Source organism: Selaginella moellendorffii, unplaced genomic scaffold, assembly GCF_000143415.4.
Source record: "Selaginella moellendorffii unplaced genomic scaffold, v1.0 SELMOscaffold_13, whole genome shotgun sequence".
NCBI lineage: Eukaryota > Viridiplantae > Streptophyta > Lycopodiopsida > Selaginellales > Selaginellaceae > Selaginella > Selaginella moellendorffii.
In genome coordinates this window covers 447,427-512,752 of record NW_003314274.1, presented here as the reverse complement: position 1 = coordinate 512,752, position 65,326 = coordinate 447,427, and the positions used below count along the sequence as shown (strand labels likewise).

Genomic DNA, 65,326 nt, shown 5'->3' with positions numbered 1-65,326 from the left:
GGTGTCGATGCTCACCCTCTCCATGGCCACTTGCTCGAAGATCCAATCCTTTAATAGCGCACGAGCTCTCAGAGTCGTGCACAAGTCCTCGTATGTCACAATATGGCCGGGAGTCATTTTGGTCTTGTTGAAGACTACCTCACCACGTAGAAGAGCATTAGCCACTGTCAGAAGGTCGTCGTCGTCTAGAGACCGCGAGAAATGCAAGGCGTTGAGCTTCAAATCATTGGGCTTCCGGCCGTCCTCCACACCCATTGAGTTTAGCAACTCCCCGTCATGGTATCTCCTCAACACATCTACCCATTTGTTAAAAACAACTTTTGTCGCGAGTAGAATGTTATGGATGCTGAGTGTGTCATTGACCCTTAGTGTTTTCGAGAGAAGACTCGAGAATTCCTGCAATAAAAATGGCATGAGGCCACATGCTATGCCACATGCAACGAGGCTTACCTGCCAGGCACTAGTTGCTAATGCACGTCCTTGTCCTGGTTTTTGTGGCTTCTTTAGTTGAACCTAGAGCTTCCGTGTTCGTGCCAATGTCTCATGCAGACCCGATTTGTAGCACATTTCTTGCTTGACATTCTGCGCGTGGGAGATGTATATGATAGATCGGAGGGGCGAGTTGCCTTTTATCAGGCGGACAACTCTTGTCTTGAAGACTTTCTTCACCTCCTCGCCCACCATAATATCCACAACTATCTCTTGCATCGCCAAGCTAGAATGCTGCCCAGAGACGGCATAGAACTGGATGTTCTGATCGTCCAACACCTTCCTATTGATCAAGTCTGGAAACCTCGTCTCGCCCTTCAATGTTCGGTAGTAGGGGATCACGTCTGCGATGTCGGGTGTTATTGGACTTGCCAGCATCTTCTGCTTCAGTTTCTCCACCCACTCATCAGATACTAGCCTGTGGTTGTATTTGCTTTGGATGTCGATACGGCTCACGTCGATTGTATATACTTTGTTGGAATAGTAACAAGTACTATTATCTGCGATGATTTTTGCTGCCTCTTCTTGCTCTTTCTGCTCTTTGCGGCTCTTCTTTTTGGTGGGTGTAGTGTTCGAACCCGAGGCAATGGCATCACCTAGTAGCTTCTTTTTTGGAGCAGGAGAGTTGGACGTCGGCTTGAGCTTGACCACCCTTTTCTGCTTCGGGGTAGTTTCAAGATCGACCCCCTTCCCCTTCGCTTCGCGAACTAGAGTCACTCTCAACGGCTCAATGTTGGAATATAGTTTTTGAACATCGCCGTAGGTGAGGTCCGTGGATTCCATGTGATCTTTATAGACCTGCAACGTCTTTGAAATTGTGGGCCTCCTGGACAACCTCTCCCTAGCTCCCTCTAGGAATTCCTCATAGCCGCTGCCCCTCTCCGGGAAGCCGCTAGGATGTGCAAGGTGGATCTTGAAGGCAGACGCTGTCTCTACCACAAGTGCCAGTCCATATTCTTGCATGGAACTGCATGGAGTGTCTGTCACTTGGATGAGGATCCCCATGCATTCTTTTCTCCCACCATCTATGTTGTACAGCCTCAGATCCTCGCCTTCCATCCTGAAAGTCCAACTGGTGAGCTCCTCCCCCTTCTCTGCATCCACATTGACAGTGGCTGGAAGAAGAACGTAATTCCTCACCTGTTCAGAAATGCACTACAATTAGAGCTAACAGATGAAAAGCTAGCAGCTGGAAATAACGTGAGGCCACATGCCATTCACCACTGCATCAGATGTCTTGAGGCTGCATCCTAAGATGGCGTGAGGCTACACGCCATCTGTAACCGGACTACACTCAAGAGCCCAATTGGTGCATGCCAATGTTGCTACTGAATGGCATGTGGCCTCATGCCATTTTCTACTTGGCCTAAAAAACTTACCATTCGAAGCCGAATGGAGGCGTGACAATCGAGGCCGGACTCGCTGGCGAATGTGCACTGTGTGTGCAGCAGATCGTAGCAGCAAGGCTACTCTGCCACTTACAGTTGGAGAGTGGCGCTGAAATCTCCCGGGACGCCAAGTGGGCTGCGTGTGGGCAGTGGAGTTGGCGGCGAAGTTATAAACTGGGTGTGTCTCGAAGTGGACGCCGATGCACACAAGCGCGATGCGAGCGCGAGTGGACGCCGATGCACACGAGAAACCTGTAGAGAAGGTAGATGAGTGCGAATGTGAGCGTGATCGCGAGTGGGAGCGCGATGCGAGCGCAAGTGTGCGAGCGCGAGTACGAAGCAAAATGCAAAACCTAACCTCACACGCGCGAAATGTCACGACAGTTGGTAATCCCGCAACGTCATCATTCCTCGGACTTGGGCGCCACCATTAATTTCTGGATTGCCGCGCGCATGCAAGCACGCAAAATCCAAAAGAAATCCACAACGTCATCATTCCTTGGACTGCATGCACGCGAAATCCAAAAGAAAGATCATGATTGGCATATCATTTAATACCCTCGCTATATTTATACCATGCATGATTGGATATTCCAAAGCATCTTGTATTTCCAAAAATGGCAGATGTTCAGCTAAATAAAGAAATTCTATCTGTTTCTATTTATCTCTCAAATCAATATTATAGCGTGTGGGCTCATGCAATTTTGAACCAAAGAAACCCAAAAAATGTTGGACCCGAAATATTTTGAAAAAACCCAAAAAACCCTAAACATTTTAAACCCAAAAGTCTAGGTGTCCTGTGGCGTTATTCCTTGAATGGCGTGTGGGTGCATGCCATTTTCAGAGCCAAATGCTGAATGGAGAAAAATTCCCTTTCAGTGCAAATGCTGCAAGAGGTAGATGCCGAGCACAAAGGACTGTAACTACCTCACATGACACAGATAAACTTTTCTCTATTTGGCAAAGATAAACTTTATAGCGTGTGGGCTCATGCAATTTTGAACCCAAAAAATGTACCAAAAAATTCTTGGCGTCATCTGGCGTTATCTCTTGAATGGCGTGGGGCCGCATGCCATTTTCAGGGGCACATAGAAGTATATTCCTAGGATATTCTGACACGCGCGAGATTTTTTTGAGTTTTCTGGAAATCCAACCGTTAGATCGCAACTAGATTTTACAGAATGGTATACAATGCCCTTCTTGATGACCCTGCAGAGAAGCATCTCGATCGGACACTACATGAGACCACACGAGCCTTACAATGTTTCAGGGGCATTTGCCATAGATCCAACCGTTATTTTGCTCCAAGATTCTACAGTTTGGTGTGCATTGACCTTTCCATTGACACTGCAAAGGGACATCACAATCAGATGCGGGATCACAAGAAACCAACTTCACTAACTCTAGTTTCACCAAGATCTACGTAAGGAGTTATGAAATGAAAGGACCCTTTCTATTGAAATGTGTTTATGGTCCTAGGGGCATTGTGACATATCAAAGGATTTTGCATCAAGTTCTGTATTTGCATGTTTATCAAGCTACTGAATTGCTAAACCCTAAACCCTAAACATGTGGCAAATGCTGTGTGAAGAAAGATGCCCTTTCTGGGCAAATGCTGTAAGAGGCAGATGCCGAGCAGATGTATCTCAGGCTAGCGAAGGGGACAAACGAAAGCTAGCTATAAACATGACGGGATGTAAATAGATTACTAGGCTGGTCTTGCAAAAATCAAAAACCATAATTGAAAACATTGAAAATGCAAAAAGAAAAGTTTATAATATTTTTGAATTTTAAGTAACCAAAGGAATGTAAGTAGGGCATGTGTTTGTAAGTTTAAAAATGCCTCAACCACTTAAATTCCCAAGTAAATAAAGCTGTTTCTCTATTTGGCAAAGATAAACTTTATAATGTGTGGGCTCATACAATTTTGAACCCAAAAATGCACCAAAAAATGCTCGACTAGCATTATTCTTTGAATGGCGTGTGGCCTTATATTGCCATAAATGGACGTACACACACAGCATAATTATTCCTTTACACGGCGAATAATCTTGGCGCGGATCGCTGACATGGCATGGCAAAGTTCGAATCACTGACATGGCACAGCTGGATCAAGGCAAGGACATGATGTGACAAAGTTCAACGTCCGACAACAAAGTCTAGAAGCTACTCAGTTTGAAATTTGTCAGAGGAATCATAAAATCTGGTTTGTCAGAGGATTTGATGTGACGTTCAAGCGTGTGTTATTTTTGAATTCTCAAACTCATTCCTAGATCTATCAGTTTTGTGCGCCGTGTTCTTGGTTTTGCTGAGCGCAATGAGCGCTACTTGTGTAAGCGGCGTTGTGAGCTGTGGTTTATGCGTCTACGAGCGGTTGCGGCATTGCGAGCGCCATTGCGAGCGGCAGTTTATGCGAGTGGCAGTTTGTGCAAGCAGCGCTACGAGCAGTTGCGGTGTTGCGAGCTGTGCTACGAATAGTTGCGGTGTTGCGAGCGGCACTGTCTTTGGTGTGGCTACCGCTTCCTCTTGATATTCGGCACTTGTGCTTCCTGGTATGTTCACCATGGAATGGCTTAGGACCACATTTAGAAATGGCATGAGGCCACATGCCATCTTGGGCCCTTGCAATTTCATGGCTAGCGTATTGTCATGTATGTTTTTATTTGCCTGCAGCTATGTGTATATCAAGATGGCATGAGGCCTCATGCCATCTTGGGGCCTTGCAAGTTCATCACTAGCATATTGCCATAGTTTCTTTACCTGCCTGCAGCTGTGTGTTTATCAAGATGGCATGAGACTCATTTCACACCATCTTTGGGATATAAGGCTGTTAATTCATCAAACATGTTCTTCTATTCAACATGCAGCAACAAAAATTAGCAAAACCATATGAGCTAATTACAAATTATCTTTGCAACCACAATGCACTATTAATTTTGGAGTGTCTCTCTTCTTTGGACCTAGTTACAAACACTAAACCACATTCTCGATAGGATTTGATTAATTGCACTCCCAGGGTCTTCTTGCAAAGAAGAATTTAACAAGCTTAAGAGTCCACAATCTGGTTGCTGTCATGTCCATTGTGTAGGCTTCATTGTTGAGGTCTGGAACAACCTTTGGAAAATCGTTATAGAAACAATCCTGAATTTCTTTCAGTGCCTCAGAAGCAAGCTCAATTGCATGGATTCCCTGCGACACATTGCCAAGAGCTTTAGATACGGTGAGCATTACTTTCCTGTACTGTACAATGTACCTGCTTTGGTAGACCACTGTGGGAAAGTTTTCCATGAGCTGTGAGATGCCAAGCAAGCATTCCACCGGTTCCAATGCAAGGCTGTTTGTCGGAGGAATCCATTCAATATCTGCAGAAACAAAACGAAAATACCATGTATGCAAGCTCAATCAATTGGCTAGAGCCTCGAACTTACAAAGGACCATTTTTGAGGAAATCGAGTTCATGTGCATCCATTAGTGCATCAGTCCCAATGCCCAGGACTGTGGCATTCTCTTCGTTTGCAATGAACACAGCTGCCACAGTTGTTTTGAGCCTCAACTTTGCTTCTGCCATCTGCTTCAACAGCTGCGTCACTAATGCAACATGTCCGAGGCAATCTGTAGTGCCTCGTCCATAGCCATCTTCAAGCTGGGTTAACTTAAACGGCGAATGTTCCTGAAGAAAACCAAACAACTATCAGCTAGTAATCAGCTCAATTTGCAAGAGGCAAGAGCAGTAGTTGCCCATTTGGTCGGATCAGCCACTACCACGTCCATATGACAGCCAACAATGGAGACTATTCTATCTTGCTCTTCACCAGGATATGAGGTTCTTCCTTTTTTCAAGGCCTTGAAAATAGATTGGTTTGAGGAGCAAAGGTCCACCGTTGTCGATGCTCGGCACTTCAAGCACCTTAGTCACAACAAGCGATTCCTGTGGTATCAGATTTGGAGGATTGTTTTGAAGCTTCTCCGTCTTGCCGATGATGTCTGTCAGCAGCGAAAGGAAGCTAGCCTCGCCCATTGTCATCTGTCGAAGAACAGAAGCCATAGCTACTACAGCAAATACACAGATTCTAGACACTTTTGCATGCAATAGCTGTAACTACTCGTTACCCTGCCTATAGGAGCAAACAAAGGCGACCTTATAAGCATACATGCTGATTATGATCATCGATAATGCCAAAAACATTTTAATATCTGAGCAAAAATATGACAGCTCATCTATAACTCCAATTTCCTGGACATATCATTCAGGTACTTCTGAGCGAATAATGGACTTGATCTTGGGTATGCTCACAAAGCCAGCTGGTTTGAGCACGTACGCATTTTCAGCAAGAGCCTTTCGTACCACTGGTTGTGATTTTCACAGCCTTGTCTCCAAGTTTACGCGGTGGTCCAGAAGGTCTTTTTAAATATTTTTAGCAAGAGAGTTTACATAGAAATTAATTCGAGTTCGCTTGATTAGCCGATTGTACTGACATTCCTTTTACTGTTTATGCACCAACAAGCTCACAACAAAACAAAATTTGGAAAACCTGTAACCCTTCCCTTGAGTACTTATTTGTTTTGTGCAGGCAGAGTACGAACGAGCTCGTGTCCACAAGAGTGACATGGAAAGGTCGAAAGAAATGGATGTTTAGGTGACTATGCTTGATGGTGCAATCTCAGCGTAGAAATTGACAAAGAAAATGATCATATGAAACATGTGAATGCCACCCTCCTTCGAAGTGGCTGACTCTTATCACCTATAGATTCCACCATCTCTTTGCCTCACCTTAATGTTGCACAAATCGGTTAAAGCATCACTATTGGAGGATCAAAGTGCTTTTTGCTCATGAATGTGGTGGAAGGATGATGAAGAGGGATAGCCTGGAAGTCACTGTGTCAAAGTGAACTTTGCAGACAGCGAAAATTTGTCAAAAAAATGCTCTCAATTCAGTCCATTTCATTCATTCCATTTACCTTGAAACTTGGAATGCAAGGTACTTTTGGGATATGTGGGAGCATTTGAGTTGGAGAACCAAGTTTGTGTTCTCTCCTCCTAGCCTACATTTCCTCTTTTTTCAGTTCTTTCTTCTTTTTATTAGATTCTTTATTTTCTTTGTCACTTTATGTGAGTTTCTATATTTCAATTTGGCTTTATATTTTTTCCCATGTGGTTTTCTTTTGTGACTCCAAACTTTACACCTCCCTTTTCACTTCTTAGTCTATCTTTTACTCTTTCTTTGTATTTTATAGTTTCTTTCTTTCAATTTTTTCTTGCTCCAATAGTTACTCTTGGGCATTTGTTTTGATTGCATTATCAATGGCCATTGGTTCTTTTCATGCCAAAGGCACTTGATCTTCTAGTTATTTCCTATTAAGAGCTTTACCACAGTGAGAGTGTTTAGCACACATGAGAGTGAGAATAGAATATCCGTCACATATCTTAAAGTCCTATAAAAATGAGATACAAGGCAAATGGGGTAATCAAGCATGTAGCTTGTTCGCAATGTTGAGGGAGCCTTAGCCTTAACAAGAGAAGGCTTAAATTCACACTCCACAACATGTGGTGGCTTGTGATTTTCCCATCAATTTTGCCACTACTTTGCAACTTGGCCCTCTTTCTTCTTTCAAGCATTTTAAAGCTTGAGTTTTTATATATATTTTTATATTGCCTTGGTTTTCTGGCACCTTCCCCCTCCCATTATCACAAATTATTTGTCATAGTACAATTCAAAGACATTCTTGCAAATGAATAATATATTTTAACATATAACTTCTATAATTTCCATGATATAATCTCTTTTGAACTCCTAGATTGGGGATGAAACCTGTTAAAAAAGAGTGAGACTAGATCCAATAAAAGACTACCTGCTTTATGTGAGGTTTGTTCTTCCTTTAGGATCATAGCTGCTTGCATGGCTCTTCAAAACTGGTCCATGCTCAAATAGGTGCTACAATGACCATAAAAACATATATCTATCTATCTATCTTCACTTTGAAAAGGGACATTGCTAGTAAGAGGGTGGTATGACTCCTTCAATGTCATTCTGTGCTTCCAAGATGAGGTCTGAGTTAACAATGGAATTGGTTACATTGATCTTTGAACACTTGAATGGCCATGGATTATGCTTTAAACCCCACATTACCACCACTTAACCACTTAGCAAAGAGGTAGCAATTCTAGCTTTCAAAACTAGAACAACAACTAGAGGCCACCAGATAAAGACCTTCAAGGGCCAGAGGGATGTTTATCCTTCATGCTCAAGATCACTAGAAGGGTCAAAAGTTGGCGAAATGCATCATAGTGGGACCTGCCTTACAAAATTTGCATTCGATTGCATATAAATTTATATGTCACACTCACATCTCTCTTGCTAGTGTAAACATTTTAACCACCTGATAAATTTAAATAGACCACAGTCACTTTTACTTTACACATCAACTTTGATCTTTGATCAACTTTGATGCATCTTATTTGCAATAACCCAATCACTGCTCACAATGTCCATATTCTTTCATATTCTTTCTTCTAGTCGAACATTGCCTGTTCTACCTGATGATGATGAATGCCTAGTGAATCCCAACATGGCACACAAAGTCCAAAAAAAACATAACAAATTAAAAGTTTGATTCATCACAAATACTGACATATAAGAGGATCTTGCCACAAAAGGCATATTATTATTTTGGCATTTAGATATTCCAGGGAGTCTCTATAGTTTCCTTTTGGACCAGTCGTTCAAGTTTGTATAGGCCAAGAAGAAGAGCCAGTTTGCGCTGCCCAGAGCGGCAAGCAACCAAAAGAAGTAATCCAAATGCCCATCATTGAGGTTCCGCGGGATCCACCCTCGCTCGCCAGTGATTCTCGACGTGATGCTCACGAGAAATCCCGAGAGAAAACACCCCACTGACGATGCGAAGAACACCATGCCCACGCCCAGGGTTCTCAGATTCTCGGGAGCTCGCTCATAGATAAACTCCACCAATCCCACGTAGTAGAACACCTTGGAGCCGCCGATGAGCACAAACTGGGGGATTTGCCACAAAACGATGGTCCCTCGCTGGCGATGGAAATTCGCGAGACGCTCTGTTTCCAGCACAGCCGCGCACGCCATGGCCGCGGTCATCGCCACAAGCCCAGCTCCCATCCTCTGGAAGAACGTGAAACCCCGCGAATTCCCAGTCGCTCGACGCATCACTGGGACCAAGACTCGATCATAGACAAGCGTCCACACCAGGAAGCTGATTGGATCAAACGAGTTGAGCGAAGCTGGCGGGATACGAAAGCCGCCAACTTTGGTGTCCATGAGCGCGGCCTGCTCGACGAAGAGCGAGAACGTTTGAGCTTTCATGGTCTCGTACACCACCGATCCCAGCCACACCCAGAGAATTCCCGCCAAGCTGGATCTGGAGTCCTTGTGCAAGAGCTTGGCAAAGGGGTTTCCGGTCAAGATGCAATCGTATCTATAGAGCTTGGCAGCTCCGCAAAAGACCGCAATCCCGAGGAGGATGGCACCCCCGCAAACGAAGAGAGCGGTGCTAAATCCCATCCGATCTTCGATATACACCACCCCCAGCACCGCCAGGAGAAGACCCATGGAGGAGCAAAAGTAGTACCAGCTGAAGTAGGAGCTCTTGGACGCGGCCTCGACCGGATCCTCCTCATCGAATTGCCCGGCTCCAAATGCCAGCAGCGACGCTACGAATCCCTTGGACAGAGCAACCACGTAGAGCGCCACGAAGAAGAGCCAAGTTACGGCGAGACTTGGCGAGTCCTGGTGCTCGAGGAACAGGACCGCGAGTGAGAGCAGAGCTAGTCCGCCAAAGAAAACGAAAGAACCGGCCAGAGTTGTCACGAATGTCCCCAGGTAGGAATCGGAGATGTACGCGACGAGCAGCGGGGAGAAATCATGAACGCCCGTCCAGATGCTAACTTGGCTCGACGCGGCCGCGTTGGAAAGGCCGAGCTTGGAGACCATGAACAGGACCAAGTTGTAAGAGACGCCATAGAGCGAGAGAACCGCGAGGCAATTGAAAAGAAGCACTGGGAAAGTGGAGCGAGCACCCCCTGTTCGCAAAGGCAGCGCGCGATTTCCATAGAAATCTAGGCTTACTTGTTTCCCATGCTGCAAAAGGGGCACTGTAGAGTGCTCCTCGTTGTAGTGATTGGTCATATCCCCAAACTTTCTTCTGAAGAGTGGGTACGAGTACGCTGGAAAATCATGTCAGAGTAGTCGATTTCCGACGCATGCAAGGTTTCGAATACGCGACCTCGTCCTTGCCAGCCTTATGCTCTAACCATCTAAGCCGACACGTCTTAGTTCTTAACGTCTCCTATAAACTCCTTTCGTTTAGCGTTAACCATTTTAAACACTCGAAGCCCCAGATTAGGGTTCTTCCAAGCAGGTATGCCGGGGATTGGCGAAGTGCTCGCCCTTCCGGCGCCCAAGCCCGGCGACATCGATGGCCCCCTCCCGCCCGCGCAGCTCGTCAAGGCGGAGGACACGGAGATGGAGGATGCGGCGGCGGCGGCGGATGTTATCACCGGCGCCAAGCCCGCCACAGTGGCCTCGCAGACCCGCAACATAGGTATGATCCATCCCCCCCCGGACATCAGGAGCATCATCGACAAGACCGCCCACTTCGTCGCCAAGAATGGCCTGGATTTCGAGCGCAAGATCATGACCAACGAGCAGAAGAACGTCAAGTTCAACTTCCTCAACTCCTCCGACCCATACCACGCCTACTACCAGCACCGGATCTCGGAGGAGAAGAGCGGCAACGGCCCCCCTCCGCCGCCGCCGCCCTCTTCCGCCACCGATCCATCCAAGCCACCGCTCTCCGCCACTGCCACCGCCGCCGCCACCGCCACCGCCACCGCCGCCGCTGCCGCGGCCCAGAAGTTCGATATCTCGCAGTTCATACAGCCGTCCAAGGTGGTGGAGCCGCCGGAGGCCGAGCAGTTCCTCCTCAAGCTCCCCGAGGGGCTGACGGGCCAGGACCTGGACATCATCAAACTCACGGCTCAGTTCGTGGCAAGGAATGGCAAGGCGTTTCTTACCGGGCTGACGAGCCGGGAGCACAACAGCGTCCAGTTCAGCTTCCTCAAGCCGCAGCACAGCCTCTTCACCACCTTCACGGGCCTCACGGACTCCTACTCCAAGGTGCTGCTGCCGCCCAAGGGCCTCCTGGACAAGCTCAAGCGCGACCTGTCGGACAAGATGTCCATCCTGGAGCGCTGCCTCCACCGGCTCGAGTGGGAGAGATCGCAGGAGAAGGCGCGGCAGAAGGCCGAGGACGAGGAGGAGCAGGAGCGGATGATGATGAGCAGCATCGACTGGCACGACTTCGTGGTGGTGGAGACGATCCACTTCGTGGAGGAGGAGGACGACGCGTTGCCGGCGCCGGTGACGCAGGAGGAGGTGATCCGCAGGAGCAAGGCGCTGACGGACGAGGAGGTGGCGGCGGAGACGGGGGCGGGGGCGGTCAAGGAGGTGGAGATGGAGATGGACGAGGAGGAGATGCACCTGGTGGAGGAAAGTCGCAAGGCCGCAGCCCGGCAGCAGGAGGCCGCCAACGCCAAGGAGGTTGTCCAGGTGATTGTCCCGGTGGACGAGGACGAGCCGCCGATGAGGATCGTGAGGAACTGGAAGAGGCCGGAGGAGAGGATGGCGACCGAGAAGGACCCCACCAGGATGGTCATCTCTCCCATAACTTCGGAGGTGATCCCCATCAGCGAGATGGCGGAACACATGCGGATCTCGCTCATCGACCCCAAGTTCAAGGAGCAGAAGGAGCGGATGATGGCCAAGCTGCGGGAGAGCACGCTCGCTACCGACGACGAGATCTCGCGGAACCTCATGGGGCTGGCTCGGCTGAGGCCCGACATCTTCGGCACCACCGAGGAGGAAGTCTCCAATGCCGTCAAGGCCGAGATCGAGAAGAAGAAGGAGGAGCCGAAGCAGGTGATCTGGGACGGCCACAGTGGGAGCATCAGCAGGACAGCCAACCAGGCGCTTGCTCAAAACGCTGAGGAGTGGGACGCAGCTACCGGAGCGGCCAAACCAACGCCACCTTTGAAGCCACTTCCACCACCTGCTGGACTTGCTGTTAACATCCCTCGGGTACAGGCGACTATCCAGGCTCCTCCTGTTCCTCCGAGGCAGCCTCTCTTTCCAACTCCCATGCCTGCGGTCCCTCAGCTTGGAAACAGACCCATGACGCTACCGACGATGGCAATGCCTCACTATCAGTTTGTTCCTGGGATGCCTCCACCACCACTTATGCAAATGCAGCCGCCTCCACCAGCTTATCAAGCGATGCCTCCGCTACCCGACGATGACATGTTGATGCCGCCACCTCCGGAGGAGCCCGAGCCCAAGAGACTGAGGCTGGAAGATTCGCTTCTCATCCCAGAGCACCAGTTTGCCTTCCAGTACCCGGTGCGTTTACTCTCTGCTTCTTCCTTCCTGTCTAACTCTTGTTTTCCTGCCAGGGACCAATTCCTGTCTCGGTGGCTGTACCTACAGTCGAAGGTGAAGGCAGTCTCAAGGGCCAGGTGCTGCAACTGACAATGCCGTCGGTGTCGGAGACGATTGCTAGCCTCAAGGAGAAGATTGCTGCAGAGATCGGTCTACCGGCCAACAAGCAGAAGCTGAGCGGACGCATTGGGTTCTTGCGAGATACGCAGTCTCTTGCCTTCTACAACATTGCACCTGGCGAGAGCCTTACCTTACTCCTCAGGGAACGAGGTGGCAAAAAGAAGAACTGAAAATGCTGCGTAAGTTTTCGTATTTACCTTTTCGATGGATCCGGAACTAACATGAGAAAATGACAGTGTGGCTTCCTACGAGTCAGAGATCGTTGCTAGGTACATCCAATGATCATTACCTACGGTAAGTTTTTTATTATCTGCATACAAGAAAAAGGATTGTTGTGCTCTTCAGATCAAATGGAACCGTCAATGAAATTTACCGCTTCCTGGAGAGATTCAGTATAGAGAGTATTTGATGCGTGTTCTGCATGACGAGTTTCCTAACTCTTACGTTCCAGGGACGAGCTGGATGAAACCTGCAGGCCGGCACTTCAAAACACAGGCATTTCCATTCGAAAACGGACCTTTCAAACCGGCACGATTGTGTCGTATGTGCTGCAGTGCTCGAGTCGCTTCATGACGTATTCGATGAACTCGCAGATGGGCCTGAAGGCTGACATCGTCGTCCGCTCGTGCACCGTTGTCCCAGCTGACAGTACGAAGCATCGATAGCTTTCGTTGGTGGATCGTTGCTGTTCCATGGGCGGCTGCGGTTTCATTGGGGGCAGCTCGTCAACTTCTTCGTCGTGGTCAGAAGAGGGAGATTCCACCATAATCGCTTTCCCATTCCTGGATCTGTCCTGTTCTTCCTTGTCAACGATGGCTTCGTTGTTCTTGGTAGTATTGTCGTGCCAGACCTCGAAGAGCTGTGTTTTGCCGCCACGACTCACTTCGACGATTTCACCTTCTCCCATAGCAGCAAACCAAGTAGGTGGTGCAGCTTCTTCCTCAGGTCCCGCTGCCGAGCTGCCTCCTCCCTTCTTCACCAAAAGACTCTGTGCGGCTTTTTCTGGTTTGAAGTGGGATATCGGAGGAAACGGACTTTCCAGAGGAGTGTTCAGGTTTTTCGAGCTTGTTGCCCAGTTGATGCACTTGTGTGTGAGGAAGTGCTGTGCGTGAACCGGGAGGCTCTGCGTGTACAAGCATTTTGGATCACAATCACATCCTGGATTAAGGAAATACGCACCTCGATGTGATCTGACGAATGAACGGAATCAGTAAACGCGACACATTGTAATCGCTGCAGCAGGCCTTGTCCTGTAAGATAGCAGCGAATAGATAGCAAATCTTTCTAATGAGCCAGCGGGCTACCTCCGTATTCCAAGAGAAGGCATGTCTGTACGCCACCGTAAGAGTGAGCAACCATGGCAATCTTCTGTATGTTTGACATTTTCGTGCGAATGAAGTCCCATGCATGCCTGACATGCGCATCCGGATGCGCCGGAACCTACGAAACAATCGACCTGGATGCAATACCAAGAGTTGCGAGAAATGTACCTTCCTCTTGCCCTTTGATTTGCGTTTGCTGCGCTCTACCTTCTGGCGATAGGTGTTTGGATTGAGAACGAGCACGGCCATGTTCTGAGTGTGTGCCCAATCTGCATATATATCAATGCTTAAGACCTCGAAACGAAGTTACACAGTTTACCGAGAAAAGGCAAGACGCTTCCAGAGCGAAAGGAATCCTGCAGAAGTAAATAGCATTAGCAGGCTCGACAAAAGTTCTAGGCTAGTTAGCAAGAGGAAAGTACGTTGATACAGAGTCTTCTTGACCATTGTCCCGCACTGTAGACGATTATTAACAGCTTTAGAAAGAGTGAATATAAGAGAATCACTTACGAGACACTTCCAGAGCCACACAGAAGGACGAGCAGCGTTGTAGCTTCATAGGCATTTGGTGACAGGTAAACGGGGGCTCGCACCTGAAAGTAAACATAGATAACATGGAAATCCAGGGATGGAAGCTGACCTCTTTCTTCAGGATCGATTGCGAAGGTAGATTCACCTTTTCCATGTGGTATGGAGCCTATAGAAGGAAAAACATGTTAGTGATAGCAATAAGCATTAGAGCAAACAAACCCCTTGCATCTTCTCGTGGATCACCTCCGCGACTGCGTCTGCGACCTCATCGTAACTTTCCTGAAAAAATAAAGATTCATCGACACTTCTCTCGAACCGGTGCGTTCACCTTCACAAAGCTGTAAGGTTCGCCTGCGTAAGAAGAAAACCGTCAAGAGAAGGCTTGAAATGCAGGCTCAAGACATCAGAAAATGCCCCGGCGCGCATGCAATGCAAGCTCGATGCAAGAAAGAAAGAAGATCCATGGCGGAAGAGTCGAGGTTATCAGTTGCGCACACAGATCACCAAGAAAGAACGATTGCCGGCACGAATCGAAATATCGATCGCGCTCTCAAATCCGGCACAGAAAGATCCACGGCGGAAGAGTCACTAGATTATCAATCGCGCACACAGATCATCAAGAAAGAACGATTGCCGGCACGAAATATCGATCGCGCTCGCAAGAAAGAGAAGCGATCCGAGAAAGCAAACACAATAACATCGATCGCGCGCAGGAATCTCACGGGATGGCAGCGAAGATCACCTGATCGAGCGTCTTCAAGCTTGAGATCCTTGTTGACAACGTAGCCGAGGGATTGGAGCTTCTCGGAGGCGCTCATTTCCTTCCTCGCCCACTTGGGACACCGCATTTCGAATAGCCTAAAATCCCCGCTCGCCACACTTTATACCCTTGTAACCGGGCTCGGGATCGAATCCTGTTGTCAAATAAAAAAGGCATATTCCTAGGTTCTATTTTATTAGCTTTGTTTAGAGTACCTAACTTTATCGTTTGCAAAGCTTACCTTTTTAGAAAGCGAAGGTGCACTGTTCCATTCCTAGGAGCACTCTTCTGCCCTAAAATGGCGATGGCGATGGCAGTATCGCTGCCCAGGTATTCTCCGCCGCTAGGAATCGCTAGGGACATCCAATCCACGCCCCTTAGTTCTAGCATTAGGCATAGCAGCAGCAGATCAGCAGTGCTATCATCCTTCTTGCCGGGAAGGATTTCTCTGCGGCCCGGGATTCCACACCCTAGATCCAGGAGGAGCTTGACAGTGGTGGAGGCGAGAGGCGGCGGCTCAGTGGACGCAGTGGACAGGCTCGTCGCCGCCGTGAGCTACTTGCTGCCGCTCTTCGATGGGATCCAATACGGGCGCTACCTCTTCATGCAATTCCCCGTGTTGGAGCAGGCATTGGAGCCTCTGTTTCCACTGCTGCGGGCTTACAAGAGCTTCCCCTACGCGAGCTTTGTGGCCTTCTTCGTGCTCTACCTGACAGTGGTGAGGAACCAGAGCTTCAGCCGCTACGTGAGATTCAACGCGATGCAAGCGGTGGTGCTGGACGTTCTCACGATTGTCCCGAATCTGGTGGAGCGGACATTTGGCCCCGCCAGAGGATTGGGCTACAGCCTCCTCGTCTCCTTCTACAACACCGTGTTCTTGTTCTTGGTCGCTTGCTTCGCGTATGGAGTGATTTCGTGCGTGTTGGGAAGAACTCCGAGGCTGCCATTCGTTGCCGATGCTGCGGACGCACAGATTTGAGAGCGTGGCTCTTTGTCTATAGAGCTTTGAGAAATTTCTGGTGAATGTACCACGCAATTACCCTCAAATATCCCTAATCTGCCTGCCTCTCCTTCCCAAACGCTGTAAGCCGCGATATTATAATTAAAAATAAATAAATAAATAAAGGATTATGTGCTCCGTCACTGCACCGGCTTGCGATTCCGGGATCTATTACCTGGAATCACTGCTTAATGGCGCGAAAACTACGTTTTAAAAACAAAGGGAAAGGGAAATTTTTAAAATGCCCTGTTGGCCCTTTAAATCTTTTCACTCTTATATAGGTTCTTCGCTGTCGATCGCTGTCCTTGAATTAAAATCCACATCACAGTCAGTGCTACAATATGCTATTGCTGGGATTTGAGAGAGATTATGGTGTTAGCGCTTAAGTGGCACCTCTCTGAAGTGACGTGGGATCATGTGTGCCACGTCACTTTAGCGCACTTCAGAGGGTTCTTGGACAACCGAAAAGATGATTCCCCCAGATTTGGGTGTTTGATCAGCTGGAAGAATCACTCCATGGGCTCTAGCTGCTAGGTAGTGGATCGTGCAGCCGCTCAGGATTTGGGATCACGGTTGCAAGTGCAAGTGGTTTGATATTGAGGCAGCAGACCTAATGGTGAGAAAGATCATGTGGCAGAGCGAGAAAGATCCTGTGGAGCAGCACGACCTGACAGAGCACAACTAGGAACACTCAGTTTAAATATATGATAAATCATAATTACAATATAATTGAATACCAAGCTTTTATTCTGAAATTAATTTATAAAACAAAGTATCATAAATTTAGAAGAGCGTTGCCTTAAACCATTAAAATACATCGATTTAGTACTATACCAAATAGGCCGCCCCGCCCTGCACCCACATGTAGGCGGGTGCCTTAGTTCAATTTATTAATAATGCTGTATTATCACAGACAATAGCCAATTCGACTACCAACTATACACAAATATACTACCTCATCTCACTATCTTGGGATTTGCCCAAAAACCTAAATGTACTAGTCCTAAATGTACTTGTCCCAACTTGTTCACGAAGAAGCTAGAGGGCCCTTGCTTTTTTATCCAATAATATTTTGGTTGATAAGATAACTTTTTATCTAGTTGTGTATCTATAGTTTTGAAGCTTTTTCATTGTTTGATAATGTGTCCAGACATCTATCATGTAATATGAATTTAAGGGAGGTGGCAATGTTATTCATTCATTTATTCATATACACATAGTCTTACAGGCATGAGACAAGAGATTTAAAAATAAAGATCCTCTACCTAGTATTTTGTAAGCTTTTATATTGATTATCCATTATCCTAAAATAACTCCCCCTTTGCCATTAGTTGAAGTGCTAGTAAAGTATGCTTTAACATTTTATGCTTTTTTTCTACTTTTCAACTGTAAGATTTACCATCTGGGAAATGTTATTTTTAGTAGCAGACAAAATATCGCTTTATAAATTTACTTTATGTCTCCTTTGTAAGATCCTTGCAAGTTGAGAGTGCTTGCTTAAAATAATTTTGAGCTTAATTATAATTAATTAGCTATTTTCGAATGGCATTGTGATGAACTCTCTATCCACATGGGATGATCATGGAAAACTGAATCTAGTGACATTGCTCTATGGTTGTAATTAGATCAAATATGTACTTTGAAACTAGTATCCTCAAAGCACATTGGTAAAAACAGTAGCTTTCATAGTTAAGTATGTAAAAATAAAAAAATTCAAGTAAATAATTTAGCTAGTTCAATCATCAGATTTAAGTAAAAAATATTATGTCTTTACCCAAAATAATAATTGAATCAGAAAGTTATCAAAGTTAGTAAAAGTTTGTAATCCAATTGAATATGGTAATAAAAAAACAAAAAAGCTTACAAATTAGATACATCCTTGAAAAAGAACATTCTTCCATCTTTTTTGTTTACTTTAGAAAACATATAAAAGAAGAGGTATCTAGAATATTCAAGTATATTTTATAGTATATTCCCCAATCTAGTGGTTCTAATTCATTTGTAATCAAGTTTTAATTTTAATATTCTTCCTTATCGTTAATATGAACCATGTTAAAATTTCTAGCACTAGCAATGAATATGGAGTAAGGAAGGGGAGCAAAACTAATGCCACCATAGCAAAACGCCTCCCCTTAGGTGATCACTCTTTTAGTATTATATGAAGGCACAATCAATAGTTATAGTAATGATATAGGCGATGTAAGAGGCCATTAAAGAAATATATGTGTTTTATACAAAAAAAAATATTTTTGGTTTATTTCTTTTCTCTTGCTTCTCTAATTTACAAAGCTAACAAGACAACATGATTTGAAAGTGTATAATGATTTTATCTTATATAGTTTTTGACACTTTCTTTCTTTGAAAGTGTGTTTTAAGCTTTTTAATTAGCATCTAAAAACACTCTAGAGTTTTAGGTTTTATTTAAGATAGTTTATGATTCAAATGTAAAGGAAAAAGACTTGCACTTACCTATTAAGGGTCTTAGGGTTAAGTGTTAAATAATACTACCTCTCAAGAAATCTAAATTTAAGAGGTTACATCATGTTACTTGCATAGTAAAGGTTAAAGAGTTATATTGTTTTTTCATCTTTGGTTGAAAAAATATGTTATAATTGCTTTTCTATTTTTGTTGAGTTTGGATTTTAATAAACTCTCATACCATTGAATCAAGTAATATTATTACTTAATAAAGTCAATGCATTTTGAATGTCAACTAATATATAGCCATCAGAACCACTTTAAGGTCACAAAGTTTAATGATGGTGGTGGTGCTTGATTGCTCCTCTGGAAAGCCATTCAGTATGAAAATAAAAACTAATTACTTTAACAGTTTTTATGTGGAAGAAGTACTAATGAAAAATTTAATAAGAAGATAAAGAATATAGGTGTTTTTGCACAGGAAAAAGTAACAAATCTAAGGCTACTATGATCTTGAGCTCCTTGGGTCATGGGGATTTTCTAGACAACTATGAAAAAAGGGAAGTTGTGCCAACATTAATTTGGAAAACCAACCTGTTGTTCACACTTTTTATTTTCTTCTAAAAGTCTTATTCTTTATGCTTGAATGAATGCTAAAATTCTTTCAAAAATTATTCTCACCTCACTACCTTCAAATACTAATTGGTTTATTGGATTAGAAATGCAATCATATTATAGAAGACTCTATCGATCTATCACTCTAGTCAAATGTATCTTAGGATCTTAGATGTATCAATCACTAAAGTCAAATGCAGATCATTATCTTTCTTTTAAAAATCTTATCACTTTAAAGAAACCTGTAAATCTTTACAAAACTACCTCCATAATCAACCCTCGATAGAGTGCAGAAAATCTATGGGCAGGCGTAGCCAGTGTGCTGCCGCTGCTGGACAGTCTCACCTTTCATGGTGGGAGTCAAGAGCATGTGGCAAAGGGGGATTCTAGTACTAACTTCATACCTCGTGATCTTGTTTGCGGAAATGACAGCACATCACCATGCAGAGGAAAAAGATACAATCATCAGTGCGGTGACCATACCATTGCGACCATTGCCCCCGCCATTGCCACCACCACGTCCAGGACATCCAAGAGATCGAGATCCTCTTAGCAAGCACATGAGCAAGGGCTCCTTGATGGGAGGAGTTGGCTACAACTTAGGCTCTGGAGATTGGCTTGATCTCTTTTAACAGTTTTTAAATCTCTAGAAGCTTAGGCGTTTTCTCTTGAAGAAACGAGTGTGCCCTACTTTGTTCGCGGCTTGCCAGAATCTGTGAAGAATTGGATTTGGATTGGGGTGATTTTCAATGAACAGTAGGATACAAAAACTGTGAGGATCGGTACCAAGGTACATTGTCCAAGTTTTGCTTTTCTGCCTGCTTCAGTGTGATCATGCAGATGCTGTGGTGTGTTTGCTCACTGGCTCTGTTTCATGGATGTTGAAGGTTGCAGTATTTTGAGAGAATACAGGACAGGGAGAACGGTATGATCTTTGTGGATATTATAATTATCAATGGTCACTGGTATTTTATATCAATATATGTCTGAGTTGCCATCTGTACTGCGTGCTTGACTAGATTATATCTGTGCGCGCTTTCGGAATGTTCGGAAAGAAGGGTTATAAAAGGTTGACCATGCGGATATAAGGTAAAAAAGTTCTGTCGACTTCCCAGGCCAAGCACAACCCTCTTATGACGCGCTATTCACAAGAAATACGACACCTTAAACTTTGAACTGGTCGCGTACACGCATCATGTATTGTGTGGAAGAATACGTAGAGTCAAGTCTCTCTCTCTATAAAGACTTCCATTCTACTCGAGCTTGATATCTTGGCAGCGATGAAAATGGCGCTATTTGGCAGAGAGGTGGCGGCGACCCAGAGGAGCGCGTTGCTTCTTCTTCTTTCTCTATTCCTGCTACTTTCGATCTGGATCCCAGGCGGCGGTGCCGAGGAATCACCATATGAGATCGCCCACTACGGGTTTGAAGTTCCTGGATCCATGATCCACCGGATCCAGCCAGCGATTGGATCGATTGGACGACGCTGGCTACTGCAGCAATCCAATTCCAGCGACGGCGATGGATCCGGATCCAGCGATGATAACAACGACGACGACGACGACGAGACGATCACGATCTCGCACCAGGCGATCGCTGGGATCGCGGTGGGAGTGTTCTTCGTGATCGCGTTCGTGGTTCTTGCGGTCTATGTGTGCCGGACGCGCAAGTACATCGAGCAGCGGCGAGAGGCGTCGCTGGCGAGGGCGAGAGCGGCGGAGCTAGGCTGGGCGGGGGTGGATCTCGAGGCCGGCGGCAGTGAGGAGGGCAGCAGTGGCGGCCACTCCATGCCTACACCGCAAAGAGCTCTGTTTCCACATCAATCCAGCACGGGAAGATAGATGAAGAAAACGATTCGACTGATTGATTTGTACCTGGAGAGCTAATTAGTAATGTATAGACACTTGATTTTTTTCCTGTGAATCATTCATTGTCCAAGCTTTGATCATCAATCTTGCAATGTGATAAAATTTGGCTCGCGCTTTTTCCTGTCCAAGCTTTCATGGTAAAACTTTTGGCTTTTTTTTTGTGAATCAGCATCTTGTGTTGAAATTCTCCCAAAATTTTTTGAAATTACTAAAGGACAAGGTTCGGCAAGGCGAAAATCCACCTACGTCGTAGAAATTGGAACTGACTTTCCATTAAGGCTGCCGGGAAAATTTTACAGTTCCAGTTCCGAAGGAACCGGGGAAAGATCCCGGCAAGATCGGGAAGAAGAATCACACTTTCTTACAATTTAAAACAATATAATGGCAATGGATACTTGGTCCTACCTAGGGTTAGGGTTTGTGGGCACTCTATGTCACAAAATAGTGTAAGAGCTTCTCGACAATCAATCGATCGTCTCATCGCTGGCTTTCAGGATGCGCTGTTCTTCGCGGGATCCATCCCGAGCGCCGTAGCTACCGCGCAGCAGAGCTCCAAAGTATTTCTTGTCTACATTGCCAGTAATCAATCTCTTGCTTTTCCCCCTTTCGATTCTCTCCTAAAATGTGTGGCTTAGATGATGGCGAGGAGTCGGCGAGGCTGGAAGAAACGACCTGGAGAGCGCCGCAGGTAAGAGAATTCACAATACTTTCAAGGAAGAGCTTCGATTTTCGCAAGCGCAGGTTGTAAGCTTGATTCTGGAAAAGTTTGTTGCTCTTCGTTTGGTGCATGGAAGCGTTGATGCGCTTCACTTCTCGGTTTTATGTATGCTTTGCAATTTTGATCTTCTTGGAAACGATCAAGCTTGTTTCCAATGTCTCAATGCAGATCCTATATCAGCTGTGCCTAGCATTACAGCCATTGGCTACCAAGGTGTAAAGTTATGGGAGCAAAGTAAGGATTCTTTGCTGGTTTTTCTCTTGCTCTCAACTCGCTTTTGTAGACGGATTCATCACTCCAGAGGAACTCTCGAAAAGGTTGCAATATGCCGTGGATACGTTCCAATTCCAGGTAGCCTTTCCCTTCAGTTTTGGATAGATAAATTACACCTTCGCTCCTTCCTTCTTCTGTATAGGTGCAAACAGCCATGGCTGCTTTGTTGGGCATGCCAACAGCGTCATCAAGCCTTGAAACTCCGGAAAGCGCCGCATCCTCAAAACCCGAGGAGCCGACACAAACTTTGTCATCAAGCCTTGAAACTCCGCAGAACGCCGCATCCTCAAAACCGGAGGAGCCGACACAAACTTTGTCATCAAGCCCTGAAACTCCGCAGAACGCCGCATCCTCAAAACCCGAGGAGCCGACACAAACTTTGCCAGCATTAAAAGAAGCGTCTCTTTGCAAAGTCGAGGAAAAGAACGAGACACTAGCAACCACGTCCGACCCGGGTGACGAGCTCTCGAAACCAGTGCCACGAACCGAGTCCGATCGTGGTGAGGAGCTCTCGGAAGATACGAGCCAGATGCCTGTGTTGACTGCGCCAGCCATCGGTCGAGCCGTGGAAGAGGAAATCCAAACTCCACCCGACCAGAGCGTGGAGCCTGTGGAAGAAGTAAAGGGCTGCGTGCTCGAAGTGCCGGTGGCCAAGAAGAAGACCACCACTCCACCATCGCCACCGCCACCCGAGCCGAGACCTTTGAGAATCCCAGACAAGGTCCACTTGCAGGTGAAGCTCACGGATGGAGCAGTGATCCGCCGCGAGTTTGAGAAGAGCGACACTCTCTGGACAGTGAAATACTTCGTCGACGAGAACAGGACGGATGGCAACGCGAGCTACGCCTTTGCGGTTCCATTTCCTCGCAAGATCTTCAATGCTGAAGGTAGAGTTGATGGTTTCTTTCTACTCTTAACATCTCGTCTTCCAGATTACGAGAACGCTCTGGTGGACCTTGATATCGGCTACCGCGCTGTGCTTATCCTGGTACCAAGCAGCGATGCCAAGCTTGTGACAAGCCCCTCGAAGCCTTCCAGTCCAACTGGTGGCATGGGGCGATGGCTCACGTATCTTAATCCTCTTTCTTACGTTCGTGGTGGCAACGCTTCTCCTTCCGAGAGGCCAAAGTCTCCTCCATCGCCATCGCCAGCAGGTTTGCTCTTAGTTCTTGTTCTTGCTCTCATTATGTGATTTTCTCTTCCAGCTTCGAAGCCCAGCATCAATGACGCTGATAACTCGAGAAAAGCGCCGCCACCTGCGAAGAGATCAAGCACTAGCTGGGGAAGTAACGTCCACACTCTGAGGCACGACGAGGACGACGATATGTTCAAGCGAGGCAACACGTACTGGAATGGGAATGCCACGCAGTTCGGTGCTAACGACAACGACGAGCGCAAGTGAGTAAATTATGTATGTACCTCTCTCTTATTGTAGGAGTCGTCGATAAGGAAGAACAAAAACAATAAATTCTTGCCTGGATTCACTGCTTTTCGAGCGAAGTCGAGCCTTCATCGTCGACACGGGCCTTTCCTTTCCTATCCCGGAAGGCCTCGTCGCTATCTCCTAGATGCTGCTCCTCCTCTTGAGACGACGCGTCGCCCATACTCTTTTGCAGCTCCAGTGCTACGTTGAGCTGTTGCCGGAGAAGCTAGACAAGAGATTCCATGAGTTAGAACAAGACCAAAAGAACGAGAACATAGAAAAGCAAAAGAGGTGGCTTACCTCGATCGTGCTTTGGAGGTACTTGTGTTGGACGTTACTCTGCTGCTGTTGCTGGGGACTGCTGCTAGTTGCGGCAGACCTTTCTCCAGACTTGGACTGTGAGGGCCAAGAAGGCCCTGGTAGTATTGGCAGAAAGAAGACGCGGTCACCTAAAGCCACCGACGGCTGCCCAGGGGAGTTATGTCGAGCGTGGAGCTGCCCAGGGGAGTTAGAGCTGCCGCCTGTGTCGGCGGTAGCTTTCTTCTCGACTTGTGGCGATGCCGCTTCGTCTTTAAGAGGTTGCTGGTTCTGCGGAACTAGAGGAAGGTACATAGGATACCTGGTTAACCAAGTCAGAAAAAAAGAGTGAGAACGAGAAGAAGAAAAAAAGTACCAGCTCATTGTTCCAGAGGCTCCAGTTGCAGGATAAACAAAAGACGAGCCATATTGCGCGGCCGCGGCTGCCGCAGCTTGCATCCTTGCTCTTGCTTGGTCAGCCTCCGGTGGTACGTTGCCTTCCGCGGCGTTGGCGGGGGTAGCTTGTCCTGGAAAAGCGAAGGTAAAATAAGTTGGCACTTGAGGAGCTGCTAATGCCACATACCTTCCGGTGCCTGGCCTTGCTGTTGCTGCCTTTGTGATGCAGCCTGCGGTCCTCCCTCTGCTGCTATGACTGGAGATCTGCAAGTCGGACAAGTCTGCTGCCTCTCTAGCCACGAACGCAGGCAGTGGACATGGAAAAGATGGCCGCAAGGGAGTTTCTTTGCTGTGCTCATCTCTTCGCGACAAATAATGCACGTCGCATCGCTACTGCGATAAGAAAAACCGTGTCTCAGATAAAAGAAAATGCAAAGAAGAGCACAAATACAGACCGTCCCAGCTCTTCTGCAGTGGCATCCGGAAACCGCTCGTTCATGTTGGATGTCACTTTTCTATACCGTATAAAGTCGGTCACCCTGGCTTTGAAGTTTCTAAAGATCTCGTAGAGTTCACGAACCAGATGCAGGGGCAGACCATAGTTTCTGCAAGCCAAAAACACAAACATTAGACAAAAAAAAAGGATTTGAAAAGCTTGAACGTACACGAAGATAACCAGGAAAAAGAAGAGATAAAGCGAGAGGTGGAGCAGATCACGAACGAGCTCCAAGTAAAAGATATACACGGCCTTATTGTCCCACTGGCCGTCCATCCACATGTCACCCATATACAGCGAGTACTTTAGAAACATAGAGACGACCGAAGTTGCCAAGATCACGTACCTGCAAAACCAAAGAACTTTATAGAGCGTCTACAACTCGAGGCGACAAGGAGAACTCACTCGAAAGCGAAAAAGAGCGACACTGATGCCTGCTTCGTCCGGAGGAGATACGACACGGACGAATGCACGAAGATTGAGTCGAGAACCAAGAGGAACGCCATGAAGGACGCGATCCTGGCGTGGGAGAGGCGAGAGACAGTAGGCGTGATCTCGATATACTCCACCCTCTTCTGCGCCAGCCAGTGGAAGGCCTTGACAAACAGGAGCACTGTCACCATGGCGATGAAGGACACGTTAAACTCCTCCCGGAAGATGGTCATGGCGAACAAAACCTCCATGAGCTCCCTCCACAGCTGCTCGTTGAGCCGCTCCACCTCGGCCTCGCGCAGCGACCCCAGGAAGATCATCTTGATCAGCTGCCACACCGCATAGAGCACCACAAAGGCGAAGTTGAGGAGCAGTAAAACGCTGATCTTGGAGGTGCTGAGGTAAACCATGGCCGGGTAGAATTGCTCCCTGCTGTAGAAGGCATGGTAGACCACAGCCACGGCGCCAATCACACTCGCGGCCGCATACGTCCCAAGCTTCACCATCCCTTCCTGTGGCTCCCTCTCTCGATCGAAGGATTATTCCCTCGCGCTTCCCTAAAACCAGACCTAAATCTGCCCGGCCTCTCGCAGCGACAATCTATCCAGTGACAATCGCAGCGGCGTCCACCTAATCTCACCTTCCTCCTTGAAATCCCTGGAGCTAGCACACCCGATTCAACAACCAGACTACTCCGCGCTTAAGCATCGAGCCGCGCAGCCATCGCAAAATCCAGCGCCGCCGAGCTCCAACCCGAGCGATCTAGCGCCATCGCCAGCGACTTCCATCCTGGGCTACTTCTGCAGTAAAAACGCTAAAATTTAGGGTACACTGATCTTACGTGGCCACGTCGCCTGCCAATGGGCGTCTGCCGCGTGGTCCCGGCAGCGAACGCGCGGTTGCCACGTAGCACTGTCTGAGAGATTCAAAAGATTCACGCTGAATATCTCTCCCCCGCGGCTACCACGCTATCTCTTGCCCATCCCACGCGAAGAATTTGCCAGTGTCTTTCATCCCAACGCGGTCTATGATCGCCAGGAGCTTGCTCACGGAGAATTCTTTCGTGAAGAGCTTCTCTTTGGCGACGTTGCGCTGGTATGGCTTGGAGAGATCGGTGTCCACGGTTCCGGGATGGAGCAGCACGCAGGCAACGGGATCTCTCCTCCGAGCTAGCTCGATCGATATGGTTTTCGTCACTGGAGAGAGCTTGTGAGCTCGAATTCTAGAGGAATGGAGCGAGAACTTACACTGATTCAGTGCTGTTTTGGACGCTCGATATGACAGCCAGCCTCCCAGCTTGTTGTCCCCGATCGATCCAACTCGGGCGCTCAAGTTGGCGATCACTGGAACTTCTCGGCTTCCTCCGGATTTGAGTAGCGGCGACATATGCTGGAATTCAATCGAAACGGCACAAAGTCACGACGAGAATTCGAAGGAAGAAGATGGAGAAACCTTCATGACAAGTGCTGGACCAGCGGCATTGATCTGGAAAGTGAGAAGTAGCGCATCCTTCTCCAGTTTGCTCAGCGATGTCTCTAAAACCAGAAGCTAGAAACTCGGGCATGGAAAAGAGAAAAGAGTACCCGGTGTGACGAGATTTTCGACGTGAAGGATTCCCGCGGTGTTGACAAGTAGCTCCAATGGCCCATGAAACTTTGATACTTGGTTAGCTGCTTCCTAGTTTCACGCAGCCACTTGGAAACGATGAACAAGAAAGAAATCCAGGAAGTTTACCTTGATCGTGTCTTCGTCCGTGACATCCAGGCCTAGAACTTGAAGTCGATCAGGATACTGCTCTTTGAGAGCTGCCAAATTCTCGGCCTTTACAGGATTTCGGCAAGTAGCAACCACGAAATCCTTGGAATTCCTCTCCAGCAACTGCCTCACCTGGACAAAGACGAAGATTATCACACGATCGATAGCGAAAGATTCAAGAACATTGAGAACCAAGACAGGAACACAAAGAAAATGAGAATATCGCACACGAATTCCAGCCCCAACCCCCTGGATGCTCCTTGGATGAGCGAAACGCCAGCTCGGCTACCTGCATTCTCGCACAGCGCTCGAAATCGCGAAATCTGTAGAGGAATCGCGAGAAGCGGCCGCTTGCGCCGAGCCAAGACACCCGCCATTGCTTTCTAGGGCTCTAGGTAAGCAAGCCCAAAATTTAGGGCTCCTCCAACGAGCGACGCAGACCGGGGCGGCTTGGCACGGCGGCGAGGTGCGTTCATGCAATCCATTGCCCGCATTCTCGATCTCGCGCACGATAAACGCGAAATTTCATCAGTGTCGCTCGAAATTTCGCTCGATCGAGAATTACCTCCTGCTCATCGCCTTGCTTGTTTTGCAGGCATGGCTTTCGAACGGGACTACGAGCTGGAGCCGACCCAGCCAGACGCTGCTGCAAAGGTTTCGTGCAAGACTGGTGACAACGCTTGCATCAATTCGATCCTCACGGATGATAGCTTGCGAGCGATCCTTTCCAAGCTCGACACGCAGGGTGAGAGGGATAACTATAGCCTTGTTTGCAAGCGCTGGCTGATGGTCCAAAGCACGGAGAGACGGCGCCTCGCAGCACGAGCCGGGCCACTCATGCTACAAAAAATCGCTGCTCGCTTCACGAACTTGATAGAGCTCGACTTCGCGCAGAGTACCTCCAGATCTTTCTTTCCTGGAGTCATCGACGCGGATCTGGAGACCATAGCCAAGAACTTCGACAACTTGGAGCGCATCAACTTACAAGAATGCAAAGGTTTCTTTGCTTTCCTTTTTTATTTTCTGGAGTGTTGCTCTTACAGTTCTTCGTTGGTTTGTTCTTGGATAGGAATCACTGATGTGGGAGTTGGAGTTTTGGGCAAAGGAATTCCAGGATTGCGTTGCGTGGTCTTGTCCGGCTGCAGGAAAGTCACCGATAGAGCGATCGAGGTGCTCGCAAATTCTTGCTCGAGACTGATAAGCCTCCGAGTTGGTGGATGCAAGCTAGTTTCGGACAGGGCCATGGAAGCTCTGTCAAGCAACTGCAAAGAGCTGGAGGTGCTCGACGTGAGTGGCTGCATTGGTGTCACAGACCGAGGCTTGCGAGCGCTCGCCCGCGGCTGCTGCAAGCTCCAGCTACTTGACCTTGGCAAATGCGTGAAAGTTGGAGACAGTGGAGTGGCGAGCCTCGCAGCGTCCTGTCCGGCTTTGAAAGGCATCAACCTCCTCGACTGCTCGAAGCTCACGGACGAATCCATCGCCTCGCTCGCCCGACAGTGCTGGAGCCTCGAGAGTTTGCTTCTGGGGGGCTGTAGAAATCTCACCGACGCCTCCATCCAGGTGGTGGCGAAGGAACGGGGACAGGTTCTGAAACACTTGCAACTCGACTGGTGCTCCGAGGTGACCGACGAATCGCTCGTAGCGATCTTCTCCGGCTGTGACTTCCTGGAGAGGCTGGACGCTCAGAGCTGCGCCAAGATCACGGATTTGTCGCTGGATGCCCTCCGGAATCCTGGGTTTTTGAGAGAGCTGAGGCTCAATCACTGTCCAAACATCTCCAACGCAGGGATTGTGAAGATTGCAGAGTGTTGCCCAAGGCTGGAACTCTTGGAGCTAGAGCAATGCTTTCAGGTGACATGGGAAGGCATAGAAGCAGGTGGTTTTCCATCAGCCTGCAAGATTGTTCTTACTAAAAAATAAAAATAAATTAATAGATGTTAACATTAATTAAGTATTTTAAAGTGATAACTACTTTTTTCTCATTATTCATGCAATAATATTTTGGAGCTGATTAATTTTGATGAGTTTATCAATATAATAATTTTATGTTATTAGCTATTGTAAGTGCTCAGGATTACAAACCGTATATTTGATAAAAAATGCAAAACTTTTAAGACAAAAGATATTAAATACTATTTATTTTAGCAAGATAACAATGAAAATAATTTATAATTATTAACATTTTGAACACTAAAGAAGAAACTCTTCTAAAGAGCAGCACATGTTAATTAATGTCTAATTTAGAGCCATTTATAAAATCTTGACTGATTTTAATATTTAATATCAAATAAATCATAAATAATTAGATGGTATATATATTAACTTACTTATAAATAACATTACATTATTTTGAAATATGAGCAAGAAACAACAAAATATAATTAAATTTATAAGTGCATGAAATATGGATATAGAATACAAAAATGTGAATATTAATTAGCCCTAATTTATATACAAAAGCAAATGGTCCAGATTTAAACCAATCCAATGGGTATTAAAATCCCACTACACTAATATTAATATACAACAAAAAACATCAAAGGGATGCATTAATGAATCTATAAATAGTGCTAGTTGTTTATGATCCCTTTGTACAAAATGTTTTATTTATTACATATGTACAATTTTTGGAAAATTAGATTGTTGAATGGTATGCCAAACCTTATAAACTTGCAATTTAACTTGTTATAACATTTGATATGGTCCCTTTTATTGAGCAAGGAGCCCCTAGGAATACAGATGAACATCAATTCATCCACTTAATACTCTATAGGTGGACAATAATGGGAATTATAACATTATTTTTGTCTTAGTTATATGTGGCTTAGATGTTTAGCAAATTTTGCTTGGACAAGTGGAAGAATGTTTATCAAATATTGATCCTAAAACCTAGTATCGGTAGCTTATGGTAATCACAAAGGTAAATTCACCTCTATTGGCAGTATCAAATCATAAATATATAAGAGTTTATATAATGAAGCACCAATATAAATCTGTACCCCTATGATATATACATGCTGAAGAAACAACAAATAATCATCCTAATCCGAATGTTAAAAGTTCATAAATTTTGCAATCATCCCTTTGAATGTTCGAACAAGTCATTCCACTAAATTATTTGCTTGTGGATGAAAAGCACTTATGAAAGTATAGCATATCCTTAACTAACATGTTGAAACATGAAATACCTTTGCCATAAATACAGAACTATTATCTAAGAAAATCCACTCTAGATAAGAATGCTAAAATACCATTTGATTGAGGAGGAAATATCCAATAGTAGTTGAAAATGCACTAACAAAAGCACCAATCTCCACTTAGCGAGTCAAACAATTAAAAACAATACATTGTAAGCAATTAATTATGAAAAAGTACCCATCAAATCAAATGCCACCAACTCAATTGGATGGGAAACTGCAATTGACTTTAACCATCCTTCTGCAGCATGAAAGGAGCATTATGAGCTTAGCACTAAACATAATTACACATGTATTGGACAACATTACATTACATTTCTGGTCAATAAAAAGATCTATACAACATTTCTGGCCAACAGAAAAACCTATATAACTTCTCAATCATATATACCCACCTAGAATAATAGAGTTATGATAAGTATGGAGAAAGTAAGGAATAAATATTGAAAGCACCACCATTTGTAAATGATCATTAGGATCAGTTTTATTAAAATAAAGAAGTTCATTCTTAAGGCGATATTGAGAATATATATGTGGAAATGGTAAGTTATCAGTAAGTGATGCAAAATTTTCAAACTTCTTACAAATCCTTTAAATCCACAACTCAACCTTTTAAGCATTACAAACCTTGTCAAGAGAAGGTAAATCTTGTTCCACACTTTATAGACATTAAATATCAAGTATAACAACCATTGATGGTATGGAATCCTTGTCTTGAAAATCTATAGATGTTAGAATAATAGGCTTGTTAGAAATAGGAGAAGAGAGTAAAGAAGGGAGAGGAGCTCGAGAAAGGGCATCGGTCATAAAATTCCCTAGGCAACGAACAACCTCCAAATCATATATTTAAAACTTTAGAGCTTATTAAGCAATACGACTAATTTAGTTTTTCCACTTCAATAACAAAGTAACTGTAGCATGATCACCATGCAAATACACATAAAACTTCTCAAAACCCCAAAATATTGCTAAATAGTCTATGGAGTAATTTACTTTTACTAGTTGTATATATCAAAATTTAAGGAGTCATCAATAGCACTTTGAGATCCATAAATGCCCATTCATAGTCCATAAACCAAATAAAAGATGATATTAATAGCTTCAATAATGCTCATAAATGTGTAGTATGATCAAAAAAATGATTAACAAAATGATTGAGATATTACACTATGTATAAAAAGTGTTACACATCATTCACACACTTTGGAGTAGAGAATTTTAAAATAGCCATAAGATTTTTAGAATCAACTTGTAAATCTTTATGAGAAATATGGTACCTAAGATAAGTCATGTCCCATTTCGACCACTTCAGTTTAAAACTAACTTCCCACGATTGATCTAACACTTTACAAACTTCATGGATATGCTCCTTTTATATCTCCTCCGAGTGGATAAAGACATCATCAACAAAATTAGCAATCACCTTTGGCATATCACAAAAAAATTTGTTTATCATCTATTAGAAAATCATTAAAGCATTGTTCAAACTGAATGACATAACCAAGAATTCATACAAACTAAATGTTATACAAAAAGTAACTTTGATAACATCTTCCTTGGCCATTAATACTTGTTAGTACCTATAAGCAAGATTTAATTTGGTGAATTAGCAACTTTTCCTTAAATAATCCAAGAGAGCAATAGTGTGAGGAAAAAGGTATACATATAAAATAGTCATCTCGTTAAACAAATGATAGTTGATGCAGAAGCAAATACTCCCATTATGCTTCATCACAAAATGAGGTTTATATGCCCAAGGACTTTGAGACTTTGAGATATCACCCTTCTTTAGCATTTCTTTGATGTTCACGGATAAAATTTTGATCCCCTTTAGTGACCAATGCTAAATAGAAATTTTGATTGGACAAGCATCCCCAATTGGAATATGATGACATATTGCTATCTTGGCCCTAGACAACAGGTCAAAGTCGAAAAGATTAACATACTTCTTTTTTAGTCAATCCACCATTATAACATAAAGACCATTAGAGGGATTTGGAGAAGGAATAGCAGAGCAAGATAGAAACACCATGGGAAGTAATGGAGAGATAAAAGTGATGGAAGCACATGGACAAAAGGGAATTAAAGTGAGAGGAATGGAAGAAATATAAAAATGTATAAGATAAAGAGAAAAGCCTTAAAGTCATATTTAACATGATTACATTACAATTAATCAATATAAAGGATGAGGTTAAAAGTTTGACTCGAAACCACCCACAATGATTAAAGTTCAAACTTGAGATTTCCCACGCACATAGCTAAGTTTACCTTATCCCGTGTATATGCATGTGTCTGGCTGTTGCTATAAAGAATGAATACTCGCTCTACCACACGATATAACTATAAATGGCAATTTGTAGTAACAATCTAAGCAATAGAATAGAACTTGAGCCCAATATAGAGAGAATAATAGGAAACCTCTTGTTATATAAATGAGCTTAGAAAATAAACATTAGATGAACTAGTGCCAAGTGAAACCCTTGATGGTATTTATTAAAGAAGGATTGAGGGGTTATTGACTTATTCATATATACCCCTCCACTACTCAAGCAACTCTAGAAGAATTTCTATGTCAAGAACTTCCACTACAGCACCACCCATATAATGTTTTTGACACCAAAGCCTCCACCTAGGAAATGGAGGATGCCAATCCAGAAAACATTGACAATGTTGATACATATGGCCAACCTCATCATATGCTCAATAGTGAATATCATGCCTACAACCACATTCTCACCCTATTAACACAAGCAGTAATAGCATCAACCTCCATTGGAACAAAACCATCTCTCACAAAAGTGGAGTTAAAAAATGTGCAATGAAAAGTGGAAGAGGCGATGTTTCATAATATTGTGCTACTTGAAAAACATTGTCAAGGATGGCTAGAGCAAATGTATATATAAATCCCACAATATCTTGATAAAGTGCTAGTCCTATCTTAATCCAGTTTGATATATTTGGCTCTTCATAAAGCAAGAGGCTTTAAAAGTGAATGCCAAATTACATCACTAACTTAGATCACTTTTGATAAAGACGATGCAATTGTTAGAAGGCATCATTACAATTATCAACATGTCTAAATGTGTGTTTGAAGATATCCTCATGCAAAAGTTGAACATCATCCTAAGAATGATAGGTAATTATCACCATAAAGTGGTAGAACCAATTGTACACATCATCCCTAGGATTTCCATAAAAAAACTTTGGCTAAACCAATATGAAGATTGGTAGCAAGAGTAGGAAGAGTTGTACCATACACCATAAATACTACTATCAACTAAGTTTAATTGTTCAATTATAATTATATACATTGACTAATTGCACCATAAGTGCTACTCTATAGTTAAAGGAGGTGGAGGTTGCAGCTCTACCATGAAGATGAAAAAAAAAGAAAAAAAGCGAAAAAGAAGAAATTTAAAAAGCAAGGAAAGTGAGATTTAGATAATACAAAAATTAGATCTAAACCAAAATCCTAAATCCAAGCACTCCTTGTAGCACATGTGACTTTCACCCTTTATGTTATAGTGATTTACTATAAGATAACCATACTAAAAAGTGGCTCCGATACCAATGTTAGGATCCTATCCCTTACACCCTAAGCCAACTGGCTAAAAGGGTGATCACTTGATTGCAGGGCCCTTTCTTTATCCTATTATCCTGACCTGGTGCCTAACAATCCTCCCCCTCGTCAGGGAATGATCGTCCGCGATCATACTTAGGCCACCATCCGGTCACCATGGTCCTTCTCTTAGGGTCTACCAAACCTTGGTTCTCCCTCTAGATCCACCATGTTGTAAGTATAATAATTGTTATGAAAATGCACATTTAGTATTACAAAATAATTGTAATTTAGTATTGTATTTCTCATATCAAAAGGTATTCAGCACTAAACCCATAAAGAAAAATGTATGGAATTCACATACATTTTGCTAAATTATTAGCTTAATAGCTTAAGGTTTTGTAAACTAAAAATAATATGCATAGTAATATACCCAGTTAATAAGAATGGATTAAATCCTCTAAAACCAAAACCGCATAAAATATATTCTTCAGTAAATTTCAGTAACTAAAAAGTTAAGCTTTACAGCATGAGGATGACGAGAACGACCATTCCGGTCGGAGGAAGAAACTCATCTTCTCACGGTAAGTCAGATACTAAAAAGTTGCAAGCTTTACAGCGTGAGGATGATTGGCCATTCTTCTTGTCCTGCTGCTTGTTCTTCAACTGCGGACAATTAGCCTTGTAGTGTCCAAGTTCGCCGCAATGATGACAACCTTGTCTATAATTCTTCACAAAGAACTTCTACTTCTTGGACACAAGGATGGGAACAAGCATCACAAGTTGAAGTCGGTGGTGACTACTTCAGATGCAAAAGGATCCAAGAAGTAGAAGTTTAAGAAGTAGAAGTGGAACCTAAACCTTCCATGTGCCACATGTCATATGCCATGTGTCCAAAAATAGCAGAATGGAACCCGAGTTTTAGGGTTTGGGCTACTAAATGAAGATATAGAGCCAAACTCCCAAGCTTGTAGCAAATGAACAAAGAAACTAGAGCACAAAGTGACTCTTGAGTGTTTAGCCCAAGGAGCAAAGAAACAAGAGCACGAAGCGATGTTGGAACAGTCTTATACTAGGATTAACACACAAAATGGAGCCAAACGTAATTTAGTGCTATTTAAGCATACCGATGGCCTAACACAAGGATATGACTCCACTAGCTAGCATGGTGTTGAACTTGGGCTTAAACCCAAGTTAAATGTAAAACAAAGACAAACACACAAGCAAGAGCTAAACTATACCTCGGGTTGGTCAGCCATAACTAATATACCTACTATCCTTACTATACATTTGGAACCCTTCTTTACTAAATATGAAATAGTGCTAGAATGTGAATTTGAATATGGGAGCAACACTTCTACATTTCGTAGATATGCCTAATTAGCAAATCTAGACACTTTCTATAAATAGCCAATAGGACAACACAAGTGGCATAATAACAAAAGTGTTTAGTAGATATGGTAAGTTATTGCTGTAAACGACTAAATGTTTTATTTTACTTTAGTTATTTAACCACACCTTCGACCACTTGGAGGAGTTTCATTTATAACATCTATAAGTTTATTCCCAACTTGGGGACGTGCTAGCCCTGTGAATGACATCTATGCCACTTAGCCTTTGCACTTGGTCTAAATACTCTACGTGTCCAATCCCATTACAAACACCCAAAGGTACCATTGACATATTAGCCTGTTACACTAAGGCTATGTCCATTCACTTTTGTCTCATTGGTAGTCCAAAACCATCCATACCACAATTCTGTCTCCCAAAAACTGAGCCACCTTGTAAAACACAAATCCTTAAGCCCCAAAGTGGAGCCGAAAAGGTGCCACATAGTAGTGGTTGAAGCAGAAACCAAATAAACACATTTGGACTAAAAGCTCCAAGTTGGATAATCGAGAGTGGGAGTGGAACTCCCAACGAAGTGCTCAAGGAACAAGCATAAAGCAAGCAATAAGTGAGTCTTTAGGAAAGAGATACAAAAGGATCAACACATGACATATTAAAGTGTCAAGATGGAGTTCTAAATGGACCTGAGATGGACTTGAGATGGAGTCCGAGATGGACCCAAGATAGAGTTTGAAATGGACCTGAGATGGACCCAAGATGGAGTTCGAGATGGAGTCCAAGATAGAGTCTGAGATGGACCCGAGATGGAGTCCGAGATGGAGTCCAAAAAGAACTTGAGATGGAATCCAAAATGAACTCGAGATGGAGTTCGAGGTTAATACCGAGACCAAGACTAAGACCGAGTCTGAGTTCAAATCCAAGGGTGAAAGCCCAAAGCATTCATCTCCTAGACTCTGGGGGGTTTGGTGAGCTCCAAAAGTATAGTAGGGGGAAGAGTTAGTGGAGCTAGTTTGGCCAAGAAAGGCAAGTGTGCCAAGGAAAGTTATACGTGGTGGGTGTTGATAAAACCATTGAGGAATCCAAGGCTAGAGTGAATATGGATATACAAGTGGGGTAACTTGATAAAGTGTTCAAGAACTAACTCTAGCTCCCCTAGGAGATTGATTGGTCAATGCTCCCAATCAAAGTGTAGGTGGCAGTACCTGCTTGGATACTTGGCATGGTTCATCGGAACCTCGCTCTAGCCACATGGCTAGAGCACCTAAAGGCAGAAGGTGAGGAGAATACCCACAAGGCTCGCATAGGGCTATGGTGCTTTAAAATGTCGTCCCAAAGTCCCAAATTATGGAAAGGAAAAGGAATAATCCTTTTATGTAGTGACTAAGGATACAGTCACATAGTGAGGAAGTCCCATAGGTTAGTGGGACTTAATGGTTAAGCCTTTAGGCCTTGACCTAGTGGCAATATTGGCAAGTACAGCCGTGGATGAAGAGGGACTTGGTGAGGACGAAAGAAGGGACATTGAAGAAGGGTGTTCCCTATATCTCTAGGCATTTTAAGGGTGCTAAAGGGTGGTCAAGGAATGACCACTCATGGGCAGATAGCCTAGTCCTTAAGAGATGGGGCTATGATGTAAGTGGTTTTGGATTACTGATATGACAAGGGTGAATATATATAGCCTTAGCACAACAAATTGATATGTCAGTGGTACTTTTGGGTGTCAATCATGGGACATGTCGAGCACTTGGACTAAGTGCAAAGACTACGTGGCATAAATGCCATTCCTAGGGCTAACATGTCCTAAGTCAATAGAACTAATAAAAGTTGTGAGTGAAACTCTTCCAAGTTATCAAAGGTGTGGTTAAATGACTAAAGTAGAATGGAAAAATTAGTTGCTTACACATCTGTCCACGAGTAGTCATCCCCTAGCCACACCTTAGTACCTTTAGGATGCCTAAAGACATAGGGAACACCCTTCCCTAATATTCCTCCATTCGTCCTCATCAACTCACACTTTGTCCATGGCAATGCTCATCAACACTACCACTAGGTTAGAGCCCAAAGGCTTAACCACTAAGTCCCATTGACCTTTAGTACTTCCTCACTATGTGACTATGCCCTTGATTACTATGGAAGAGGACCACCCACACTTGGATTTAAAGCATCAACTATTCAATTTTCTAGGGGAGCTAAAGGTGGCTTTTGAACACTTCACCAAGTTACCCCACTTTTTTGTTTGTATTCACTTTAACTTTGGACTCCTTAGTGGTTATATTATCATCTACTATAGGTATAACTTTCCTTGGTCACACTAACTTTTCTTGGCCAAACTAGTTCCATTGGAATCCTCCCTATACTATTTACCCTAGTGACCTTTAGAGCTCACTAGGGTTTGGGAGAAAATTGCTTTGGGCTTTCACCCTCAAACTAGGACTCAGACTTGGACTTGGGCTTGAACTTGGTCTTGGACTCAAACTCGATCTCGGTCTCAGTCTCGACCTCAACTTCAGACTTAGTCTCGATCTCCATCTTAGACTTGATTTCGAACTCTATATCAGGTCCATCTTGAACTCCATCTTAGACTCCATCTCGGGTCCATCTTGGACTCCATCTCGGGTCTATCTTAGGCTCCATCTTAGACTCTATCTCAGATTCCATCTTAAACTCCATTTCGGGCTCCATTTCAGGTCCATCTTGGACTCCATCTTAGACTCCATCTCCGACTCCATCTCGAGCTCCATTTCAAGTCCATCTTAGACTCCATCTTGGACTCCATCTCAGACTCCTTCTTGGACTCATTTCTAATATTTCTATGTGTCACAACATTTACCATATATCAGTCCTTCTTGTGTCCCTTTCTTAGAAACTCATTCACCGACTGTTTTATGCTCATTTTTTGAGCACTTTGTTCGGGGTTTCACTCCCGCTATCGACTTTCCAAGTTGAAGATTTTGGTTCAAACATGATACACTTATTGGACTTCCATTTCAACCACTACTATATAGCACTATTTCAGCTCCATTTTGGGGATTAGAGATTTATGTCTCACAATCACCTAGTAAGTATTAAAGGCTCAAGGTCAATATCATAAGTTCTTGTTAAGCCAATGCAAAACAGAACAAAAGAGAATTAACAAGCTAGGCCAAGTATGTTTGGCTAAATAAAAATTTAAGAATTCTTTCTTTATGCTCATTTGGCTAAGTATAGATGGTAAATCAAGTTTGCTTTTGTACAAGAGGAATTGATAAAGGGTCTAACAATATTGACCTCCAGCCAGTAAGAAAAGAATATATAAAAGGACTAGCTAACAGATAACTTTCAATACTTGCACATTCATGGCACTCTTCAAACATAATTAAAGTTTCTTTTGAACTTCACCAATATGAGTGTATAGAATATAAAAATGAAATACAAAAATATATATATTAATTAGCCTAAAAACTATAGCTTATATATAAAAGTAAGTGGTCCTAATTAAAACCAATCTAATGGCAATCAAATTTTCACTATGCTAATATTAGTATATGACATTGTAGTAGTACATTTAGACCTTATAAATTAAATTTTAATGTTATATAAGCAATCATTAGCTTTTTTAGATTTTAGATTTTATTGATATAATTACATTTTATTTGTTATAGTTTTTTATGAACTAAATTTTTTCTAAAACATTTTTAATTCAGCACATTGTAAAAGTTACTTAATTTCCATATAAACAAATGGAAAATGATAAATGCATTATGAGATTAAAAGTGAAATAAAATATAGTACTAAAGTTAAAATTGGAAGCATTTTAAGAATATTTTTTTTGTAATAAAATAGATATGAATTTACAATATCTTTGCAGTCAATATATAATATTGAGCTAGCATGTTAGTGCTTTTACACAATAAAAAAAATGTTAACAATGATTAATTAAAACATTTTTTATGTCATAAGCTGATAGTATCAAGCCACAAATTAATAATATTAATAATTGAATTAACATATATTAATTAATAATTTTTACTGATTATTTAATTATTTTTATGAATTGTTTTGCAAATTATTTTTATAAATTTTAATATTACATCTTACATACAAATTTGACTTTAGAAAACTGTTATACATTAATTTTTTAACACGGTTAAAATACATGCCCTAATTGATTTATATATGTAGAAAATAAAATAATATTTTAGTTAATTTTACAAGAAAACAATTTTCATTTAATTTTATATTTATATAAAAATTTAATTTCTAATTTTTATATTGTATAATTTTACAATATGTTTTTGAAGGGTAAAACTAGTTCAGAATTTATAAGTTATTCCAAAATTGAAATTAATTAGTAAGCCTAAATTTTTTCCCGAAAAGCTTAGAATAATGCAAAAAGTTATTTAGGTTTAACATTTTACCATTATTAGCCGATAACCCTTTACCCTAATATTTTGCGGCTCAACGGTCCTGTGAGATATGGCCCTTGAATGCCAGAGAGCGGCCACATTGCCCGAGAGAATGCGAATGGAAGAAGAGAAGGCGAGATCGTCAGAGAGCTACATTATTGCGGAGCTCGGCGAGGCTGAGCAGCAGGCGCTCGCGGATTTCAAGCTCGCCATCGCGGCGGCGGCCAAGGCCGGTGAGTTTTCGATCCCTAGCGCTGGAAATGCCGGCGCCACCGAGCAGGGCGATGATCCTCCTCCCGCCGCCGCACCGGCGGGCATCGATTCGTCCGATTCGGGGATCACTCTTTGGGGAATCCCTCTCTTGGATGGGAGCGGCGCCGCCGACGTCGTGATGCTCAAGTTCCTGCGCGCCCGGGAGTTCAAGGTCGATGTGGCCGTGGGAATGCTCAAGAACACTGTGAGCTGGAGGAAGCGCTTTGGCTGCGATGGGGGTTTTCTGGGAGAGGAGATTGAGGCTGGGATTAAGAGCACAGGCTTCTACTATGGCTGTGACAAGGGCGGCCATCCCGTGTGCTACAACATCGTCGACTCTGGGATGTATCAAGAGCTTTTGGATGGCCAGGACGGGTTTGAGAAGCTCTTGAGGTGGAGAGTGAAACTCATGGAGGATGGGATCAAGCTCCTGGATTTTGATCCTCGGGGCGTCTCCAGCATGGTCCAGGTGATCGATCTCAAGAACTTCTCGATGAAGAAGAAGGCGAGGGCCGCGCTTCTCGACACTATACAGCTTTTTTCAGACAACTATCCGGAGCTCGTTTCAAAGCTGGTAGTGCATTCATTTCTTCGTTCTGTTTTTCATTTTTGTCTTGCCAGATGCTTGTCAATGTTCCGTGGTACTACAACGCTTTATACGTCATGATCAGTCCGTTCTTGACACAACGGTCAAAGGACAAGATCTCGGTCGCAACCAAACGAAAAACACCCGAGGCTTTGTTCGCGTAAGCTTTGCTTCAGTGATTCATTTTGATAAAAACAGTGAAGTCTGCTGACTTGAAAACCTCGACTGCCAGGGCCATCTCTCCGGAAAATGTTCCAGTCCAGTATGGAGGACTCGGAAAGGCAAACGATGAGCTCTTCAGGAATGCGAAGGCAACGATCACGGAATCCTGCGTGAAAGCCGGCTCCATGCTTATAATCGAGATCCAAATAAACGAGGTGAATGGATCGAAGCTTTGACAGTGGAGTGAGTACTCATGCTTTTGTTTATTCCTTTGCTTTTGCTACAGGGCGACGAAGTCTCTTGGGAGCTCTCGGTTCTAGGATGGGATGTGAGCTATGGCGCGGAATTCACCCCCTCTACGGAAGGAGGCTACACGGTTATTGTGGAAAAGCCGAGAAAGATCTCAGCGCAAGAATTTCAGGGAGAGGGAGAGCTCGTAGGAAATGATGGCATTTGCAACACGTTCAAGACAAAATCGCCAGGTTCGCTGCTGCTCACCATTGACAACTCTGCCGCGAAAAAGAAAAAGCTGGTTCACTACAGATACATCGTCAGGGGATGAGATGAGAGAGCACATCTTAATTGTAAGCAAGTCCATTCTCTTTTGATTATCTTTGGCTTTGATTTTGATAGCCTGTCGTGCTTTGTCACAAATGCAGGCACTAAGCAGCACAAAAGCGATACTTTCTTCATTGCATTTAGTCTAAGTAAGTATGATAGCTTTTTTTCCACAAGGTTCTTCTGATTACACTACAACTTAATCAAAGGAACAAATTTTTTGAGGAGGTAGTGTGGCACACTGGCATTTGCTCCCCAGCTCAACACCAGCTAAGGGGACTTTAGAGTGACCACTGTGTCACATCATGGCCTGGTTTGTTAGCCACTATTCTAAGTACAAAGATCCCCCTGACCATTGCAAATCCACAGCCATGTTAGATCCTCCAGTAGATTAATAGAATCCAGTTAGTTGATTAAATCAGGTGGACAACAGGACTAGAAAAGACTTCTTTTATCATGTGCCAAGCCTGCCACCTTTTTAAATAGATTAAACGCGAATCATATGGAATCATGCACCGGAACGTGCTCCTCTACGAAGTACAGTCGTAGCTATACGTCTCAGAATCCGTCGTGAAATCTTGCACGTCGGTTGTTAGCGCAGGGGGGAGTCTAGGCCGTTGGAGAAGTTACACAAGGGCATTCTGTTTTCACCCGTGCCAGCCACGCTTTTTACCCCGCGCCGACGACCGGTGGTCAACAGCGCTTACGTCATGACCAATTAGAGCTAAGGCTGATTTGGCTGTTTGTTGTTCGGTAAAACATGCCCCCAGATATAGGCAGTCAGACAGCGTCCGGCCTGAAAACTAGCGACGTTTGAAGCACATGCCATTTCTGACAATGCTGACACGTGGTGGCTTTTTGGCCGGTCATCTGGATACGTGGGACAAGTCCGGTGGCGACGCGTGGAAGGATCGCAGCCGTGGATCCCTGCATCGGAATGGCCACTGTTTTATTGTAGAATGGAATGGCCAGCCAGTAGAGCGGAGGGAGGCTTGCGCTTGAATGTTACTCTCTTTTTCTCTTCCTTTCTCGATAGCGCGATGGATCGGTGACGAGCGCTTGTCCGGTGCGAGTGGCAGTGTGTCCAATGCATCGATTGGTCCCGGGGTTTGTGTGAAGTTCTTGGAAATTTGCGGTGTTTCTCCCTTGTCGAGCTCAGATTCCACTGCCATGGCGTCTCTCCTCCTCGCCGCGGTGAATTTCCGAGGCGCGCGCCTGGTTCTTGGAAAATCCGGCGTCTAGAGACTCAAATCGGCATCGCGCAGCTCCCGCAGTGATCCGATCGGGCAGGGAAGGGCAGGATCACACAGGAATCGGAAGAATCTTCCAGCGCGGCCGCGAAATCCATCGTAATATCGAGCGAGCGGCGCTTTCTTCAAAGGTAGAGCGAGGCGAGGGATCGAAATGGAGACATGTGCCGCGTAAATGCGAGATTGGCAGCAGTCCTTCTCCAATCAATCGCCGTGAAGCCGACAGATCTCCAAGAAAGAAGGCGAACAACAGCAGCACAGGGTTTCGAGCAAGAAAGCAAGAACAGTGAAGAAGACGACGAGGAGGGAGGAGATCTTCCTTGTCCTACTATGTTGAATGGAAAGCGAAGAGAAGACGACGACGACGACGAACTAGTCCGCTCGCTCATCAAATGTTCGCAGCTTAGCAGCCGCCGACTCCCCTTGGCGCGATGCGAGTGAAAGCTCTCCAAGAGGTTTAAAGTCACCCAGATAATTTCCTCCATTTCCTCTCTGCCAGCCATCACCACTGCGATCATCGCTACTTTCTTCTTCTTCTTCTCGGCCGCCGCTGGGATCATTCATTCACGTCTCACGTTTCTGGAACACGGGGTTTCTTCCGGGCAAAGTTTTCTTCTTTAGTTTTCAAGACACAGGTGGTGGAACAAGGAGGCTTAGTTAGTAGTAGTAATAGTGGTGACGACGACGATAGAAAAAAAAAAGGAAGGAAGGGAGAAAAAGGAAGCTCTGGGCAGTGTGCTGTGGCTGGGCTGCCCTCAACTTTCTTTGCTGCGCACAGAGGTCCTGAAAACTACATGTGGTCATCCAGCGGCCTGAGCAGCAGCAAATAATCTTTTATCGTAGCGTTCTTCCAGCAGTCCGTCGTCACTGGCAGCGCTGTTCTGCTACTACTGCTACTGCGACTGCTGCCGCTGCTCCTGGTGCTGCTGCTGCTACTGCTGCTACTGGGTTTTGGAAGCGGATGGAATGGAATGGAGGGAAGCTGCTGGTTTGGCTCCTTTCAGTACTCTATGCTAGCTCTGGGCCGCGGCAGCATTTGTTGTTGCTGATAACGAATTGATGGTGGAAGGCGCTTGCAAGCTTTGGCCGCGCTCTCGACACGAAACCAAACACCAAGAATTACGTTGCTCGGTTCCGTCTCCCCGGCCGCGGCTGTGCACGGCGTAGATAGAGTTTTCTCGGACGCTGATGATCGGCCGAGAAGCGAAGACACGGCACGGAACTTGCAGGAGGACGTCCTTGTTGCTGATTGAATGCATGCACGCAGGAGCTGGGAAGCGCGGGTGGATTTGTTGAGACGCATAGAGATCTTGGAACTTTCTTGCTTGAAAGGTAAGCAAAGCTCTCTTCTTTTTTATCTTTCGTTTTCTCGCTCGTAATCGGCAATGTAGCTTACTCTTTCTCTTCTTCTCCCATGCAGCTCTCGTGCGTAGCGCTGTGGAGCTCATGGCGAATTCCAATCAGGGAGACGGGAGATTCGTGAACTGGGTACAGTTTCTCAATTCCAGCCTACCACCGAAAAGCCCTTCGGGAGCCGTGGAAGCCGCTGGATTCTCCTCCGGCCGCAGCAGCAATGGCAGCAGTAGTAAAATCCATCACCAGCGAACACCATCGGCAGGCTTCGTCCCGCAGCTCACTCCACAGTCCTGGATCGACGACATGCTCGACTCTCCGGAAGCTTCAGCCAGGAAGATACACCACCGGCGCTCCGCAAGCGACACTGCTGCATTCCTGGACCTCCCCGATCCGAGCTCGAGCAGATCACTCCCCGACGAGTTTAAGCGAGACGACGAGTTCTCCGACAGGAGCTACTTGTCCTCCTCGAGAGCTTCAGACTTCGAGCGGCTCGACGAAGCCGAGCAGATCGTGTCCATGTTTAGCAGTGTCGGAGGCTCGGAGGTATCGCAGAGATCCAGACCGGCAGGGCTCATCTGCTCCTCTTCGTCAGGGGGGAATGGAAACCACCACAGTGGCGCCGCCGCGAGGGAGGAGAAGAAGCAAGCTCCGCCGGACGCGACCACCTCTCCCTCCGATAGCAACAGTGGTAACGATATGTCCACTGAAGACGGGCGGCCGGGACCATTGAGCTGCCCCAAAACCGAGCCAGACGAGGTCCAAAGTGTGAATGCGAGCGAAGCTCCAGGTAGCATGACCATTGCCACTACAGTGGGTGCCAAGCAACCGACTGCGTCATCACACATCGACCCGAATATGGATCCCAAACGAGCCAAACGGTAGTTTCAAAGTTCCAAGCAGCTGATCATTGGCTTAAATCCTTGCTTGGTGTTTTCTTCCAGAATTCTGGCGAACAGGCAATCGGCTCAGCGGTCCCGCGTACGGAAACTACAGTATATTGCTGAACTTGAAAGGAGTGTGACTGCATTGCAGGCATGTGAACTTCCTGCTTTCCTTTTCTCTTTCCCTCTTCCTTTGCCATCGTAGTTTATATCTCTCTGCGGCTCTGCGGCAGAAGTAGACATGTTTGGACGTACTGCTTGATAGTTAAGTGATCAGGGATTGATAATAGCTTTTAGTCTCCACAGGGCAGGGTGTTGTTTTCTTTGTTTTGTCAAGCTCTGGAGTGTGCTAACCATTTTGTTAATGTCGCCTTGTCTCTGTTTTTCCAGGCGGAGGTATCCGCGCTAACGCCCCAAGTCGCTTTCCTGGATCACCAGAGGATCCTGCTAAACGTGGACAACAACTCGATAAAGCAGCGGATAACATCGCTCATACAAGACAAATGCTTCAAAGATGGTCAGTGAGTTCCTTCTTTTCCGGGTTTATAGTCACGAGCTCAAAGCTCTCTTTCCTTTCACTTTGGATGATCTAGCTCAAAACGAGGCACTCACGAGGGAGCTCCAGCGGCTGAGGCAAATGGTGCTCCAGCAGCAAGACGAGCTGCGATCGCAGCTCCAGCAATTCAACGCGGCCGGGGACAACGACGATCAGCAGCAGCACGAGAGCAAGCCGGACTTGTCGTCCTCGTCGTTCGGTTTGAGAGTCAAGGTACATCCACAGCCCTCGTCCGAGATTCTTGCCACTACTAATTCTACTTCCACCATTTCGACCGCCGCCACTAATTGCTTGCTAGGGGAGATCGAAAACGGCAATGGTCATGACAGTAACTAGCTAGTAATCTCGCTGGCTCTTTTTTCTGCACATCATGCTAAATTCTTTCATTTTTTACCACCTTTTCTTTTAATTCGAAAAAGCTAAGTTTTAGGACACAAGGTACAAACAATGGACGAATTTTCGATGTTTCTGACGCTAGTAGAAAGAGGAGAAGATTCAGAAGAATCCAAGACGACGAAGAACTTTCAGCCATGCCACGACGAGGGGCGCGTCACACTAAGAAACTTCGTCCCGCAGGATGTGCTCCACACGCATCCCCTCGACGCGTTTCAAGCTTGTATCTTGTTCGAGCGAGTGGGAATTTATACGTGAAAAAACGGGGACTCTACCAAGCATTGAGTGGACATGGGCAGCGAAGTAGTGGTCGTCGCAAGCTTGCCTCCGGTCCTAAACAAGGCCAAGAGGATCTGCGATAGTAAAAGCGAGGTTAGAAAATTGGCACCCAAGCAGTGCGCCTACCTGATTGAGAGAGTGGAGAAACTACACAAGTACCTGCTGGATATGATCGACTTCAAACCGGGGCTCCTGGAGGACTGCAAGCCGACCATCGCCCAGATTGACAGGGTCATGGACCGCGCACAGTTTTTACTCCACCGCTGCTCCAGCCCCGACTGGCTCTGGCACGCCGTGCTCAAGAAGGAGCACAAGCTCAAGTTCCAGATCATCCTGCAAGAGCTTAGTCAGTGCGTCTACTTTCTAAAGCTCAAGGTCTCGGTGAGTAAAGGTACGTTGAGGCCTGCGCCGCATGCTTGGGAGTGGCCGGAATCGGAGAGGCAGGAGCTCAAGGCAGCAGCGAACATGGACCAGAAAGATCTGAAAAGAGTAGCGGCGAAGTTGGAAGATAAAGAGACCGACGTGAACAAGATCGAGCTCGGGAGGTACCTCTTGGCGGAGGTGGAGAACAAGCGTTCGCAGGAGCTCCCGCTGCCAAAGTACCTGTTTCGCAATCCAGAGAAAGTGATTCAAGGTAAGCTCATTGGAGAAGGATCCTACGCATACGTCTACGAGGCTACATGGCTGGGAAGGACGGTCGCGACCAAAGCTTATGCTGTGCAGGACCCGAGCTCGGAAAGAGAGCTACAAGCTCTGTTTTATCTGAGGCACCCCAACATAGTGAAAATGGTAGGCTATACCCAGCGATCCAAGGAAGGTCCTTACGTTCTCCTCATGGAAAGAATGAAGCGCGACCTCCACAATCTCATCAAGGACATAGTACAGATCAAACCAGGACCTCCCTTCGAGATGGACGTGGCTGTCGATATCGTTCTCCAGATTGCCAGAGGCATGGAGTTTCTTCACGCAAACGACGTGAGCCACCTTGATCTCAAGACAGCCAACATACTTATCAATCTTCCAAGCAACGAATGCAGCTTTTACACTGCCAAGCTCAGTGACTTTGGACTATCAGAGACGAAACTCAAAAGTGCACAGACCAAGGTCCCAGTCAGGAGGGGCGGGACAGTAAACTTCATGGCTCCAGAAATATGGAACGAAGAAAAGAATGCAAGCAGGAAAAAGGCAGACGTTTACAGCTTTGGTATGACTTGCTACGAGATCTTCACCGGCAAGGTGCCATTCGAAGGCTGCTCTTACCCGGCAGCCGGATTCTTCCTCCGGGTTAAGGACAACAATCTCAGACCAATTCTACCACCTGGCTTTCCAAGGTGCCTATCTCTGTTTTTGCAGTGTTGCTGGCACGGCAGACCGGAAATCCGACCAACTTTCAAGAAGATATGCAATTACCTCATAGCGCTCAAAAACGTCCTCACGATTGGAGATCCTCCGGATGCAGTTCCAGATGGCTATTACCTGAACTCACCAATTGGAGATATATTAGACGAGGACAAGCAGCTGAATGCTATGGGCACAAGAGACCATCACGAGGCAATACTTGCCGCGCTGGAAAGCTTACAAAAAGAAGCGCAAGACAAGCTGCAACCCAATGCCTCAGGTGCCAAGTACAAAAGCAGGCTCAAATCGTACATACGAGACTCAGAGCATCTGGTGCATGAAGTAAGATCACACAAGAACAAATACATAGAGTTGCAATGCAGGGCGGTGACGACAGACGAGGAAGAAGAAAGCTCAAACAGTAACGAGTGTTGGCCGATCAGGAGGCTAAAGGTTGGACGAAAACAACGGTAAAGGCATTGCCAGCCAGTAAATCATAAAAGCAGAAAATGGACACCAACCTCATTGTCTGGCGACATTTTACTGTTTGAATGCATTCCTGCCAAAGGGATTGTTAGTCTCGGACGTACAATATACATGACGTACCTTTGAGGCAGTAAATGCGCACGGCCTGAACACTACTTGAAAAACTAAATGCGTTCCTGGTAGTTATGCAGTCAGCTTGTGGCTTTCTGCACCGCTGTGGAGGATCATAAAATTACGCCTACGCAGCTACAAACACAGGGCAAACTCATTGGAAGTAGAAACAAAGGAGAGAACGTACCTGAAGTACCTCAAGCTGGGTTTGTAGTTCCAATCATTGCCTAAGTAACTGTTTCGAGGGGTTAATTCAGGGCTTTTTACTGCTTCTGAATGTTTAAGCTTCTGTCGCTAGTGCAAAAGGAAGGCAGGAATTTAAAGACACAAGCTGTAAAAATACACGTACCAGAGTGGACAGGAAGCTTAAATTACTTCTTATGGACATAAGTGTGCCTTTCTTACAAGAGAATATATACGCTCAATATATACGAGCTCAACACCACCTCGGTCGTCTCTGCACAAATAAGGTAAACTTAAACCAATCTCAAGCCTCACAGCTGCCGTGATATTACTTACCAGCCACCTAAATTCATTCAGCTGCTCTAAGCAATTGTAGAGTTCTTCCTGGACAGCCTTGAGCGCCTGGGAAAACAAAAAAATAGGAGATAATAAGTCCAGTCAAAACACTGGGAAATATCATTCTTACTTTTCTTGCCTCCGCTACTTCTGCTTCAAGCGTCTTAATTCGTTCGGCAGTAGCATCAGGTATCTCTTCCGGAGGCTGTTTACTTTTCGACAGCTCGGTGACTTTCTCTTCTAGCTTGTCCATGCGTTTTTTGAGTTTTGGCGAGATGATTTTGTCCACAAGCTCTGGTGAAGGGACAGCATAAACCACTCTAGCATCCGTAATACTAGGCTCTTGATTTTGCGTCTTGTTGAAACCATAGAGCTCTTCGTTATTGCGCGAGAACGCTCTCCAGATGTAGCTCCACACCCACTGAAAGAAAAAAGAAATGTACGCTACTGCAGCCCAAAAATGTAGAAAGGTCCTTGTTTCGTTCTTTGAGGATAGTTCTGCGTGGCAAACAAAAGAAGGCTTATTAACCGGGCAAACTCATCATGAGCACATACCTGTCTTCGTGATCCGGTTACTCTCCTTCACATAGCCGTTGTCAACCACTTTATCAACCATCGGAACTATATCACCATCCTCCAGTATCGAAAAACTCTCCAACAAATCTGAATTGTCTACAGGCTTGCTAGTCACCTGCGAGAAAACAAATCAAAAAGGAAAAAAGTAAAGAAAATAGGCGCGCTACCTCTTCCGACACCGCTTTTAGTACATCGCAAGAGCGTGTTCTTGTGGGGGATGTTAATTCTCCATCTGATCCGGACTCCGCTGTTGAAACATCAGGATCATGACTCTACAACCATTTAAAGTTACTTCAAAACCTTCAGACTATAAAACCAAACGAACCTTTCCCCTAGGCAAATTATTTCGTTTAGGAGCAGTTACAACGTGCCTTACGAACTTCACATGCCCCTCCATTACAGCCTGCAGTTCACAAAAAAGACGTCATCTTCGTCAGCAACATTTGACACACACCTTCAGTATGGCAGGATCCTTCCAGGGACCTTTATCAGAACGAAGACATCCACCATCCCCAGAGCAAATGCAAGTTCCACCCAAAAAGTCAGGAAGCTGACTGTCGAGATTAACACAAGCGTAAGTTATGCGAGCAAACTGATAAAAGAAAGCTCTTGCCTAGCATCAATAACTTCCAGAAGCTTGCTGCGAAATTTGTTTCCGAGTACCTGAAAAAGAGCCTTGATGAAGTGAAACTGCAGTGTCCATTCAGCCTGCTTACAGATATTTTGGTAGCTGTTTTCGGATCTAAAAATCCCCGTATGGTGTTCCACACAAGCTTAAATCCAGGACCAGCATTTATAATAAACATACGATGCAATGTCTGCATAATAAACGCATAAACTCAGGAAGAAAAGCATAGAGTTCAACGAGCAGGCTGACCTCGGGATAGTTATCGCCGTCAATCTTTTGAATATTGATAATAAGGTCCCTTGCAGGCTTGCTGAAGTTTTTTAAGCTCTGGAAAAACGTACAGACAAAGCAGTAAGATTTGAAAAAGTAAGTACAGAAGTGCATCATACCACTCCAGCTACGTCCAAAATTGTTGTTGTGGAGTCGATGTGCCGCTTAGCAGCCGCTGAGCAGGCAGGAAACTTTTTCTTAATGGTCCTCTCGAACTCAACCACGTGATACTTCAAATATCTTTCAAGCGTTGTGACTTGCATCAGCTTGTTGGGTTCCACCTTCCCGATCCTCTCAATATATACAGGCCTTCCTTCTTTGTCCACTCCATGGTGGCCTTGTGGATAGTATTTCCTCACTTCCTCCAGCTCTTTGAAATGGAAATCCTAGACAGTCCAAAGAAGAAGAACAAAACATTAAAGAGAACCAGCCGTAAGCTTTTAAATGGATGGCACCGACCTCTTCAATCGTATCGACACCGTTTTCCCTGCGCCATTGCAGCATATCGGCCCACATTTGCTTGGCCTTCTCCAGATCGAACCTCCTGGCTTTCAAAAATCTACACAGGGAGAGATTTTTAACAGCACTTGCCGGCGATGCTTGGCTTACCTCAAAAGAGTGTAGTAATCATCGTGGTCGGCCGGGAGAAGATTCTCCACTGCCAAAGCTGCTCGAAACGCTTCCACCGACGTCTCCTCTTCCGCGTCGCGAATGTCCTCAATCGAGAGGGATTGACTCCTCGCGTCCGGCCGCCTCTTCCCCCTTCTCTTGAGAGAAGATCTAAATTTCTTGGAGGCGATCGCTTTCAAGGTCGCCATTTTGGTCTTCCCTTTCCTCTCGTCCTCGGAATCCTTCTCCAAACTCTCCTCCTGAGCTGCGGCGAGCCGATCTGCACGAAATATCGCCACAGCATCTTGAGCACCAGGAGGGAAGCCACAGCAAAGAAATCTCACCAGCATGCAAGAAGCTCGAGAGCGATCGATCGCCGTGCTCGTCTGCGACACTCTCCATCGCGCCTGAAATTTCCAGCTCTCCCCCCGCGACCGGCAAGACAACACTGGCGCTTTCTTTATTCCTCTCCCCTCTCACCGAAAAACCTAATCTGGGTTGTAGCCCGCCTGACGGCTGTCACTTGAACGGACGGCCAGATCACATCCGACGGCCTCGAGGATGACCGAGGTCGCATCCGACGGCTGGCATTGCAATAGGCTAACGGTCCAGCCAACGGCTTTGGTTAATTACAGTTATATTAGACTTTGAAGCTTTTGGTGCGCATGCCTATGAGAAAGAAGCTAGGCGGTCCCCCATTGGCCACCGAGAATCTTTAACTTTTGTTTGATTAATTCGGGATTATCGTTAATCAGACATAGCCTTCTCGTGCTTGAATGGCTAGGAACGGAGATCCATGGAAAAATTCTTTCGCACCACCTAGAAAGGAGTTAAAAATTTTGACACTGCCAATCACACGCTCCCACAATGTTGTCTACGCTGCTTTACATTGTTGGAAGGAACATCACCAAAAAACAAAAGGCTTGATTTTATCAGAGATTTGCCACACCTTTACTTAGTTTGCCTTGATAAATTTAATCACCGGGTCAAACACGTCTTGCCTTGCTCGAGTTCCTACAACAAAATCCGCGTGAGCGTAGTTTGGAAGAAATAGTGTTTGCTGCGTGCAAACGAGGCGCTTGGCCAGTTCCTGGACGCCCTGTGGCGTAGACAATGTGTCCTTGCCTCCATACACGAGGAAAACTGGAAAACTCTTGGGAATGTTGGCTGGCTCGTACGTCGGAGGAACCACTTGCGAGTAGGCGCGGATGTTCCCGAGGCTGCTACCATAGTCGAACTTTGCAAACAAACCGGTTCTCACCACTGCCAAGAAAGAAAACAAGAAGAAAAAAATCAATAGCGTCGAGATTGCATCGGAAAAACAAAACAAAGAGCTTACTTTGAGCAAGGTGAACTAAGTTTTTCGTGGAAGACCCTTGAGGCTCGAACTGGCGGTAGTAAGAAGTGAGGCTCGCGTTGAAGCAGCAATTCCGGCCTGTCCAGAAAGCGAAATCATGTAAGCTTTTTAAGAAGTTGCAAGAATTACCCGTCACGAGGACCAGCAAGTCTGCGCATCGGGGGTCCAGCGAGCATAAATTCCTGAGAAGGTACGCACCAATTCCACTGAAAAAGCAAGCAAAACTTAAAGAACAAACAAAGAGAAGGAAACCATCAATCCTTGTTTACGTTTCAAGAGTGAATTGTGACAGGCCTACGTCGTCGTAGATCTGCAAATCACAGCAGCATTGAGTAGTGAGTGACCTGTGACCGCGATTTCTCGATCGAGCGAGAAAAAAAGAAGAAACGAAAGAAACGAGAGAAAAAAAATCTCACCTGGTCCATGTAGAGTAGAGCAGCGAGCCTGGAAAGCGTGGAAGTCATGCCTTTGAGGTAGGCAATGGGGCTGAGTAACACCGCCGCCCTGACGACATTCATTAGCTTGGACTCCGAGAAAGCTGCCAGAGCAATCAACGTTCCCTGGGGAAATCACCACCAGCTCTTATCTCTCTCGAGCACCACACCACTATTTTACCTGAGAATGGCCGACATAGTAAAGCTCCGAGCCAGTGTTTTCATGAACCAAGTTGAGCATGGCTGGGAGATCGTACAGGGCATGCTCGTCCCAAGTCCAGTCCCAGTACGCCTAGCAGAAAAGAGCAAAGAAAAATCGAGTCACAAAGTTCATTCTTTGGCCACAAATGGGAATGAAACTCCAAGAGGGAACAAACAATCGCAAACAAAAGCCAGCTCTTCGAGTGAAATCTCAAGAACAATACCACGAATCGCAAAGAAAACTCAAGAACAATATCATGAATCGCAAGAAACAAAGATCTCTATCACGGAACCGATAGATTCCGGGCATTACCTTGTCGCCGGAGGAGTACGAGACATGCTGGCGACTCCAATGCGTGCCCCGGAGATTCCCGATCCACACATCGAAGCCTTCGTCCGCGAGAACAAACCCAAAAGAATTGCGCGGGGGATAAAACACCCAATCGTCTCCTCCCTGCTCCACAGTCACACACTCTTTTTTCTACTTTTACTTTTCACACATACCTGAAGAACACCGTGCTGGAGAAACACTGGCTTTGGCGATGGCGAGGAAACTCCCGCCACACCGTGTGGTATTCTATGAACTCGCAGAATGTAGCCATCTGGAGTTGTCACCTAAGAAATAGAGAGGTTTTCTTTCTTTTTGTTCTCGCAAGTTCTTTCTCTACCAGATTTTCATATCGCTTACTTTGAACTCCTGGCAAGGATAGCCATGAACCAGGACCAGCGTGGAGCAAAAGCTGTCTTCGGCAAATCTTAAGATTTGCTTCCCATGATTTGGGAATGAAGAAGAAGGTGCTGCTGCTGATGCTGCTACTGCTAGACATGCTGCAAGGAGCAATGGAAGAACCATTTTCATCTTTGGCTTTGCTTTTGGGTCTGTTCAGCAGCAATCGCACTAAAAAGGCAGCGCCCACATTTGAGTGGAGTGGAGATCTTTTCTTTTCACACAGCTTGGAGCACTATGCCTACATCTCTCAACAATCACTCACGCGCTAGTGGCAGCTTTCTTCAATGGCTTCTTGAATACATGATACATCTCATGCTTGGTGTTGATTTTCAGGGAATCTTCTATCCCAGACAGACAGTATTTACCTTTTTACATATATTTTTACATGTCTGTAAAGCCTACCTGCTTACAAATCATACATTCATGCAAAATTGATATAACTGATTGCATTGCAGGCAGCAGCAGCCCCTTGGGCACATCATGCTCTGCAGTGATTGCCTTGCAGCACAAATTACTAATTGGAGCAGTCAAGTGTTGTTATATTAAATGCTTGTGGAGGCATGAACGACTCCTGGTGGGATCAGATGGAAGAATTATCTATCTATCTGTTTATCTACATGTTGTTTTGATAATGCCCAACTAGAAGCATGAGACTGATGGATGCAAAAATGCAAGTTGGATTATCATTTTCGCATAGGTGGCGTCCTCATTGTCGTTGTGCTCCCGCTCACTGGCCCTGCCTACCTGTCTTCTTTTCCTTGGCCGTTCAAGGTCTCTGCCTCCATTGCATGTGTGACATGTATTTGCCATCGCAGCTCTATGCGTTTCAGGTAATTGGCAGGGGATGAGGTTGTCTCCTTGTTTGCGAGGATTATGTATGTTTTGGCATCCCAGTTGATGTCTGGGGAGCAGAATTTGGCATAGGACGGGCAAGCCTTGAGTGTGTGCCTGACCGTCTCTGTGTCTTCTCTGCAGACCAGGCAGATCTGGAGATGTCGTGGAGGTTTTCCCTGTCTGCGGCATCCGGGTTTGATCAGGAGGCTGTGGTTTCCTGTGCAGTACCGTCTGCTCCATGTTGAAAGGTTGTTGTAGATGTTCAGTCTGAACATTTCATCTGGGTTTATCTCCTGGTGATATTTTGTCCAGTGTTCTTTGGCATGTATCCATGTGTGCATTGCTTTGTTCGACCATTGTTCAAGATCCTCTTTAAGTGCGTTGAAAATGTTGTTGAGATCCATGCCAAACTTTTGTGTCCACGTCCACGTCTCTATGTCATGCCACCATCCTTGTCCATGTTGCCATGTGTTAGGCGCCAGCTTTGACTACGTGGTCAACGTCGGTCAAAGGGAGGCTCAAGGGTATATTAAGGCATGTTAGGGTAGGGGACTTAACCTACCTTAAGGCTCACCGTGGAGCGGCGGCGCAGTGGAGCTTTTGAGGTAGCTTGGGGGTGGTTGGGTGGTGAGGAACCTCAAGAGGTGGCGTAGCATAGTCTAGGGCGACTAAATCTTTGTCTTTTTGCGCCGGATCATAACATTGGTATCAGAGACATTGGTTGCGATGGCTGACCAAGCTGAACGCTGGAATCCTATTGTCGATGGTGGTGCCGACGATGGTGCCGACGAAGCTATGGAAATTTAGACCATTCAAGATGTGGTTCATGAGCTGCGAGCCCTTAATAAAAATCAGCAAGAGATGCAAGACGAGATGCATGGCATGATGGATACCATGCGTGGGCATGTTGAGGCACTCGAGGCTGGACGGGGTAGCGCTCCAAGTAAGCCTTCTTTGGTAGATCGACTCAAAATTCCAACTTTTTCCGGTGATGGTGGTGTGGATGAGTGTCTCGCTTGGCTAGCCAATGTGAAGAAGTTCTTGGCTGCTAGGGGAACTCCGGATGCAGAGGCTTTAGTGGCTATTCCGATGGTTTTGCGTGATGCGGGTCTTCGATGGTGGAATTGGCTTGAGGAGTCCCGTGTTGCGGATAAGAAACCACTAGTGTCTACCATGGATGAGTTTGAGGTTGCTTTCCGTTTACGTTTTTCCCCTCATTACGACATGGAGAATGCTCGTACAGAACTTCGACATTTCCAGCAAGGGAAAATGACGCCGGGGACTATATTGAGAAGCTTACTCGCTTGATTAGTCGTGTTCCAACGAAGGATCCAGATCAGAACAAGTCCTACTTCATTGATGGCCTACATAGTGAGAGCATGCGGCAACACTTGCGTCATTCTCAGCCTACAAAGAGTTTGGAGGAGCTCTTTGATGCAGCTCGTCGACTTGACAATGACAAGCACAAGTCTCGCAAGCGTTCGCGGAGTCCTTCTGTCGAGAATCGTTGTGATGATCACCGTGGACACAAGGATGGGAACAAGCATCACAAGTTGAAGTCAGTGGTGACTACTTCAGATGCAAAGGGGTCCAAGAAGCAGAAGTTCTTTGTGAAGAATTATAGACAGGGTTGTCATCATTGTGGTGAACTTGGACACTACAAGGCTGATTATCCGCAGTTAAAGAACAAGCAGCAGGACAAGAAGAATGGCCACTTTTCTTCTCACGGTAAGTCCGATACTAAAAAGTTGCAAACTTTGTAGCGTGAGGATGAGGAGAACAACCATTTTGGTTGGAAGAAGCGACTTTCGATTGTTGCTCATCAGCTCAACTGTGTGTGGAACAAGATGGAGCTCGAGGATACGCGTGAATCAGCTTTAATGCTGGAGGGCGTGTTCTGTGGCGATCCAGTGCGGATTTTACTGGATAGTGGGAGCGATGACAACTTTGTTTCGGCAAAGTTTGTTGCGGAGCATAGCCTGGTCACACGCGGAGTTCTTCCATATACAGTGGAAGGTGCAGCCACCTCTACTCAACATTTCGATGCTTGTGTCAAGGGGCTGGAAGTGTTGGTTGGCAAAACCACACTTGTGGAGACTTTTTATCTCGCGGATATTCATCGTGTGGATCTCATTCTTGGGATGCCATGGTTGGTGAAGGCCTCTGGATGATCATGATAGTGGAATAAAACTTGAGTAATTAACACATCCACCCGTGGCAAATATACACGGCCATTGTAGTAGAGAATCCCATCCACCAATGAGAAAGGAGCTTCCATCTAGTCTCGCAAAGAGGCCACCTCAGCATCCTGAGCTTGAGCATGCTCAACCAATTGCCCAAACTCGCTGACCACCTTACTCAAATGATGACAAAATCGTGTTCGTAACATCGTCACATGACGAACACGAGATAAAGCATCCGCCACCACATTTGATTTTCCCGGACGATTCTCAATAGGAAACTCCCCAAACTCCATGAGTTTGACCATCCAACGAGCTTGCCTAGTGTTCAACTCCTTTTGTGTGAAAAGATACACAAGTGGTTTGTGATTTGTCAACACCACGAACACTACACCATAAAGATAGTGTCGCCACGTCTGCAAAGCATGAACAATAGAGAGTAACTCTTGCTCATATGTGGAATAGCGTTGCTCAGCGGAATTCAAAGTTTGACTCTCATATGCAATAGGTTGTCCCTCTTGCATGAGAACTCCTCCCAGTGCATAACCACTCGCATCACATGTCACCTCGTAAGGTTTCAATGGATCAGCAATGCGAAGCACTGGAGCTTCGCTCAACAATCGTTTCAGCACCACAAAACTCTCCTCTTGTGGCGTCTTCCACTCGAAGGGCACATTCTTATGTAACTGTGTCAAAGGAATAGCCACCGCTGCAAACTTATGCTGAAAACGTCAGTAGTAACTAGCCATACCAAGAAAACTGCGCAACTCAGCCACTGTAGTCGGTGTAGGCCAGTTTTCCACCACAGCCACCTTCCTTGGATCCATCTTGACACCCTTAGATTTCACAATATGGCCTAGATATTCCACCTCCGACTTTGCAAATTCACATTTGCTCTTCTTCGCATAAAGTTTGCTGTCTCGAAGTAACAAAAGAACCTTGCGCAAATGCACCCTATGCTCCTCCATATTTTTGCTAAAAACAAGAATATCGTTCAAGAAAATCTCCACAAACTCATGAAGATAATGCCCAAATACCTCCTTCATCAACCGAGTAAATGTGGCCGGTGCATTTGTCAAACCAAACGGCATAACGGTAAACTCAAAATGTCCGAAGCTTGTGTTGAATGCCGTCTTGGAGATAGATGCATCATCCATTGCAATCTGATGATATCCACTCCTCAGATCAATCTTGGTAAACACTCGTGCTTCACCAAGCTTGTCCAGGATATCATCCACACGTGGCATCGGCATCTTGTCCTTCACTGTCTTCTTGTTTAAAGCACGGTAGTCAATACACATCCGCATTGAACCGTCCTTCTTCTTCACAAGCAAGACCGGAGCACCAAACGGAGATTTACTTGGCTGAATAAATCCAAACTCAAGTAACTCCTTGACTTGTCATTGAACTTTTTGCTCCTCTGCATAACTTAACCGAAATGGACGCCGGTAAATTGGCTGCGTCCCTGGCTCCAATGTAATCCCATGCTCCACACCTCGTAACGGAGGTAATCCATGAAGAAGTTCAGATGGAAAAACATCAGAAAACTCGTCAAGTACATCCCATACTGCTGCTTCTCCCCCACACGTGTCTTGGTCCCCCAAGTCACGAACAAACAGCAAGTAACTTGAAAGTGTTTTTCCATTACGACAAGCCCGCTTCAAAGATGTAGCAGAGAGCATAACAACTGGTGGTTGAACGCCCTCGCCAAACCACACATCTTTAACATGCCTTAATATACCCTTGAGCCTCCCTTTGACCGACGTTGACCATGTAGTCAAAGCTGGCGCCTAACAATTCTTCCCCCCCAACAAAGTCCTTGTCCCAAGGACGAGTTGTATTGGTGATCACCCTTTCTGGGGAATCCTGCTCAAGCTCCTGGTCCATCTTCCATAGCCGTATACATCAAGGAGGCATTGGGCTCGTCACTCCAAGATAGTACACCTTTCAACTGGCTGACATAAAATACCGGATGAATTTTCACCCTAGCTAGCAGCCGCACCCGATAAGCCGCTTTACCAATGTGCTCCAGCACTTCATATGAACCAGCATATCGATAGGAGAGTTTATCACTCTTCCCTGTCCGTAAAGGCACCAAGGTGTTCCGCCGCTCACTTGACGGAAAGATCACTCGCACAAAGACGAGATCACCCACCTTATATTCCCGGAATTGGCGATGCTCATTGGCAAACTTCTCTGCTCTATCATGAGCTGCTTGCAAATTCCGTTTGCACACCACCAGAATCTCATCAAATTCTGTGGCCAGATCAGTTGCCTCGGAATCAAGCTTATCTTGAACGTCCTTACTCAAATGCAATCCCAACTCCACCGCTATTCGAGGATGCCTTCCAAACATGGCAAAGTAAGGACTTAGCTTGGTTCCACTGTGTTGGCTATTGTTGTAAGCAAATTGCACCAACGGAAGATATAGATCCCACTGTCCTTGCCTTTGACCAATGCTACAATGTAGCATATCCTCCACCACCTGATTCACACGCTCAGTTTGCCCTTGCGCAACCTTGTGCAAATGCACCCTATGCTCCTCCATATTCTTGCTAAAAACAAGAATATCGTCCAAGAAAATCTCCACAAACTCATGAAGGTAATGCCCAAATACCTCCGTCATCAACCGAGTAAATGTGGCCGGTGCATTCGTCAAACCAAACGGCATAACGGTAAACTCAAAATGTCCGAAGCTTGTGTTGAATGCCGTCTTGGAGATAGATGCATCATCCATTGCAATCTGATGATATCCACTCCTTAGATCAATCTTGGTAAACACTCGTGCTTCACCAAGCTTGTCCAGGATATCATCCACACGTGGCTGTAAGGAACTGACTCCCCGAGATGTCGTAGGCTAAAGGATCCCCAAAAGCTTGACCGAAATGACAAAGAGTTCATCAGATGGGACCAAGTCGAGGATCAAGTCCAAGACCGACTCTAGGACCAAGTTCGAGATAGAGTCCGGAATCGAGTCCGAGACCGACTCGGGGACCGAGTTCGAGTCCGAGTTCGAGACCGAGTTCGAGACGGAGTCCGAGATCCGAAATCGGGTCCGAGACCGAGTCCGAGGTCGAGTCCGAGGTCGGGTCCGAGATCGGGTCCGAGATCAAGTCCGAGATCGAGTCCGAGACCGAATCCGAAGTCGGATCCGAAATTGGGTCCGAGATCGAGCCAGAGACTAAGTCCAAATACTAATACGGGTCAAGGGGTGAAAGCCCAAAGCGTGCGTCTCCCAGGGGGGGGGGGGGCTGCAGGGGGTTCCAAAAGTATAGTAGGGATAGTGAGGTCCAGGAACCAGTTTTGAAGGGACTCTCCAGTTGGGCTTCCAAACCGACTTGAGGTTGAGACTGGGACCGAGGGGCCTTGGGTGGGAGTGAGCATGGACTTGGCTGGTGCCAGAGGGGCCATCCAAGGAAGTGCTCAAGAGCAGCTCCCACTCCCGAAAGGGAAACTAACTGCGGTGCTCCCGGCTCAGGTGGAGTGGTGCCCCACTTGAGTACCTTGTGGCTCATTGGTCCTCGCCCTTCCGGGGGCTTGGGCCTTCCCTTCGGGATGGAAGAGGGGGGGGTAGAGGTACCCATCCCGGGCTGTTAGGCCACTGTGTTTCACCCCGACGTCCCGAAGCAAGTGCTGCACCCAAGGCTTGGGATTTAGAGGGTCCCATGATCAAGTCTTGTGGTACCAAGGGGTGTTAGGAACCTGGAGGCTTGGTGTGCTTGGCTGCTTGTGCCTGCGGGGAGTGTAGCCGAACCTTAAGTCCAGTCTAACCCGGGGAGGGGGATTGGGAGAGATGTGGGAATCCGTAGATGGATGGCTAACACTCCGTTGCTCGTGCAGTGAGTAGCTGAAACCAAGTAGGACCAAGTAGGAGCTGGTACCATAGGCGAGAACCTTGGCGAGGGAACTTAGCACAAGCCAAGGCAGAGTTGGTCGGATAGACGAGGTAAGCTGGCAAATTGGAAAGGAAAAATTGTGGCTTACAATTTGGTATCGGAGCCTCTTCCTCAGTTCTAGCGAAGGATAGAGGCAGATTGCTGGGAGATGGCAAGGGCAGGACGTAAGCGAACCCAGGCGGAGACGGAACCTCCTCCAGAGCTGGAGCCTCCGGTCGAACAAGAGGCTATGGATGAGGAATCGTTGCATGAGGAGGACTCCAGTGAGGCAACTTCCAAACAGGAGTCCGGTGGTGAGGTTCGGTCGTCCAAGGCTCGATTGGACGTTCTAGAAGGACAATTGGCACAGACCAATGCCCTGCTAGAGACTCTCGTACGCAAGCTAAAGCGTGACGAGAAGCGAAAGAAAAAGCGAAAGACTGCGGATGCTGGCAGCGCAGAAGGTGCGGACCCTTCGGCAGGGACTGAGGCAAAACCAGACAAGGTCGAACAGACCGAAGTGGAATCAGTCCCCCAGGCAGTTCCCAAGTACAAACCGAAGCCCCCACCGGTCTTCAAGGGAGTGAACGACTATAAGGTGGTGGAGGATTGGTTTTACGATATGGAGGACTACTTCCGAGCGTTGCGATTACCGAGCTCGGAGAAGGTCCCATGTGCAAAACCATACTTGGCAGATAACGCCAAATCTTGGTGGAGAACAACGGAGGCCAACGAAGGACCGGTGGCCACTTGGGAAATGATGAAGGTGAGGATCCGCGCAACTTACGTTCCTCCGAATGCTATGCTGCACCTAAGGGACGAGCTGAGTAGGCTGAAGCAGACCGGAACCATTCAGGAGTATGTGAATGGGTTTATGGCAAAGAGGATACTTGTCACGGACATAGGGGATATGGATGCGTTCCATGCCTTCATATCAAGTTTGCAAACCTGGGCTCGCGGCGAAGTAATGCGGTGGAACCCGACCAACTACAAGGAAGCGTTGGATGCGGCCATCAAGGTGCATTTCAACGATAACCTGCGAAAAGGGAACACGACGGGGTCGGGATCCACGTTTAGCAAAGGGGCCAAACCAAGGGGAACGTTTAGCAGAGGGAAATTCAAGAGGAGTTTCTCTAAGAATGAGTCCTCGGGGTTCCGGAAAGGCAAATCCGGTGGCCAGCGAGCGAGTACGTGGGGGAGTCAAGCGAAAAGAGACAAACCCACGGATAAGAAGGTCAAGTCGTATAGCAGCATGGGAAACAACGTATGCTACAACTGCGGTGAAGCGGGACACTTCTCGAGGGAATGTCCCTACCCGAAGAAGGCCAGAGCCAATATGGCCATCAAATCGGGTGAAGTCCAAACGGAGGTATGTGATCCAGTCCCTAACTCAAAGTCTCATTACACGAGCAACTTTGGTAGAGAGTCGTTCGCGACATCTACTAGCCCTCCGAGGGAAGCTCAGAGGTAGCTTTGTTAAGATCCTTATTGACACGGGTGCTTCGGATAATTTTGTGGCTGCAAACATAGTCCGGCAAGCTGGACTAATGGTGTAGCGGCTAGGCAAACCAAGGACTATAGAGTTTGTTCAAGGTAGCCAAAGCACCGATGAGGTACTTCGACAAGCGAGAGTCGAAGTGGAGACTTGGAAGGTGGACATGGATTTCACCGTGTTGGACATGGCGGGATTTGACGTGATCTTCGGAATGGACTGGTTCAATCGATTCGTGGTGGCCCTGCATGGTCAAGGTAGAAACCTTGTGGTACTGGCGAATGCCCAAGGAAGAAGATCTAGGGTGGAAGCCCAAGATCTAAAGGTAGGGCAAAGCAAGGCCAAAGATTCTTGCTTAAATCTGGTGTCCACGAGAGGACAACTCACTAAAGGAACTAAGGTGGCCTTTTTGTGCTTACTCTCGGTGAAGAGTGACAAAAAGACAGGAATGGAAGAAGTACCTTTAGTGATCTAGCGGGTGTTGGACCAATTCTAGGATACCATGCCGGAGGAGCTACCGGCGGGGCTACCCCCAACACGACCGATAGAACATAAGATTGAGCTGGTCAAGGGTGCTGAGGCAGTGGTTCGTCCCCCTTATCGTTTGAACGAAAAAGAACTCAAGGAGCTCAAGTGCCAACTAGAGGAGTTGGTGGACAAAGGGTATGTTAGGTTGAGCAAGTCGCCGTATGGGGCGCCGGTGTTATTTGTGAAAAAGAAAGATGGATCTATGCGCATGTGCATAGACTACCGGTTGCTCAACAAGTATACAAAGAAGAACACTTTGCCAAGAATTGAGGACCTGTTCGATAGGTTGGGAAAGGCAAAATACTTCTCGAGGATTGACCTAAGGTCAGGATACTACCAGATCAGGGTAGCCGAGGAAGATGTCGAGAAGACAACCTGTCGAACGAGGTATGGGAGCTTTGAGTTTCTGGTGATGCCCTTCGGGCTATGTAATGCGCCGGCAACGTTTTCGGCGCTAATGAACCACATCTTTGTACCCTATCTGGATCACTTTGTGGTCGTCTATATCGACGACATCCTGATCTATAGCGAGACGCTAAAGGAGCATGCCGAACACTTGGCGAAGGTGTTTGAGAAACTAAGGGAACATAAGCTATATGCTAAAGAGAGCAAATGTGACTTTGCTCAACAAGAGGTAAAGTTTCTCGGGCATGTGGTGGGCCAGGACGGGCTCAAGGTGGACCCGGAGAAGGTCCAAGCGATCCAGGAATGGGAGCGACCATCCAATGTACACGAGTTGAGGGCATTCCTGGGGCTATGCAACTACTATCGAAAGTTTATCAGACACTATTTGAGAGTAGCCCTGCCCTTAACGGACCAAATAGGAAAAGGGAAGATGGTGTGGACAGCAGAATGCGAGGCGGCATTCGTCCACCTCAAAGGGAAGTTGAGGAAGGCTCCCGTATTGGCATTACCAGACTTTGGTAAGGACTTTGAGGTAGAAACGGATGCTTCGGACTTTGCGTTGGGCGCAGTTTTGAAGCAAGACAACCATCCGGTAGCGTTCTTCTCGAAGAAGCTGGACAAGGCTCAACGGAAGTGGCCTGCCCACGAGAAGGAATTGTTTGCAGTGGTCAAGGCGCTTAAGGAGTGGCGACACTACCTTGGGAGACACTTCAAGGTTTACACGGACAATGTGGCAACGAAACACTTCTTGTCACAGCCCGACCTAAGAGGGAAACAAGGTCGGTGGGCCAATGCCTTGGCCGAGTTTGATTGCGAAATTTTGTACAAGCCTGGGAAGAGCAACATCGTGGCGCATGCGCTAAGTCGGAAAGCGAGCTTGAGGTTGGCAATATCCAGCGCAATAGCAACCATCTGGGACGATGTGCGGACAGCATATGAGAACGATGGTCTAGCACAGGAAGTGTTGCTGAGGAATCTAGAGGCGCGGGAAGCTCACCAAAGAGGTGAGCTGCCAACGGAAGAGAAAACGGGCTATGCGGAACGCAACGGACTCATTTATTACAAGCAAACGAGGGTGTATGTTCCAGAAGGGGAACTAAGGAAGGTGGCCTTAGAAGAGTGTCATGACGGACCTCTTGCGGGACACGGTGGAATGCCCAAGACGATGGGTTTACTCAAAAGGAAGTACCATTGGCCAGATATGGCTAAGGACGTCCAAGACTATGTAAAGACATGCCCAACATGTCAGTAGGTAAAAGCCGTGACTAAGGCTAGTGGGGGCTTGTTGCAAAGCATCCCAATTCCAGATCGCCCGTGGAAATGTCTTACGATGGACTTCATCACGGGACTGCCCCCAAGCGAGGGGTTTGATGCGATATTCGTGGTGGTGGACCGATTTTCGAAAATGGCACACTTCATACCCACCACAACGGAGGTGGATGCGGAAGGTGTGGCAAAGCTGTTCTTCGAACAAGTGGTTCGAGTGCGGGGAAGACCGGAAGAGATCATCTCAGATCGAGATAAGATCTTCACCAGTAGGTTCTGGAGGACTCTCCTGGAATAGTATCGCACCAAGTTGAAATTCAGCACAGCCTATCACCCACAGACAGGTATGGGGTATTAAGTCAAGTTGTTGGCACTAACACTTCTTGACAGACGGACAAACGGAAAGGGTGAATAGGCAGCTGGAGGATTATTTACGATGCTATGTCTCGGGAGACCAGACCGATTGGGTAAGTCATTTGGGACTTGCGGAAATGTGTTATAACAACTCACCACATTCGAGTATCGGGGTGAGTCCATGGGAAGTCATCAATGGGCGAGCTATTGAAGGTCCTGTGGAACTCGGCGTGGCCGAGTATCATGGAGAGTTGCCTGCAGTGGAGGCATTCACGGCGGAAAGACTCAGCATTTGGAATCTAGTGAGAGATTCCTTGGAACGGGCTCAACAAAGGCAAACCAAATACGCGAACCAGAAGCGTCGGGATGTAGAGTTCCAAGCTGGGGAGAAGGTGTGGCTGAACACCAAGAACCTCAGACTACCAAGTGGGATCAGCCGAAAGTTGACCCAAAGGTAAAGATGCATGTATTCCTGTAAATGAATTGATCTTGAGTTCCTTAAGCAGGTTCGCGGGGCCTTACGAGATTGAGGCACGAATTGGTAAAGTGGCTTACCGACTCCAACTTCCTCGAGAGATGGGGAAGATGCACCCAGTGTTCCATGTGAACTTACTCAAGCCGTACTTTGAGGATCCGCTTCGCAAGGACCAAGTGAGACTTTTACCTGAGGTTATCCAAGGGGAAGAGGAATACGAAGTCGAGGCCATCCTCAATGCGCGCAAGAGCAAGCGACAAGGACGCAAGGTGAGAGAGTTCCATGTGAAGTGGAAAGGATTCCCACACTGCGAAGCAACATGGGAACCGAAGGAGAACCTAGTGAACGCGCGAGATCTAGTGGAGGAATTTCTGCAAGGCAGAACTCTATGTACTTATGCAAAATTCAATTAAAAATATCAATTTGCAAAGTTGAGCAAGTGGCATATGTTGGGACCCGAAGGCGCGCCAAAGGTAAGCTAATTAGCATGGGTTGGATAGATCGACCAGGCATAGGGCACTACGCCCGACTCCCCGTGGGGATGTCGAATCCGTAGACGTATTCTACGGAGGTTGGGTTCGAGTCCCAACCCCCTAGTAAAGCAAGGCTGGGTTCAAGTCCCGACCCCATACTAGGGCATGGTGAGGTGAGGAGTATAGGGACACCTATATTTCGTTGTCATGGGATCTTGGCTGGGGAGGCTAACTTAGGCATACCGCTAAGTGGGGGGATGCCCCCGGAGACATGGTCAACAAGTCGTAGGATAAAACGAGACGTTCGATGTGGGCATCGAACTTCTTCTATGGGTGGTGGAGTTGTAAGGAACCGACTCCCCGAGATGTTGTAGGCTAAAGGATCCCCAAAAGCTTGACTGAAATGACAAAGAGTTCATCGGATGGGACCAAGTCGAGGATCGAGTCCAAGACCGACTCTAGGACCGAGTTCGAGATAGAGTCCGGAATCGAGTCCGAGACCGACTCGGGAACCGAGTTCGAGTCCGAGTTCGAGACCGAGTTCGAGACGGAGTCCGAGATCCGAAATCAGGTCCGAGACCGAGTCCGAGGTTGAGTCCGAGGTCGGGTCCGAGATCGGGTCCGAGATCGAGTCCGAGATCGAGTCCGAGACCGAAT

At 46.1% G+C, this 65,326-nt stretch overlaps 13 protein-coding genes and 1 pseudogene across 18 annotated transcripts; 7 read left to right on the top strand and 7 right to left on the bottom strand.

The window, feature by feature from the left end:
- Positions 1-5,239: 5,239 nt before the first annotated feature.
- LOC9645312 lies at positions 5,240-5,913 on the bottom strand (annotated as a pseudogene).
- A 2,659-nt stretch (positions 5,914-8,572) lies between these two features.
- Positions 8,573-10,033, bottom strand: LOC9645897 (protein NRT1/ PTR FAMILY 8.1). Its single transcript, XM_002969638.1, has one exon. It carries the CDS (start codon positions 10,031-10,033, stop codon positions 8,573-8,575), a length of 1,461 nt encoding a protein of 486 aa, XP_002969684.1.
- A 218-nt stretch (positions 10,034-10,251) lies between these two features.
- LOC9646742 (probable splicing factor 3A subunit 1) lies at positions 10,252-13,293 on the top strand. Of its 3 annotated transcripts, none has more exons than XR_002992354.1 (4): positions 10,268-12,301; positions 12,355-12,639; positions 12,697-12,754; positions 12,912-13,293. XR_002992354.1 is itself a non-coding variant. In XM_024674813.1 (3 exons), exons 1-2 carry the CDS (start codon positions 10,268-10,270, stop codon positions 12,628-12,630), a joined length of 2,310 nt encoding a protein of 769 aa, XP_024530581.1. In that variant the 5' UTR covers positions 10,252-10,267; the 3' UTR covers positions 12,631-12,639; positions 12,697-12,846. The 3 variants fall into 3 exon arrangements, 1 of the variants encoding a protein (XP_024530581.1); XR_002992353.1 differs by lacking the exon at positions 12,912-13,293 and adding an exon at positions 12,806-12,846; XM_024674813.1 differs by lacking the exon at positions 12,912-13,293 and having other exon boundaries at positions 10,252-12,301; positions 12,697-12,846.
- Positions 13,294-13,487: 194 nt separating this feature from the next.
- LOC9645896 (UPF0528 protein) lies at positions 13,488-15,146 on the bottom strand. Its single transcript, XM_024674814.1, has 10 exons — positions 15,056-15,146; positions 14,642-14,664; positions 14,533-14,592; positions 14,423-14,479; positions 14,293-14,375; positions 14,205-14,238; positions 14,102-14,138; positions 13,951-14,051; positions 13,765-13,900; positions 13,488-13,710 (listed from the first exon to the last, which is right to left on the bottom strand). Exons 1-10 carry the CDS (start codon positions 15,129-15,131, stop codon positions 13,511-13,513), a joined length of 807 nt encoding a protein of 268 aa, XP_024530582.1. The 5' UTR covers positions 15,132-15,146; the 3' UTR covers positions 13,488-13,510.
- Positions 15,147-15,322: 176 nt separating this feature from the next.
- Positions 15,323-16,216, top strand: LOC9645895 (protein TIC 20-v, chloroplastic). Its single transcript, XM_002969884.3, has one exon. It carries the CDS (start codon positions 15,372-15,374, stop codon positions 16,050-16,052), a length of 681 nt encoding a protein of 226 aa, XP_002969930.2. The 5' UTR covers positions 15,323-15,371; the 3' UTR covers positions 16,053-16,216.
- A 5,174-nt stretch (positions 16,217-21,390) lies between these two features.
- Positions 21,391-23,449, top strand: LOC9646741 (plant UBX domain-containing protein 11). Of its 2 annotated transcripts, XM_024674767.1 has the most exons (10): positions 21,391-21,420; positions 21,469-21,553; positions 21,610-21,662; positions 21,716-21,797; positions 21,861-21,926; positions 21,976-22,043; positions 22,108-22,197; positions 22,264-22,852; positions 22,898-23,119; positions 23,171-23,449. In XM_024674767.1, exons 1-10 carry the CDS (start codon positions 21,406-21,408, stop codon positions 23,365-23,367), a joined length of 1,467 nt encoding a protein of 488 aa, XP_024530535.1. In that variant the 5' UTR covers positions 21,391-21,405; the 3' UTR covers positions 23,368-23,449. The 2 variants fall into 2 exon arrangements, with proteins under 2 accessions (XP_024530535.1, XP_024530534.1); XM_024674766.1 differs by having other exon boundaries at positions 22,108-22,852.
- LOC9646740 (ERAD-associated E3 ubiquitin-protein ligase HRD1B) lies at positions 23,365-25,685 on the bottom strand. Its single transcript, XM_002969636.2, has 7 exons — positions 24,983-25,685; positions 24,747-24,923; positions 24,537-24,686; positions 24,269-24,474; positions 24,062-24,212; positions 23,689-24,007; positions 23,365-23,614 (listed from the first exon to the last, which is right to left on the bottom strand). Exons 1-7 carry the CDS (start codon positions 25,513-25,515, stop codon positions 23,447-23,449), a joined length of 1,704 nt encoding a protein of 567 aa, XP_002969682.2. The 5' UTR covers positions 25,516-25,685; the 3' UTR covers positions 23,365-23,446.
- Positions 25,686-25,810: 125 nt separating this feature from the next.
- LOC9645894 (C-factor) lies at positions 25,811-27,212 on the bottom strand. The gene is made up of 6 exons (XM_002969635.2): positions 26,995-27,212; positions 26,744-26,896; positions 26,593-26,686; positions 26,462-26,544; positions 26,257-26,398; positions 25,811-26,205 (listed from the first exon to the last, which is right to left on the bottom strand). Exons 1-6 carry the CDS (start codon positions 27,139-27,141, stop codon positions 25,970-25,972), a joined length of 855 nt encoding a protein of 284 aa, XP_002969681.1. The 5' UTR covers positions 27,142-27,212; the 3' UTR covers positions 25,811-25,969.
- LOC9645893 (F-box/LRR-repeat protein 20) lies at positions 27,182-28,711 on the top strand. The gene is made up of 3 exons (XM_002969882.2): positions 27,182-27,230; positions 27,360-27,761; positions 27,834-28,711. The coding sequence occupies exons 2-3, from the start codon at positions 27,362-27,364 to the stop codon at positions 28,682-28,684; spliced, it is 1,251 nt and encodes a 416-aa protein (XP_002969928.1). The 5' UTR covers positions 27,182-27,230; positions 27,360-27,361; the 3' UTR covers positions 28,685-28,711.
- Positions 28,712-39,304: 10,593 nt separating this feature from the next.
- LOC9645892 (patellin-6) lies at positions 39,305-41,177 on the top strand. 2 transcript variants are annotated; one of them, XM_002969881.2, is made up of 5 exons: positions 39,305-40,081; positions 40,129-40,253; positions 40,326-40,470; positions 40,542-40,839; positions 40,915-41,177. In XM_002969881.2, exons 1-4 carry the CDS (start codon positions 39,326-39,328, stop codon positions 40,815-40,817), a joined length of 1,302 nt encoding a protein of 433 aa, XP_002969927.2. In that variant the 5' UTR covers positions 39,305-39,325; the 3' UTR covers positions 40,818-40,839; positions 40,915-41,177. The 2 variants fall into 2 exon arrangements, with proteins under 2 accessions (XP_002969927.2, XP_024530796.1); XM_024675028.1 differs by having other exon boundaries at positions 40,889-41,177.
- A 621-nt stretch (positions 41,178-41,798) lies between these two features.
- On the top strand, positions 41,799-45,286 carry LOC9645891 (basic leucine zipper 34). 2 transcript variants are annotated; one of them, XM_024674719.1, is made up of 6 exons: positions 41,799-43,395; positions 43,484-44,297; positions 44,361-44,451; positions 44,691-44,817; positions 44,894-45,069; positions 45,155-45,286. In XM_024674719.1, exons 1-6 carry the CDS (start codon positions 43,317-43,319, stop codon positions 45,194-45,196), a joined length of 1,329 nt encoding a protein of 442 aa, XP_024530487.1. In that variant the 5' UTR covers positions 41,799-43,316; the 3' UTR covers positions 45,197-45,286. The 2 variants fall into 2 exon arrangements, with proteins under 2 accessions (XP_024530487.1, XP_024530486.1); XM_024674718.1 differs by having other exon boundaries at positions 44,894-45,286.
- Positions 45,287-45,379: 93 nt separating this feature from the next.
- LOC9646739 (light-sensor Protein kinase) lies at positions 45,380-47,482 on the top strand. Its single transcript, XM_024674717.1, has one exon. The coding sequence runs from the start codon at positions 45,541-45,543 to the stop codon at positions 47,338-47,340; it is 1,800 nt and encodes a 599-aa protein (XP_024530485.1). The 5' UTR covers positions 45,380-45,540; the 3' UTR covers positions 47,341-47,482.
- Positions 47,483-47,814: 332 nt separating this feature from the next.
- LOC9646738 (phosphatidylinositol/phosphatidylcholine transfer protein SFH8) lies at positions 47,815-50,540 on the bottom strand. The gene is made up of 14 exons (XM_024674716.1): positions 50,410-50,540; positions 50,066-50,345; positions 49,916-50,015; positions 49,576-49,842; positions 49,436-49,513; positions 49,275-49,376; positions 49,172-49,221; positions 49,013-49,112; positions 48,884-48,961; positions 48,726-48,830; positions 48,538-48,673; positions 48,113-48,480; positions 47,983-48,048; positions 47,815-47,920 (listed from the first exon to the last, which is right to left on the bottom strand). The coding sequence occupies exons 1-14, from the start codon at positions 50,465-50,467 to the stop codon at positions 47,900-47,902; spliced, it is 1,809 nt and encodes a 602-aa protein (XP_024530484.1). The 5' UTR covers positions 50,468-50,540; the 3' UTR covers positions 47,815-47,899.
- A 235-nt stretch (positions 50,541-50,775) lies between these two features.
- LOC9645890 (triacylglycerol lipase 2) lies at positions 50,776-53,075 on the bottom strand. The gene is made up of 9 exons (XM_024675023.1): positions 52,746-53,075; positions 52,562-52,672; positions 52,371-52,511; positions 52,038-52,148; positions 51,839-51,982; positions 51,692-51,732; positions 51,552-51,628; positions 51,405-51,500; positions 50,776-51,328 (listed from the first exon to the last, which is right to left on the bottom strand). The coding sequence occupies exons 1-9, from the start codon at positions 52,914-52,916 to the stop codon at positions 51,021-51,023; spliced, it is 1,200 nt and encodes a 399-aa protein (XP_024530791.1). The 5' UTR covers positions 52,917-53,075; the 3' UTR covers positions 50,776-51,020.
- Positions 53,076-65,326: the final 12,251 nt, after the last annotated feature.

Bases quoted from the DNA above. Each gene is read 5' to 3' on its own strand.
- LOC9645892 (XM_002969881.2), top strand. From the start codon at position 39,326: ATGGCCCTTGAATGCCAGAGAGCGGCCACATTGCCCGAGAGAATGCGA. The intron at 40,082-40,128 runs GTAGTGCATTCA...TTGTCTTGCCAG, and splicing joins CGGAGCTCGTTTCAAAGCTG to ATGCTTGTCAATGTTCCGTG. The intron at 40,471-40,541 runs GTGAATGGATCG...CTTTTGCTACAG, and splicing joins TCGAGATCCAAATAAACGAG to GGCGACGAAGTCTCTTGGGA.
- LOC9645891 (XM_024674718.1), top strand. From the start codon at position 43,317: ATGCATGCACGCAGGAGCTGGGAAGCGCGGGTGGATTTGTTGAGACGC. The intron at 44,298-44,360 runs GTAGTTTCAAAG...GTTTTCTTCCAG, and splicing joins GATCCCAAACGAGCCAAACG to AATTCTGGCGAACAGGCAAT. The intron at 44,452-44,690 runs GCATGTGAACTT...CTGTTTTTCCAG, and splicing joins GGAGTGTGACTGCATTGCAG to GCGGAGGTATCCGCGCTAAC.
- LOC9645896 (XM_024674814.1), bottom strand. From the start codon at position 15,131: ATGAGCGCCTCCGAGAAGCTCCAATCCCTCGGCTACGTTGTCAACAAG. The intron at 14,665-15,055 runs GTGATCTTCGCT...CTTCTTACGCAG, and splicing joins GCTTGAAGACGCTCGATCAG to GCGAACCTTACAGCTTTGTG. The intron at 14,052-14,101 runs GTAAACTGTGTA...ATATATATGCAG, and splicing joins AAGCGTCTTGCCTTTTCTCG to ATTGGGCACACACTCAGAAC.
- LOC9646740 (XM_002969636.2), bottom strand. From the start codon at position 25,515: ATGGTGAAGCTTGGGACGTATGCGGCCGCGAGTGTGATTGGCGCCGTG. The intron at 24,687-24,746 runs GTACGTTCAAGC...TTTGGCTTGCAG, and splicing joins TTTTTCCTGGTTATCTTCGT to AAACTATGGTCTGCCCCTGC. The intron at 24,475-24,536 runs GTCTGTATTTGT...TTCTTATCGCAG, and splicing joins ACTGCAGAAGAGCTGGGACG to TAGCGATGCGACGTGCATTA.
- LOC9645894 (XM_002969635.2), bottom strand. From the start codon at position 27,141: ATGGCGGGTGTCTTGGCTCGGCGCAAGCGGCCGCTTCTCGCGATTCCT. The intron at 26,897-26,994 runs GTGTGCGATATT...GTCTTTGTCCAG, and splicing joins GGGGGTTGGGGCTGGAATTC to GTGAGGCAGTTGCTGGAGAG. The intron at 26,399-26,461 runs GTTTCTCCATCT...ATTGAATTCCAG, and splicing joins GTCCAGCACTTGTCATGAAG to CATATGTCGCCGCTACTCAA.
- LOC9645890 (XM_024675023.1), bottom strand. From the start codon at position 52,916: ATGAAAATGGTTCTTCCATTGCTCCTTGCAGCATGTCTAGCAGTAGCA. The intron at 52,673-52,745 runs GTAAGCGATATG...TCTATTTCTTAG, and splicing joins ATCCTTGCCAGGAGTTCAAA to GTGACAACTCCAGATGGCTA. The intron at 52,149-52,370 runs GTAATGCCCGGA...CTTTTCTGCTAG, and splicing joins CGTACTCCTCCGGCGACAAG to GCGTACTGGGACTGGACTTG.
- LOC9646738 (XM_024674716.1), bottom strand. From the start codon at position 50,467: ATGGAGAGTGTCGCAGACGAGCACGGCGATCGATCGCTCTCGAGCTTC. The intron at 50,016-50,065 runs GTAAGCCAAGCA...CTCCCTGTGTAG, and splicing joins GATTACTACACTCTTTTGAG to ATTTTTGAAAGCCAGGAGGT. The intron at 48,831-48,883 runs GTTCGTTTGGTT...AAATGGTTGTAG, and splicing joins ATAATTTGCCTAGGGGAAAG to AGTCATGATCCTGATGTTTC.
- LOC9645893 (XM_002969882.2), top strand. From the start codon at position 27,362: ATGGCTTTCGAACGGGACTACGAGCTGGAGCCGACCCAGCCAGACGCT. The intron at 27,762-27,833 runs GTTTCTTTGCTT...GTTCTTGGATAG, and splicing joins CAACTTACAAGAATGCAAAG to GAATCACTGATGTGGGAGTT.
- LOC9646741 (XM_024674766.1), top strand. The intron at 21,798-21,860 runs GTATGCTTTGCA...GTCTCAATGCAG, and splicing joins GCTTCACTTCTCGGTTTTAT to ATCCTATATCAGCTGTGCCT. The intron at 22,044-22,107 runs GTAGCCTTTCCC...TCTTCTGTATAG, and splicing joins TGGATACGTTCCAATTCCAG to GTGCAAACAGCCATGGCTGC.
- LOC9646739 (XM_024674717.1), top strand. From the start codon at position 45,541: ATGGGCAGCGAAGTAGTGGTCGTCGCAAGCTTGCCTCCGGTCCTAAAC.
- LOC9645897 (XM_002969638.1), bottom strand. From the start codon at position 10,033: ATGACCAATCACTACAACGAGGAGCACTCTACAGTGCCCCTTTTGCAG.
- LOC9645895 (XM_002969884.3), top strand. From the start codon at position 15,372: ATGGCGATGGCGATGGCAGTATCGCTGCCCAGGTATTCTCCGCCGCTA.
- LOC9646742 (XM_024674813.1), top strand. From the start codon at position 10,268: ATGCCGGGGATTGGCGAAGTGCTCGCCCTTCCGGCGCCCAAGCCCGGC. The intron at 12,302-12,354 runs GTGCGTTTACTC...TTTTCCTGCCAG, and splicing joins AGTTTGCCTTCCAGTACCCG to GGACCAATTCCTGTCTCGGT.